Raw genomic sequence first — 72089 nt, forward strand, 5'->3', positions numbered from 1 at the left:
TTAGCTTCGCAACCCCAAATCTTCATGTAAGACATATGTGGTTTCTTACCACTCCATATCTCATATGGTGTCTTCTCAACCTTTTTGGATGGAACACGGTTAAGTGTGTAAGCTGTTGTCAATAGTGCATGTCCCCAAAAGGAGTTTGGAAGATCGGCGTGACTCATCATGGATCGGACCATGTCTAACAGTGTTCTATTTCTTCTCTCAGATACACCATTCCATTAAGGTGTTCCAGGAGGAGTAAGTTAGGATAGGATCCCACACTCTTTTAGATGGTCATCAAAGTCTATGCTTAAATACTAACCACCTCGATCTGATCGAAGAGTTTTAATATTCTTACCTAGTTGGTTTTGTACTTCATTCTTGAATTCCTTGAACTTTTCAAAGGACTCTGATTTGTGTTTCATTAAATACACATAACCATATCTACTGAAATCATCAATAAATGTGATGAAGTACTGAAAACCTCCTCTGGCTGGTATGTTCAGTGGTCCACATACATCAGTATGTATGAGGGCCAAAAGATCATCAGCTCTTTCACCTTTTCCTGTGAATGGAGACTTTGTCATCTTTCCAATTAAACAAGATCTGCATATCTCATATGATTCATAATCAAAAGAGTCCAAGAGTCCATCTTTATGGAGTTTGGAAATGCATTTCTCATTTATGTGGCCTAATCGACAATGCCAAAGGTAAGTTGGATTTAACTCATTAGGTTTCATCCTTTTAGTATTAATGTTATAAATAGGCATTTCAAGATCAAGGACATATAGTCCATTGTTCATTTGTGCAGTAACATAGAATATATGATTAAAATAAATTGAGCAACAATTGTTCTTTATTATAAATGAAAAACCAAACTTGTCTAAACAAGAAACGGAAATAATATTCCTGCTAATTGCAAGTAGATAATAACAGTTCTCTAACTGAATTATTAAACCACTAGGTAGAGTCAATACATAAGTTCCTACGGCTAAAGCAACAATCTTTGCTCCATTGCCAACTCGTAGGTCAACTTCACCTTTTGCCAAATCTCTACTCCTTTTTAGCCCTTGCACATTGGTACAAATGTGAGAACCGCATCCAGTATCTAATACCCATGATGCAGAAGTAGATAAATTAATTTTAATAACAAAAATACCCGAAGTTGAAGTCTCTACTCCATTCTTCTTATCTTCCAGTTACTTTGGGCAGTTTCTCTTCCAGTGTCCGGTCTTACCGCAATGGAAGCAGGTGCCTTCCTTTGCTATGCCTCCACTAGGCTTCAAAGCAACAACGGTGGGTTTGGGTTTGGCAACTTCCTTGCCTTTCCCTTTATCACCCTGATTGGTGAGTCTTTTGTTATGTCTCTTTCCATTTCCGATCATCAGAATGGACTTCCCTTTTGACTTCAGATTCTGCTCAGCAGTTCTTAACATGGCTAGTAGTTCAGGAAAAGATTTATCCATATCATTCATATTGAAATTTAGGACAAATTGACTGAATCTATCTGGCAACGATTGCAAGATCAAATCAGTCGCAAGTTCCTTTCCGAGGGGAAAACCCAACCTCTCAAGGTTTTCCACATACTCAATCATCTTGAGCACATGGGGACCTACAGGGGCTCCCTCAGCTAACTTGCCTTGAAAAATGGCTTTTGAGACTTCAAACCTTTCATGCCTTGCTTGCTCTTGATAGAGCATCTTCAGGTGTTCGATCATATCGAATGTTGCCATGTTCTCATGTTGTTTTTGCAACTCTGAGTTCATGGTAGCTAGCATGAGACAAGCAGTTTCATTGGCATCATCGACATGCTTCTTATAAGCATCTCTTTCTGCCTTAGGTGCATAACTAGGAGGTTCCTCTTCAGGAACAGGTTTCTCCAAGACATACAACTTTCTATCATGTTTGAGGACAATCATCCGATTTCGGTGCCAATCCAAAAAAATTGTCCCAGACAATTTTTTCTTGTCAAGGATTGATCGCAAAATGTTGTTAGAGGTGTTTGTTGTCATGGTAATCTACATGAAAATAATGAAAATATAAGTATCAATAACATATTTAATTAGGCCTTTAATTAAATATGCTCCCACTATTTTATTCAAAACAAATGACCCTCACCATTTGATTCGGAAAATCCCGTTGGAAGATTTTCTAGTGGGTTGAGATCCACATTTCACTTTGTTTTAAGTCCGCGTAGGCGGATTACACAAAACTAGGTTATTTAGGTAGGAACTCTTTCCAATTGTATCTAATACAACTTTCGGATATTTTAGTTGGGTGAATAACTCCTTATTTCAATCCATCACATGGATCATTTCTAACTCTTACTTCTAAACATATATAATCTTATTATAATTTGTTTAGTTAAGCTTAACCCATTGTTTTAGCAATTGGATATTACAATTATCCCATCGCACCTTAATAATATAGAACATGCACCTCGCGTAGGTGAATCCTACATTTATTCGATACTAGTCTTGATGAGTGCTAAAACTTGGAAAACATAAACTTAATATTTAATTTGAGGGAATTTGCAATTATTCTAATCTCACTGGCTTATTTATCATATAAATCGTCTCTCACATGCATCAACATACATAATGAAACAGTTATGGCCCCTAGCGCAATTGTTCTCCCAAGCCAATGAGAGAACCTAAGCTAACCTAATAACGATCTAAGCTTCTCCAAGCAAGATCTTTAAGGTTGTCCTCCTTTGATATTGAATTCGTCTCTTTCTTCATAACATTATATTACATAAAAGAAACTCGTCTTACATACGAGGGAGTGAGATGAGAAAAGAAGTTACATTAAGAGATTAAAAAAGAGGCACGACACGCAGGTTGTATTTTAAAAACTCAAAATAAAATAAAGCAAAACTATGGCCATAACCGATCACCACAAGACAATAATAATAAACACATTATTATTATTATTAATTTTAATTCTTTTAATTAATTAAAACCAAATTAAATTTCGGCGACTGATCACACTACGCAGAGTTAGCCGGGGGTCCGCTGTCCGGTCAGCGGGACAAGGGTTCCGCTGACCGATCAACGGACGAGGGTCAAGGGGGCAGCGCCCCTGGCCAAAATTTTTAATGAACAATTCATTTGAAATCGACGTCGTTTATCGCATCAACACTTGATACTTTAAAGCACAACTCTTGCGCAGTCACAACCCTAATCGCATAACTCTTTGACAACACAACCCTTGTGCCGTCATTAACCCTAATGCACCAATTTCAGACCGTCAAACACACCTCGATTGTTGATTCAGTATGATTGATCAACACGTCATTGCTTCACCATAGTAATGTCGGATCAAGAAGCAAACGACCATTGATCGCCCAAAGGAAAACAACCATTAAGTGTTTGAGTGAACAAAACAAAAACAGTATATCATATATACCGTATTTTGCATCAAGATTACTTATATCATATATATAACTTGATCGATCTCAATTGCATAACCTATGGACGATCGATGTATCGCTGTTTCACCATACTAATGTCGGATTCCGAAGCATAGTCAACATCAATCATCCAAATCGTACACACATGATGCCAAATTTAATTACTCGTTTATTCTTTGGTTCATTATGTCTTTTAATCGTATTAATACATAAAATCCAGAAAATAAACAGCTACCAGATGTATGGTTTCGTAAGTGGCTCTGATACCACTGAAGGAGAAGAGCGATCCAAAACGCAACGAAATTTAAAATTTCTCCTTTAGTGATCCTTACAAATGGGCATGATTAGTGATATAATCGTTACCTCTTGTGGAGATTATAACCTTTGATGCAGATCTACGGAGCGATCACGAACGTTGAACGATGACAACGCCTCTACTCAGTCCACACAAACAGATTTCTTCAATCTCAGTGCTAGCTGCTACGAATGAAGGCTTTGAGTGAGAGAGAGAGAGAGAAACGAAATTGCAACTGCACACGTGCTTCTACACAAGGGTTCTATTTATAAAACCACTTGTGTGGGCTGCATGCTAAAAAGCCCACTCAAGTGTATGTGGCCCATATCTTATAATATGCCAAAATCACTTAAGTGCGTGGTACCTTACCATATTTCGTATTCTACTTAAGTACATCGTACCTTACGATGTTCTATAATTCACTTAAGTACGCCTTACATTACGGTATTCCTTGGTTACTCTATCTCTCATCAATTCGTCCTTTTGTGTGTGACCCTGTAGGTTTTCGCGGCATTGACAATTATATTAAATCACATATTTAACATAATAAACAGTGAACGGTATCTAGCAACACTTCACTGCTATCCAAAACACGAAAATGTCATGTGATCTGACAAATCCTTTTGTGATAATACTTATATGTATAATTACCCTTTTGCCCTTATATCTATATTGATCACGAGGCATAAACCGTGTCATCCTTGTCTAGTTCAATATTGGGCCCATAGACATTTATCCTGTTACGCAGGATGGGCAAATTCCATCTAGGTCACTCATGTACCTTAGCATGCTTCGTGGAGTACCCATCAACTGTCTTTATGGTCATCCAGTTACGGACAATGTTTGATCAACAATAAGGCACTCGACTCTACATCTAGGGTCCATAGTGATTTCAGGTCGAAGGGTGGTATACACCATTATCACAATGAGAATAACTTATGACACTTTGCATAACATTCTATATAGTATTCTCATAGCGGGTCAATCTAATATAAATATTACTCTTAATATTCATACCTATGTTTAAGACTTGATAACTCCTTATCCATGATCCATGAGATGTGATCATCAGTCTATATACATAATAGTCTTAATGCTTTAATGTTATCCCACTTCACAATAAAGCTCGACTACGGATACTTTAATAATAGTGTCCTTATGTTTAATGTGATCTCATGATTAAGTCACACTTGATACATTAAACAGACTAGCTATTCTAGGGACTCTATTAAACAAACATAATAAAAAAAAACCTTTTATTATTAATAAATAATTCGATATAAGTACCAAAAGTATTGGCCTTTAGGGCTTACACCAACACTTATATGGTAGCCCGACATCTATGTGACATATCTCCATATTAACTTCTTCATTAAAGGGAGTAACCATGGATTATCATTCCTTAAAAGGCCTCATGTTATCCTAGTAGACCTTGAAATATCTAGTACTCTGCCTCAGAGAAATCAAGCAATGACCATGCACATGATGAGCTAAGCTACGTCGAGCCTTGAAAAGGTGGAATAAGAGCTTCAAGTTCGATGCACTTTTCTTGTACTCACACCAATGTTGGAAGACCTTGATGTGTCCCCAACTCACCGGGTGAAGTTGTGAAGGAAAAAATACCAAATGGTTCAACACCTACCTCAAAGTCTTTGAAAGGAAGGCAGAAACCCAATAAATAGAATAAGCACTCATGAAAGAGAATTGTTAATACATCATATTTATTGCACATCCTTTTGTCTTTACCCGAAGGAAACACCCATAATCCGATGAAGACCTCTCTTCAATAAAAACATGGTATATATAATCCTAATAGCAAAGGAAAAGACGATATCTAACGTCTCTTGATCTATCCAATATACTGATATATCCTATTTTTCCTTCCTTCTCATGGTTGGTGCTACCTCCATAATGACGAACTCTGTCAGAAAGAAGAACAAGGTCAAATGACTTAAAACATGTTTGAACCTAAATCTAACACTTCCTATTAAAGCGCACACGTGTTGAGGAAATTAATTAAAGATAAAAGAAGAATGCATGAAACCATAACAAAGAGAAGGGATGAAGAAGGAAAGAGGAAGCTCGAGTATTGCCTCAGAAAGAAACGAAGGTGAATATTCGCGTGCTGAAGAGGTGATGCAAGTAGATCTTAAACGAAGACTTGCTTAGAAAGCGCGACACCGGGGGAGAAAGCTACATGTAAGGAAAAATAAGAAGAAGATGAGTTTCTCGAATTCCACAAGTTGCGAAAGAAGGACAACGACAAGTTAGAAGGTTCTTATGTGTGTCTCCACTATGACGAGCCACACGATCTCCTATGCTAGGAAGCGAGAAATAAGCTACCTACAATCCAGATTCCCTCGAAAATCGATAAAGAACACTTGATTATCCTAAGACATAAGAGAAATAATTACTTACAAGTTAGGTAGATGTGTCAAGACCTCATTGAGAAACGTCATCTATTGCAAGGAAAACCTTTAATGCATATGTTCCCAACACCAGTCCTAATTCCCCATCACGACTCTTCACTTACCTCGATCGACATCAAATCTAAACGTACACGGCAAAAACCGTTAACCCACGAAACAGGGACAAGAGCTTGAGAGCAACTATTTTGGACTGTCCATAAAGCCCAAGGCGAAAGGCCTAGAGGCAAAAACGATGTAAACAGGCGCGAGAAACATGTGTTCCCTCGTTCTCACCCAAAGTAGATAACTCTATCCTCAAACATATCATTCACCGTCCAGATTGGTCACAAACACACATCTTCCATCACAAACAATTTTGACCCTCCAAATATATACAGAAGAAAACATACAATTTTCAAATATTCAAATTCATTCTCATTTTCACATCACATAAATTCTCTTAGTGACTTAAATATTAGATTATTAACCCACTCCTACACGGTTAAATCGAAAGTTGAGTACACCTTTTCACAACCCAACTCACCATTTCAACAAATTTTTATCTTTCATATCCCTTTGCAAGCTAAAACGTGTTTATAATACTTTTAGCTTGGAGATTTTAATAAAAAAATGTTAGGAAAAATTGCTGTAAAATAATGTCAATTTGTTTAACCGCACGTTATCTTTATCAACGGAAACTAAAATGCAATGAGATTAGAAAAAATTGAAATTTTCTTAATACTTCAATTTGTTTATGAATAGAAGCTTAAATGTCATTTAAATTGAATTTTTTCTTAATAATTCAACTTCTGTATGAATAGAAGCCTAAATGTCATTTAAATGAAAAGTAATTTATTTTTCTTAATCTTTCAAGTTTTAGTTTTAGGTTAGAAGACTTTTGTTGGTGGCCAAATTATAATTTAGACAATCTCTCTACTTTTAACACAAGTTAATTGTTTGTCAAACAAAAAAACAAAAACATTTTATCGAATATATGATAAATCAAATTTTATTATTTAAAAGTGAAATCATGACTCGTTCATAAATAAATCAAATCCCATTATTTGAAAGTGAAATCATGACTCCGTTCATAATTTGATTGAATGATTAAATTGTAATTTTAAAAAAAATTTCTTCTCTTTTATTTAAATAACCATTATTTCATAATTAGTGATCAAATTGACAATTTCAAATTAAATAAATAAATAAAATAACTAAAGTACCCCTATTGTTTATTAAAAATGATAAAATAATATTAATTAAAAAATAAAATTATAAAAGATGTATTAGAATAGGTAATTCATTTTGAGAAAATAAGTGAATCTTTTACGTCCATAACCTTTAGTTGTATATGAATAATCCATTTAAATGAACCAATAACATATGAGTTTAACGGTGATACTCTAAATATATCATTTTACCATATTTTATAAGTATTTTAAATTTTTAGTTGACAGTATAAAATAAATTTACGTATATTATCCCTTTTCTCGTAACATATTTCCAAATAAATATCAATATATATTGATATTTAATAGGTCACCTCAAATTAAAAATTAACATCAGTTATTTGGAAATTTACCTTCCCTCTAATATTTGTGATTGAATCATTTCCTTATGAGTGACTAGACCAAGTCTTGCTTACTTATTGATGACAATGTCACGTGGTCAGTGAAGGTGATACTCCTTTTTCCACATTCTAATTTTGTTATGTTTAGTATGAAGTTTTAATTTCATCTTGATGGTCATTATTAATAAAGATAAGAATATTCAACTTCAAAAATACACTTTGTATAAGCCATAACCTCTGGCTTAACATAACAAGCTATGTTAATTTTTTAATTTTTTTTACTTGAAGGGATGATGCCTCTTTTACTTTAAAAGTTAAATAAATCCTCAAAGAAATGCAGTAGCGTATGAATGCAAATAACCGAAGCACAAGTCTTGGATAATAATAATAATAGAACAAAAAAGAATCTACGAAAATATGGTTGTTGAACCAAACCAGCGTCTATTGATGTTTAATAGTCACACCAGTGAATAATCAATCATACTATACACAATATATATCCATTATAAATTATTTTTAAAACAAAAGTGAAACAAGAATATATTCTATGATTCTAAAAAAAAAACAAGAATATATTCTTAATTAATAAATAATGTACATTACGTGGAGGACTTCCACCATTTATCCACTAAAAAAGTTGCCCTTCAATCTCCATCCATTCAACAGCACATGAAATAAAGTAAAGATATAACAAAAACTACACTGCCTAATGCTTTGAATTATAGCACCATTATACAATACCGAAAATATTCAAACATACCAACACTCATCAGAGAATACCATGATTGTATAGCAAGAGTTCAGTCTAAGAGGAAACATTAGCATTTGCGAGATAAATATTTAACTTAACGTTTCATAAGATGTAGTTCATCTTAGATTATTTAACTTAACGTTTCATAAGATGTAGTTCATCTTAGATGATAAAAATTGATATGTAACCCGGATTAGAATATGCAATTCCTCAGTTCTCAACATTTAATGTTAGTGAGTTTCACAGCAAGACTCTTTAGAAGAAGAAAAAACAAGTTTAAGAGATACAAATCCCTCATGCTTCTTGATCAAGCGTGAGTCTCATTAGCAGGCTTTAAGCAGTTTGGCATTTGGCATCTATCTAGCTCAAAAATAGAAAATAATTTTGTTGAATTGAAAGCTACTTTAACATGGGACATGGATTTGGAAAATCTCTAGAGAACTTTTACAGTGTATATGTGAGTTAGTCTTTTTATCCCCCCATGTACACTTTTTAGAGTAATTATCTGCAATCTTCAGTTCAGGGACATGGATTTGGAAACCTTGAATGAATCTTGTTAATTTCTTCAATGACTTCAGATGTGAGCTTGATCTTGCATGCATTTAAAACCTCCTGGAGCTGCCATGATTTGGTAGCCCCAAAAACAACACTAGCAACAAGAGGGTGTCGCAAAACAAAAGCTGCTCAAAACACAAAGAACAGCAAAACAGAGAAAATAAGGATCAAATAAAACAGGAAATCTGATAGACAAGATGTCGAAAAACAATTGACCAGCAGCATCTAAAGGATGGGCTCAACTGCTCAAGAATCACAATGATTGCATGCACAATAGAACAGGGTGAACATAGGAACAAATTGCAAATGGTAAAGCTAAAATCACTCCAATTGAACTCATGTAACAGCATATGATCTACAATAACAACACATTTCTTCAGCAATGCTAAGATACTAGACAAATAGTTGAGGCATACAAGACTTAGAAAACAAACAATATCAGCTCAAGCTTAGGGGCTTATGTGTTATGGAATCATGCAAATAACTGAGAAAACAAACAAAAACATCACATACAACAAATATCCATCTCCATTCACGCAAAAGGGGGCCAGGTTTTCACATCTAAAGATACAGGATACGACAATCAAACCTATAGCAAGAGATACAGGATGAAGACCATATGTTTTTGCAACATCAAGGTATTCCTGCAAAAGCAAAAAGATAGGATAGGGGCATTCACATTAGTAAAAAAAATAAAGAATTTGGAATACAAGATTCTAATTAACCACGAGTTTCTTCTTTAAACATCTTCATCTATGAAAGATCAACCTATAATAACAGAAGATATTCTTAGGCTAACAAAAACCAAGATACATCTAAACATTTGGCAACAAGAGTGCACAAAATTTCTCATCTAATCAAGCCAAGTTTCAATAGGATAATCAAAACATGCAATAAAAAAAAAAAGCTTTAAAAGCTTAGCAACGCATGACATTATCATTGAAACAAGGCTATATAAATTCTTGAGTGGAAAAAAATGAACAATGCTAACTATAAATGGTTACAACTTACAATAAACAAACCCTATCTAACTTTTTGCTCTAATTTGGTAGCAGTTCTTTCCCCAATGAGTTCAACCCAACGAGAGTACACCCACAAAATACTAACACCAATAGCCGAAAACACAACCACAGCCCAAGAAACCCAAACCCAGGTAGGAACAAGGCCAGAAGCAAGGCCACTGGCATAAAACTGCACCATTCTAAAAACAAAGTAAGGGCCCACAAACCCCCTCACAACAGTATACACCACATAAAACGGCGGAGACAAAGCATCGTAAACCCTAGCGGCGAAGCGGTTCTCCAATCTACAAGCACCGGCGAGCGTCCACGTATTCTGACACGCGCTGGTCACTTCAGCGAGCACAAGCAAAACGACGACGGAGAAAGCGCCGTGAGAGACAACATAACGGCACGTGACGATGACGAAAAGCGTGGCTAAATGGTGAGCGATGAAGAGAACGTCGCCTGGGATGAAAACGACGTAGTGTAACAGATCGGTTACGAAGTAAGCGATGCTGTAATCGAGAACGGTTTTCTGGAACGGTGTGTTGGAGGCTGCGAAGCCGCGGTTGGCGTCGGAGAAGAGTGCGATTGCGCCGAGGATCGCGGCGGGAGTGCCGTGGAAGAGTGAGATTAAACAGCTGGAGAATTCGGTTCGGATTTTAGGGTTTCTGTTACGGAAGATGATGAAGTAACCGATTAGGTAAATGGAGAGGAAGAAGAAGAAAAATGGAAAAACTAACCAATCTTGTTGTAACAAAAGCATTCCCATTATTGTGCGTTGGGAATGCTGGTTTCGGAAGAAAAAGGGGTTTTTCTTTTGGGTTGGGAATTGGAAATTGAAATTGAAATTGAAATGGAGGAATATTCTGGTTTTTATTATGTACTAGTACGTATACTCATTTTTTGGTTGAGTGTGTTATTAGAGAAGTGAGGTTTTGGGTGAGTGGTTGTTATGAATTTTGAGCTGAGAAGAAATGTTTTTTTTTTTGTGGGGTCTTATTTATGAGAACTATTATGTGGGGTTATTTATTTATTTTTTATTCTTTTTTGAATTTGGAAAGAGGGCGATATATTTAGGTGAGGAATTTGAGATTGAATCAATGGTGCAACAGAGTGTGTTTTGGTATATGAATTCAGGTTTATAAATAGAATTAATAAAAAAATATTTTATTTGAATTGTGAATCAGATGCTTTAAATCAAGTAATCAAGCAAAAAATTGATTATGATAATCAAAACATAAAAAAAAAGTGATTTGAAAAGTTAATGAAAATATTACCCTAGTAGCTGCATGTATAGCTTTATTGGATAAGCTGTATCTGGATTCTCCTTCTGAATACTTTCCTGTGAATGCCAGTAATAATAACAGTATAGTATCATTTTCAAAAATTCAATGTGCTAGGTACATGAATACATGTCTTACATTAAAATCATAAATTAAAGCAAAATATATGTGACTACAATATATGAACAAACCTTTAAAGAGATTTAACCGAGCATCTGGTGGACCATTACCAGGGGACAAATATTTGCCTGAGAGAATACCCATTGCCAGAGGACTGTAGGCCAACAAGCCAATACTGTAAACAAAAACCCATCAATGAATTATCCAAAATGAAGCTTTAATGATGCATTACAGCATTAGAACCAAAGATGATGTTCACCTCTCGTGATGGCAGCACTCGGCCAGTGCAGAATCAAAAGTTCGACAAAGAAGGCTATATGAATTCTGTCACTAAACAGAAGAAAATTGGTGTCTGAAGCAAAATTTTATAAAATGAATTGAAGGAGTTCAATGCTAGTGACCGATAATACCTGCAAAGAAACTATCTTCAGGTAGGAATCAAATTTTTGTGCAACCTGAATAAACTTCATCAAGCCATATGGTGTTTCATTACTAAGACCAATGTATCTGATCTGCAAAATAATTTTTTATACTTTTTTTCAGGAATCATAACATTTATCCATCCACGGTGTATACTATTTCACAATACTACTTACCTTTCCAGCTTTCACCGCTCTGCTAAGAGCTTCAAGTTGTTCATCTATACTAATTGAAGAGTATTGTCGATCCGGATCGTATTCGGTTTCTCCAAACATTGGAACATAGCTACAAGGATTAGTAAGACACACGGAAAAAGATAAGAAATCTGTCCAACAAGCAACATAAAAAAAATTAAGGTTAAGAATAAAATAGTAACCGATCAGGCCAATGAATTTGATAAAGATCAATATAATCCAATTGCATCCTCAACAGACTGCATAAATTTAACAAACAAAGGTTATCAATATTGAATTCTAGTAGCTAGAAGATGTAAAGGTGAATTAGTAGAAAGTAGGTAACCTATTATCTATAGCTTGAATGATATTGGTGGCATCCAAAGATTTAGGACCATCTCTAATCCAAGTCATCTGCCCAGATGGCCCAGCAACCTGTCCATAGTAGTATTGTGATAAAAACATCAATGCTCCAAGAATAGCAATTTGTTAAGCAAAAGATTTTCCGAAAAATGCATCATTAATGGAAACAAAAGATAACAATAATTACAAGGGGAAAAGGAAGAAGTAATAGGGTAGATGGTGGTAGTGATATCCAAGTAGATGTCAAGTGGGATCTAACAATTAGTCATAAATAGAAATGTCACATCACATGGAATATCTTAACCGATCTAACCACTGATTTTGTAAGGGTCAACCAATATGTTGCCTGAAATTAACGAAATTTCAAAATGTTCTCTAAAATTAAAAATCATCAATCACATACTTCCCTTGTGACAATTTTAGGGATTAAATTTATCAATTGAAAAGAACTAATGTGGTGAGGGATTTTCAACTTCAGTACTGTCAAGAACTAAACTGATAATTTACTCCAAATATATATGTTATTCCAAAGAAGCTCATGTACCAATCATGAACTCTCACACACAAAATTGATATAGCTAAAGAACTCCATAAGGCAAGAGCAAGGAGGAGGTAACTTATAATATAGTGTATTGAAAAAATTGAGGGAGCGCCAGAGCAGCAGCAGCAACAGATTAAACATTTTGGACTCATAAGAGACTTTGACACCGTATATCCACTCAAAAAGCTTAAGATATTAGATATCGCATCTCTTATAGTACATTCCGGTCTCTCCCCTAAAGCACCTCGCCCCTACAGGTCCCATGCTTGGAGAGACAGTGTACATTCCGGTACTTCGCCTAAAAGCATCTGGGCCAGATCCAAACCCAGATGTAACATAGCCCGTCCCAACCTAAGCCACTCACACGAAAAGACTAGGCTAGATCACCCTTAATGGAGCACATATCATAATGACCATTGTATCAGTATAAGACTCAGGTCTATGGAGATTCAATAAAAACCAGACATCACCAAGTATAAAAGGATATGCACTTTTCATATGACTCACAATTCGTCAATTACCTGCATCCGTGCCGGTGGAGTTATCAATAATGTACTCTGCGTGTACACTTATATATCCAATATTTCATTCATTCTTAATCAATGTGAGACTAAACAGTCTACTCAAAAAATTTGGTTACTTGTCCAGGTCTTAGACTCTAGAGTAGCTAGTGTTTTTCTATTATTAAAACTTAAAGTTACCTATTACAATTCATGTTAAAATTACTAGGGTAGAGATTGAACAGCATGTACACTATCAAGTAAGTGTCATACATAACACAAACCCTTTATTAGACTAACCAGTTCAAAAATGTAAAATGATGAAAAGAATGAAGCTAAAAGAGACAATAGTTTGATAGAAGAAAGAACCTTAGTTGCAATAACGAGACGGTCCCTGGGGATATTTCGGTGCTTAATCCAACGGCCAAGATACTCCTCACTCAATCCACAAGTCTCAGCACGCTGAGGCACCGGATACCTACGCAACACAATACAACAAGATGAAGATGAATTGACAAAAGAGAAAAAGGGAAGTAACTGCTTACATTTCAGCTGAGTCGAAGAAGTTGATTCCGGCATGAAAAGCTTCGTCGAGAAGATGAAATGACTCAGTCAACGTGTTCTGTTCCCCAAATGTCATTGTTCCCAAACACAGCCTTGAAACGGTTAGATTAGGAGCAAGGTTGAACACAGGAACTCCTCCACTTGACAACATCACCTTTCAATTCAAACTCTATCAATGGTTTTGCTTCGAGCGAGTGCAGTAACGAGAGGCTGTGGTTGAATGAAGTAGCCACGTAACCAACATTTGAGGTTAAATTAATTATTAAACTCTGTTTTTATTTATTTATTTATAATAAATACTAAACAACACAAACACTACAAGTGTGAACAAGAGTCATTAGTTGTTTCAGTTTCAGAAAGAAGATGAATGTGTGGCTAGCACCCTCTCATCATCACCTTCATCTTCCAATTATTCCCACTAAGCTTACCATTCAAAACACCCTCCTTGCAACTACACTCTCCTTTGGCTTATTTTTTTCTCCCTTCCCTTCTTCTGCCTCAGCCTCTGCTATTCAATCCCCTTCTCTTCCAATCCCTCTTTCTCCTTCCTGGGAAAAATGCAGTGATGTTGAGTTAAGAGATGGGACGGTTCCAACTGCTCCTGAAGTTGTTACTAATGAAGGACTTGTTCAGGAAGCTTGGCAGATTGTTAATGATGACTTTCTTGACACTGGTCGCCACCGTTGGTCTCAAGATACCTGGCAGGTAACGTGTTTGTGAAAAATACCCTCCTAAAGGGATACAAAATTTGTTTCATCTTAGACCAGTTTATGAATTTGTATCGTGTGGGTTTTGGTTTGCAGCTTGTATTCATTACTTTACCAACTTAAAAGTTTGCTGCTTTATCATGTGTTGCTAGCTAAGTGCCTATGTAGCATGTGCAGTTTATACTGAATGAAGGGTGTCTCACAGGTGTACTTGTGATTGCCATTACCTACAATGGCTTCTATTTTCTCATATTAGAATGGATGTTTTGCTCAGTGATGTTCAATATTCCTGTTTATCTCCGTGCTTCATAGGTTGTTAGCTTTGCTTCTTTGATGTTGTTTTTGTATGGTAGTTGATCGGTGCTAATAGCTGTTTATTATTTGCAGCTGAAGAAGAATGATATTTTGAGCAATTCCATTCCGACAAGGTCAAAGGCACACCAAATCATCAAGCGAATGCTGGTCAGTTTAGGTGATCCATATACAAGGTTTCTTTCACCAGAGGAGGTAATTGATTCTTCAATTTTCATTCTTGTTGCTTATATATGATGATGCAATGCATAAATTTCTGTATTTTCTACCATTGTGCCTCTCATGTTTCTTACTTAATGGTATATGACTTTTTTTTTTTACTTTTAAAAGTTCTCCAAGATGGCAAGGTATGACATGACGGGTGTTGGAATAAACCTTAGGGAAGTTACTGAAGACAATGGAGACCACAGGCTGAAGGTATTGGGATTAATATTGGACGGTCCTGCATATTCTGCTGGTGTCAGACAGGTAGACATAGACGGCTCTACAAAGCTACTCGGTCAATGTCTTTCAAGAATTATACTTTGTCATGTTTTTCTTTTCCAATTCATTGTTGATGTTACTATGATTATATCATTTTTTTGGCGACTGGCTATATCATTATTATGTGCATAACTCTATAAGTTTTGAAGTTTTTGACTTTAGATGGTATTGTCACGCCTTAGAAATGTTGTTTCCTACTCATTTTAAAAATTCTTCACATACAACTCTCTTGCTTTTATTTTTAGTTAAGTCAATGAAATATGTGAAATGAATCATGATATGCATTTTCATTTCTACATAATCAATCTCTCGTATGCTCACTTTTAGGAACACAACATAATGCATTTCTTTTTGTTTGCAAGAGTATTTGAAGCCACTATACTACTCTAGAGAAATTGATCGACAATTCAAATGGTCCTTTTTTCTTCTGTTTCTTGGTTAGGGGGATGAAATATTGGCAGTCAATAACATGGAGGTAAAGGGAAAATCAGCGTTTGAAGTATCATCCCTGTTGCAAGGCCCTAACGGAACATCCGTGACTATTCAGGTTTTGGATTTTGATTCCAAGTTAGTTTGTCACCAGCTCTAGCCTTTGTATTTAGGTTTTTAATGTTCAAGTTTAATGTTGGTATCACTATTGTCAGGTCAAGCATGGAAACTGTGGACCCGTTGAATCAATAGAAGTCCAGCGGCAATTTGTGGCTCGCACACCTGTCTCTTACCGGATGGAACAGGCTGACAGTGGTGCTGTTCAAGTTGGGTACATCCGCCTCAAGGAGTTCAATGCATTGGCTCGAAAAGATTTAGTCATTGGTAAGATTTTCATAGCATAATCTTTTTTCTTTCGCTTCCTTGTAAGGACACTAGAATGAATTGAATTTTGCAGCAATGAAGCGACTGCAAGATATGGGTGCCTCATATTTTGTATTGGATCTTAGAGATAATCTTGGTGGGCTCGTACAGGTTGGATTTCAATAACCCTATCTACCTATACCATTCTTATTTTCTGCTATGAAATCAACTAGAATAATAAGTTTTGTATGTTGTTTGCATTCTAAAAATGAAGATAAACGCATAAGGCTTCTATAGGACGCGTCACGTGTGTTAGTGCAGATTATGGCTGAGAGGAAATGCCAAGATTGTTTTTGCTGTCCCATTTTTTCTTTTACCTTTTTCATAAATTGAAGTATATATCAAACCAATGTTCAAAGCTTATGCAGCTTATGGGTTGGCGTGTTATCATAAGTTAGTATTTCTTCAAAACTTTTTAAGTAAATTTGATTGCATTATGGGGTTATGCTCAAATATGCTTTGGTTGATAAGATTACAAGATAAATTATGCATGTGTTGTATTGAATGTAACTTTTCCTTGTTTTTTGAAATTTCCTAATTCAGTTTTTCCCTCTTAACTTATTCAGGCTGGAATTGAAATTGCAAAGCTTTTCCTAAACGAAGGAGACACGGTAATTATGTCAACTTTATGCCTGCGGTTGAATGTCATGGACTACTCAAGCACACATTGTCCGAAAAGACTTTCTCTTAAGTAAACCATTAAAAAACTTGACAAATGATTGGGCATTAAGAATGAGGTCTTAAATATGTTATCTATTCACTTGAATGTTACTTTGCCTTAAAATGTGATATTGGCAGTTAAAACTTTTTTTATCCCTTGAATTTTCTTGTTTTCAGTAATTGTTATTTCTCATTACAATTATGTTAAACATTTGCTAGCTGTTTACTTAACATATGGTCCCTCCCACTTTTTTCTACAAAGCAAAGAGTTCAGGATAATAGATTAGATTAATTTTGAGTGAGTTGGTAAATTAAGTGGTTTAGTTAATCAGTTACTTACGTAGTAGATAATCAGTTAGGATGGTGATATTATCATATAAATGTGTGTGTGTGTTTTTTTTATACTAAAGGATATATTGATGTTAAAATTGACTGCTATCTTGTTGATGCTTCTTCAACTGTTTTTTGGTTTCTTACCGCAGACTTGTCCTTTTCTACTGTCTTCATGACAGGTCATCTACACTGCTGGGAGAGACCCCCAGTTCCAGCAAGCTGTTGTTTCAGATACTTCACCGTTGATCCGTGCTCCTGTTGTTGTAAAAGCTTTTCCTACATCTGAATCTTTTTTACAATTACATTCACATCAAGGAATTGTTTTGCTCCCAATTTCCTTTTTATTTCAATCTGCTTTTTATATTTTTTATATTTCAATGAACTACCATGCTTGATTGTGATATTTATAGATGATAAGTACAGAGTAAATTATAAAATTGAATTGTAGAGAGAAACTTTTTAATCTAAGTATGATACTCCCATTTTGAATTACTGTTACTTTACTTGCCATTGTTTAGTGAAGTTCTCATTCTGGAGACTTCATGATAGGCTTTTAAGTCTCTTTTGGTTTGTATCTTGCAGGTTTTAGTGAATGACAAAACTGCTAGTGCAAGTGAAATAGTGAGGAGCTGTTTCTTTTACTTTTCAACTCATGCTTCTTATCACACCGATGGTCATGTTATACTTAATTGTTTCAGGTTGCTTCTGCACTCCATGATAATTGTAAAGCTGTTCTTGTTGGAAAACGCACATATGGCAAGGTTTATATTTTTTTCATCTTTGCTAAATGGTTTAAAAATGTTTCTAAATTGTTTCAATCTGCATTCTTATTCTGACACTCTTTTGAGCTTCACTGTGCTTGAATGTTTTCTTTCAGGGTTTAATCCAATCTGTATTTGAGCTTCAAGATGGCTCTGGTGTGGTTATTACTGTTGGGAAGTATGTCACACCAAAGCACAAGGACATAAATGGAAACGGAATAGAACCAGACTTCCAGAAACTTCCAGGTATATTTGTGTTTTTCATCTTCTTTTTCTTTCTCTCTTTCTTAGGGCAAGCATTGGAGTTCCTACCATATGACTAGCACTAGATTGTTGTGAAGCACTTACACATACACGAAACTGAAACTTGACACATAGAATTTGGTAATAATTCGAGTAATCGAAAATGATTGAATGTAATCAAGTGTCGATGTCGGACATCAGACACGTCTTCAATCTGAAATGTCAGGGCTACATAGCTAGATTGTCCTTTTATCTTTCTCTCGATGAAAGTAGTAAAATTGTAATATTGTTTTTATGACTTGAGCTCTCCCTATATTTGCAGCTTGGGATGATGTCAGTCAACATCTTTCAAAATGCAGTTTGCTTCAGCAAGGATAAAACTGTTTCTGTGGCGCATTGAATGCAATCGTTTTGCTTCTGGTTTTTCATTTAATTGGAAACTTAAGAACCTGCATGCTTCTATCAAGAAAAAAAAGAATCTGCATCCTGAAAGCTGCCATGTATATATCTCAAGAGTTCCAGGTTATTATTAATAAATATATAACCCAAGATTGGTAGGAAGAAATGATCTCAGCTAGCATGCATATGAGTTTGTATCAAAGAGGGCAGAGCATTGGATTTTAATACTTAACTAACATAGGAAACTTTGTTTAAGTTATTGTATATTTTGATACTATTCCCTTAATCTTTTTTTACTTTTTCAAATTTGAGTGTATCAAATATGAATGCTTAAAAAGTGTCACATTATTGGTGAACAAATTATTATAGTATTGAAAATAAAGAAAATGGAAATTGCAATTTTTTCTGCAAATATTTTGACCATTGCTTATTTGGAGAGCCATAAATTTGGGCTCATCACTGCTCTCGGTTTGGTCTAGTGCAGAGTGTATCTTGGATCTTTTAAGAACTCTTTTATTCCTTCTAAAGGCTCTTTTATTTCAAGATTAATAAGAAATTCTGGTGATGACCGTGATACAGTTAACATTGCTAGAATCACCAAAATATTAGGCAAAAATAAACAAGTTGTCAAACTAATCTTTTTATTGAATTAATATTATTTCTAGATTCATGCTATAAGTCCGGAATTACATCCTCTAACTTTCATTTCTTTCTTTCAGTAACTTTCTTTCTATCTATCACTCCAAAATCAACACCACATTCTCCATTATTTCATCCAAATTTTACCAAAAATTACTTTCACTTCCTCTCCCAAAAGTTAGAGAATCATTATCTTTTTCAATGGAATTGGATCCTCTAACTTAGAATCATTATCCTTTTCAATGGAATTGGATCTTCTAAATGCCATTTATGTGTCAATCTCTAATTTGCTATCTATCTATCTATCTCTTGATTTACTTTCTTTTAACATATCCTCTAAATTGATTTAACATAAATTTTAGAATCTTTATTTTTCAATAGAATTGGAGCCTCGAAATGTATATGTTAAATGTACTTGATAGCACAAAAAAAAAAATTGAATAACAATGTTCGATTTTAATTTTTTTTGAGTATTTTAAACATGCTTGGATTCTAAAATTTTACAAAAATATAAGACGCGAATAAAACAAAAACCTACAATGAAAAATGTTTTAAAGTCACGATATTCCCTTTACATTAAAACGAAAATATTATCTGGAATCCTTTGATAATCTAATTATGTTTTAAAAATTAGATTTAATTTAAATTATAGATTTTTCTAAAAGTATATAATGAAGCAAGATAATAAGATCAACATGGATATTTAAGTTTAGACTAAATTCTTTTTTAGTCACGTATCTTGATTTTGGGGTCCATTTTAATCCCTTAATTTAAAAAAAAAAGATAAGTTTGATCTCTTATTTTTTCAAACAGCACCATATAAGTTATTTCCGTCAAATTGTCTCAAACGACGTTTATTTGTGTACTCGTGACATCTGAGTTGACATTCATTCTTCATTTTCTTCGTTTTGGTCTTTATTATTTCTAGAAATCTTCATCCATGTAGAATATAACAATCTTTCATAAATGATGAAAAAAAATGGTCTAGTGTCTACTATTTTTTTTCTTCTGATTGTTTGGATACGAGTTGCCTAACTCGATATTCGAGCAATCGTCATCCATTAAAATTATTGAATCGATTCATCTCAAACCACTTTTGTAATCAAACTTGAGCGAACTTATTTTCATAATAAATCGAACAAAAAAAGAAATGGTTTTATGTCTACTATTCTTTTCCCCGAGTACTTCGATACGAGTTGACTCGACCATTCGAGTATTCGTCGTCTATTCAAAAAACATCTTTAACAATATTTAAGCCTTTTGCAATTTAACAGATGAAAAAGGAAACGGTCTAGTGCCTACTATTCTTTTCCCTAATTGTTCGGTTAAAAATTCCTGACTCGATCATTCGAGCAATCGTCATACACTCAAAAACATCTCAAAGACGAGATCAAGCATGATCCTTTCTACTACAATACAAGCAAAACGCTTAGGTCTCCCATGCGCGAGCATACAAGTAACATTTAACCACTAGAATGTGATCTAAGCATTTGTTCACTAAAATCAATTAACCAACACTCATTTGCTACCAAGAATTACGTAGGTTTGAATTCTCCATCGCACATGGAGATACGTAGAAGCGAGATTCAACGTCTCGTCAAACACTATAACAAAAAACACAAAATATATCTTTTGTCTTGTGCAGAACTACGTTGCTTTGAATTCTTCATCTCATCTGAGGATACGTAGGAGCAAAACTCGCAATATTGTCAAATATCTTAATAAAAAAAACTTTTTGCGATCCCTTTTATTTTTCTTATACATCTTTTATCAGTTGAAGAAAACAAATGACATAAGTTAACATTTAATCACAAGTTTAACTAAAAGGTTCTCGTTGAGTACAACAGACGTGAGGGATGTTAATACGCAATTAAAATCGCACCAGTCCTTCGTAATTTAGTCACACACCTCACTTGATCAAAATATGATCTGGAGATGCATCTCCGTAAACCTCCTGAATTCATTTTAGGCTATTGGAAACATGCTTATTGTACATAATAAAGGATATTTCAGAGATTCATCTCTAAAAACTCCATGAATGCTTTCTAAGAAGCAACATTGTCCTAACTTTGACATTTTTTGACCAACTTATATTTTAGGTCATTTTAGGTCATACATTAGAAAACGCATACAATAACTGATTCAAATATACTACACACACATTAAAAAAAGTCATACATTTATTAAACTAAATTCAAAATGTGTCGACCATACATAACTTGTTCCAAAAAATAATATAACTAAACATAAATTATTGTGTATGTTTAACCCCCCCCCCTCCCCCTCCCGACTTCTCCGTAAGTATTGCAAGGAATTCTGGGGCTCGACAATAATGCCTTCTACGAGGCCCAATTGGGAACTTCCTACCTCAAAAAATCATGTCTTTATGCCCGATCTCGACATATCCACAATACATCGACAAACACTATGTACGTCATGGGTGTGGTCATCCTTAGCCTCTAGCACCTCCTGGTTATATGACTTAGGTGGCTTCTAGGTGCGTCTGATATCATGATAGGATGAGATTCCATATAGAACCATGCAATGTAGTCGTATGTATAAGCCCATTATACAGAAGTTGACATCCTACAATAGTCATATTGTACCAAATGAATCTCAAGATCCTCAAGTATGACATCAAGATCTCTACGGCGGACGATGAGAGAAGCATTACTCTGAGGGGTGTCTCACAGTAACCTACAAATATCCAAATTGGTGTATCACTCGCTCAGGCAAATACACGTACATCACAGCTCGCCCATAAGCCAATCATCCAGAGTATAACGAAATGACATCCAACTGACGCGTCTGGCGGTGACCCTCATACGGCAGAAGGCAAAGTCATCTGCTAGATGACAGTTAAGATACACACATAAAAGCTCGATCTTCTGATTTTCTATTAGCGGGGAAAAGGCGGCAACACGTGGCCATTCTTCATTGTAGTTAGGCACAAGTTCCCACCCGAAAAATGCGAAGAAAGTGGAAGATAATTCATCCTTGAAAATAATCCAGATACAATATTAGTAACAAGTGTAACAGAAAAGTTATAAAAAATATTAGTAACAATAAATTACCTTAAACAACGTGCAACTTCCTGTCAACTGTTCTGTCTTCCAAAGAAGAAGGTGGAAATATGATGTCTTTGAATGCCATTTCTCTTCAAACGTCGCCCGCATGCCATGGTTTATGGTCTTGTACACGACAAAACATAAACTAACAAGCCCATAGTAATAGATAACATTTCTGAACTAGTCGTCTTTGGGTTGTTTCAAATCCAAAATCTTCATTTTGTGGTTTACGAATTTTAAACATGAACACTCTTGTAAAAAAATATCACCATCAGTCGCGATTAAATTACTATAAAATAGATGTAATGCAAAAGTAAATCATATTATCAGACATGCGTAGCAGCATGGTCTCCTTAGAGGTGAAGTAATGAGGTGTCAAATAAGGCTTATGGATAACTATCTACAAGGGCATCCGCATCACCATTGGGCTCTTCCTAATTGGTCTTATAAACTTCAAGGGCTGCATGAGCTCCATAAGCAGAGGACATGTGGCCCAGTGATGTAGATGTTTGAGATAGATAACTTCGGCAAGTAGAATCAGATGGTTGTGAACCATAAAACGAGGTAGCATCGACTTTTGGCCACGCGGCCCTTTCCCTGGCCTTCTTATGTCGTACAGACGCGTGTTAGGACACACGATCGTGCCTAATTATGTCATATTTGTTTTCATCCACATCATCTGTAATAAAACCAAAAAATCACATTGAAATTCAGTCAAAATGCATTCATGCCAAATCTGGAGATGCATCACCGAAAACCAGTTCAAACATAATCCAGAGACGCATCTCCAGATGAACTTACAAGTTACAGAAATGGAAGAATCTTCATTGATGCCCTGAATTCCAACTAAATAGTAATACAGGTCTATATCATCAATATATTTTGAATATACTAATGTCTAATGCATATTAAACAACCTATGTTACCTAAATCATCATTCAAATCTTAAAAAAAGAAAAGAAAAGAAATTATAAATTTATCAAATTAGAGTTGTTAATGAGAAACTTGAATGAAGTGAGTGAGTGACTTTACAACAAATGAAGTAGAATGGAGTGAATGAATATGAAGAAACTTGCTCAAATGAGATTTAAAAATAACTTTACAGCAAAAGAGTTCAAATGAGATTTTTTAGTGACTTTGTAGAAAATGAAGGAAAGATCTATAAACGCGTTCGGATATGGATCTCTGTAAAATTCTATGAATTTTGAATTAAGCATTTTTACGGAAATACATCTTCAGACTCACCCTTACGTTAATATTAAAATAAATTTCATAAATAAACTTTAACAAAATAAAGATGACCCATCAATTTGCACCGATGAATGTGGAAAAAAAGTACATGTCTCCTTTCAAACAAATATTGATATCCTCTTTGTATAGAATACCCATGACTAAGATCAGTGCTCTAATTCCAGCTGTTTGCTAAAAAAATTAGGAAAGAATTCCTCGCATTACAAAGCAAAATGCAACCTCCTTGTGTTTTAAGGCACCCTAATTCTTTCACAAATTAAGCTTACTCACCCTATAATCACCTCCTATTATTTATATACAGCATAGCATGTCTCTCTAACTATCTCACTCATTACTTATCCTAAACTACCTCTACCTTTCCCATCTAACAGACATGTCATTATACTAACACTTCCTATAACTATATTCACACAAAGTAATTCCAAAGAGTACAAATCTACAAACTTTTTACACTCCATTATTTAAATTAGCAAGTAGAAAGTAAAGGATTTGAGTGTCAAACATGTTACATGATATATATATCCGAACAATATCAACATTTCAACAGGTATTATTCTTATTTACAATGTAACTATGAGCATAAATCATTTCAAACCCAACTCAGATAAGAAGCAACACAGACGCAACAGTGATGCCGATGACCGCTAAGGTGGCAACAACTGAACCTTGGTCAAATGATTTGTCCAAGCTTGTTCTTGAGAAATGCTGGAAAGCCAAATAAGCTGCAATCAATAAAGAAATTGCAGCACCTTCTTTTGTGTGCCTGGTCAAGAGAATAATGAGGTATAAGTTTTTTATTTTAATAAATAGGATAAAATTGACAACAGCTCAATGGCCCCAAAAACATGGATTTGCTTACCTTAATCTTATAGCCTCATCAGGAGCTACAATCACCAATAGTAACGCTATAAATGGCAACTCAAGTTCACCTGTAATCGAAGAATATCCAGCAGAATTATTTCCTTTCTCCCATTTTTATTCAAAAAACATGAAGAACAATTCATTTGAATTTGGGATTTCTATTGATGAAATAGGAGTGCTTCAAGTGTTATAAGAGATACAAAAACACCATCAAATTTTATAAAAATATTTACTGCGCAGCTTCAAATTCTGGGATGTTGGATGAAACCAAATGTTTGGTAGGAAAGAACAAACAAGAAAATAAGCTAAATCTTGTAAAAATGAGAATATTACTATGGATTATTGGACTCACAAGACAAAATAGGATTCAGAACAAATAGAAGAATTTTGCCTTAGATAGTTTTGTTTAGGCATGTATATAAGGAGAAAAAATTGTACAAACATGCTTCTCTCTAAATCGTTAATCTCTAGATTTTTTTAATTCTTTTATTTCTAGACCTTGTTTGACTTCTCTCCACATGATTTATTCTCCTTACCAAAGAATCTTTGGGTCTTCTCTCTACATGCCTATATCAGATGGAGGCCATTGAGAAGATTTATATTTGAAATGGTTTGTATTAAAAAATGATTGAAAACATTTAATAAACCCCCACCTTATAGAAAAAGGCTTCTGTTGTTGTCCCTAAAACAAAATGCTGATTTTCAGCACTCTTAGTGAGGGCCATATGGTATTTTCTTGAGGTCTATTGTGTCCACTATGACTCATTCAAGATTCCTATATTTCATATGCATGTGACGGATAAGAGATCATACCAGGAATATGAAAGAAGAGACGGACCAGAAGTGCCAAGAATGCTGACCACACACCATATCTACCCCTGTTTATCGCAATTTGTGTCAAACATTTAAACAAATAAAAGGTAAATTAAATTAGAGCCCTTTTGATAAATTGAATAACATGTACTCTTAGTGTACATACAGAATAATACACCACAATGAGTTGAACAAACATATGAAAATCTACTTTGAAACAATTCACCATATAAAGTGAACAACAACAACATCCAAACCATAAGCACTAAGTGAAGTCAGTCACAATGTTCTATCTTGTACCATGATTTTACCCAAATCGTTAATTTGGAGATCCTTCTTAATAACTCCTCTAATAGTTTGATTCTATCCAAATCGTTAATTTCGGAATCTTTCTTAATAACTTCTGTAATAGTTTATCTAGGTCTTTCTCTTCCTCTACCTCTAGTTGTTTGACTCTCTCCATATCACAGAATCTCCATGCCTTCTCTCTTCATGCCCAAACCACATAAAGTGAAAAAGAAAACAAAAAAAGAAAGAATTGATGACTTACTTGATCCAGGCAAAGACAGCTGGAGGTGCTTGCAAAGCAAATAATGGAACAAGAAATGATTTGGGCACAGTGGTGCCCTTTGCCAGTACTAAAACCCTACAAGATTTTGAATAATCATAAGCCACATAATTAAACCAACAAAGAAACAAAATACAAAAGAATTTATTGGCATAATAAATCTACTACAGCAAAACATGTAGTAAAAATCATAAAATTGAATAGAACTAAAATCCATGATTATGCATTCTTATGAATGAAGAGGTAAAGGCGGAGCGAGAGAAAAGAGAACAAACAGAGCAGAAACAGTAGAGATCCACTGGACATTAGGAGTAGTAAGAGGATAAGGAGGAGCATATGAACGGACGCGAAACCCTGTGATTCTTCCATTGCTGGTTTTCGATTTGTCGACAACTCGAATTCCGTAATGGCGAGTGAAGGATCTGAAATGAAAGCATAGAAAAATGATGAGAGAGAAAATGAAAGGAAAGAGTAGATGAGAATGTACCTGAGGCATAGGGGATTGAAAGTGCGGTGAGAGAAAGAAAACGATGATGAAGAGAAGGATGGATCTCTTGGCGGGCAGTTGAGGGGAGAGAAGGCAGTTCGTGCAGATACAGTTGAAGTTGAAGACAGCACGCAACCTGATGACAACATTTTGTTTCTTTTTGTTATGCTAGGATGAGCTCTCTATTTCTTCTCTAGAGTCTCTTCCCTGAAATTTGAGACGAAAGAAGGAAAAGTGAGTGATTCAGTATTTGAGTCTACCAAGACACACCGAGGACCCACTTCCAGCTTCTTAACATTCTAACACTGAAATAAAAAAACACGCGTCACTCAAGTTTATGTTAAGAGTGTAGACGTGGAGAAAGTCTTGTTTGCTCAAAACACTTCACCAGACAATTTAAACATACAATTATTTCTTCCAATATTTTTACAAGAGAAAGTAAATATATTGGTTACTTAATGGATTAATCTTTTTAAAGTCCACATTATGAAAACCTATAAAACACAAACTGGTCAAATATTCTAATGTGAGAATATTCAAGATAGCAATATTCCATTGTAAGAATTAAAACATAAGTCATAAATCATCAAATTGATCCAATATTCCAATTTTTTTTAGAGGTGCATTATACACATGTGAGATAAGAGAGAATTAAAACACTCTCAAAAGTGTAGTTAGCTAATATACTACAACTACCAAGCATCTAGACAAACTTTGGATTTAGAAATGTAGTAGAAACAACTACATGAAAATAAGAGTATACATATGACTACATAAAAATAAGATTAACAAACTTTGAAACTAAGCCTATAAACACTTAACGAGTTGATGATGTTGGTTGTGTGTTAATTATAATCTTCATTAATTTTCAGTAATGGAGAATGTTACTCAAAACCAACCTTCTTCATTAACATCTGGTGTTGGTGCAACTGATTTTGCTGCCAATGAAATTCATGTTGTTGGACTTCCTCCACTTGGAAAGAAGAGAAAACAAAATGCTAATGGTTCTAGGAAATCCTCTCCTGCTTGGGACCATTTTATTAAATTGCCTAATGAAATTGAAGCAGTAGCTGCTTGCAAACACTGTCATAAGAAATATTTGTGTGATCCAAAAACCCATGGGACATCTAACATGCTTGCTCATGCAAAAGTATGTACCAAGATGCCACAAAATGATCCTACTCAAACTGCCCTCTCCTTTGCCGGTGGAGAGGGTGGTGGCTTGGTTGCCGCAAGCCAACGATTTAATTTGGCAGCTTGTAGGAAGGCTATTGCTCTCTTTGTGATCCTAGATGAACATGCTTTTAGGGTAGTTGAAGGGGAAGGCTTTAAGTTGTTATGCAAACAATTACAACCCCAATTAACTATTCCATCAAGGAGGACTGTGGCGAGGGATTGTTTTCAACTTTTTGTTGATGAAAAAGCAAGATTGAAAGGTTATTTCAAATCTGATTGCAATAGGGTAGCCTTAACCACTGATTGTTGGACATCCATTCAGAATCTTAGTTATATGACCCTAACTGCACACTTCATTAACAATGATTGGAAGTATGAAAATAGGATTCTAAGTTTTTGTTTAGTTCTTAATCATAAGGGTGAGACAATTGGTAGAAAAGTTGAAGAGTATGTATGAAATTTTATGACCTTTGATCCAATGTACGAGTCTGCTATTTATTTTATTTACAAGATAACTATCGGCGGTGGTTATGACCATAAGGGGGTTGTTGCGTTTGCTCCTCGTTCAGTTCTTCAGGTTCCCACTAGTGTGCTTACTGTCTTCCAATATGATATTTTCTTGTAACTAACGTTGAGTGGTAATTGCTTTTCCAATTCTTCCACATCTTCACGTCCTCTCAATGATAACTGCTCTAACATGTTATCGACGATGCCTGTCAAAGCTTCAAGACTTATGAACCTACCGAGTCTTTTATACCATGTTATTTGGTCGACCAATCCCTTTGGTGGAATGAGGTCTCTTGTCGACTATCCCTCTCGAGATTCTCGACATGTTTCTGTCGTCTATCCTTTTCAAGATTTTGGACGTATTTCCCAGGGATCTGGGCTTTTAGGGGGTTTTCACAGAGAGTCTTCCAAACCATTTCTCACTGTATCGATGGCTCGGTCAAGCCTCTTTTGTTGGCTTGTCGATGACTCATCATTAACACTTATATTAAAGACATTTCATTAATGTTTGTTCAATTGTCTTTTCATTGACATTCTTGGTTAACTTTCTAATAGCTGAAAATCGCAGTGTAAGGGAATGAATCTGCAACTTTTGAACAAATTTCATCAGTAATTTTGAAGATATTGCTTCAAAGGAATTTGCCTACATCAAGTTATCAACTCTGAAAGTATTCATCCAGACTAGTTCTTATCAAGACTGATGAAGGCAATCTCAAAACCTATAAACTCAAGACTCTGAAGTCTCATTCCAACCAGGTTCTGAAGATATACTTTAGCTTCTGATCATGCTTTAACTAATTCTATAAAAAGCCTCTGATTCAAGAAGGTTAAACAAACGTCTACAGAAGATCCCAGCCAGAAGTTATTAAAAGAAGATCATGTGGCAATAGTACACTACTTTATGTCTAATTAGCATAAAGAAATGTTTCTAGGATCTTATCTCTCTAACTGCTCTGAACTCTGCTCTGCTCCTCTCAACGTCTTTATGCTAGCTGATTTTTAGCTCACTCTATTGTACACCGGCTAAAGTCCTTCAACAACTACATGTACCATTGGTAGTTTCAATCTTCAACGGATCTATTATGAGCATCTATTTAAGAAGAAGATTGAAAACATTCAAACTGTCAGTTCTGACCAAGAATGAATGTGAGTTGAAAAATACGTGACTGTGTTCACAAAGACGTGATACTAGTTCACAATATGGGTTGAGAGAGAGAGAGAGATTGCGTTTATTTAGAAAACACATATGAGAGAATCACACACTAAATAAAAAATATAACCGCAAGTGTGTGAGAGTAGAGTGAAAATGATCAAGAAGATCATCAGAACAGAAAGACACAATAAGAAGAAAATATGTGCAAGGAGAGAAGAAGAATAAACGCTTCATTCTTCTACACTCAAGAGCAAACAATTCATATTCTGATCAAGAGTGTATAACCTTTGTGTATATTCTTAACCAAGAAGCACACACATAAACACAAGGTTATTACCATACTATTTTGTTAAGAGAATCTGAAGACTCTAGTCGTTATGCTCAAAGTAAGTCTCTTTCTTATTGGATTGAGCAAATAAGTCTCTTGTTGGGTGCTTGAGCAAATAATTCTCATGCTGGGTTCTTATGCATTAAAGTCTCATGCTTACGGGTAGAGCATAAGTCTCTTTTTGGATAAATTGAGCATTGAAGTATGATGCTTGCAGGCAGAGCAAGAAGTCTTAAACGGGTTATTTAGGCATTGAAGTCTCATGATTAAGGCTAGAGCAAGAAAGTCTTGATCAGTGTGATTGAGCATTGAAGTCGCATGCTTGCAGGCATAGTAGGAATTCCTGGATGGTTTGTTTAAGCATTGAAATCTCATGCTTGAGGGCAGAGCAAGGGAGTCTCGATCTGGTGTGATTGAGTCGGAAGTCTTGAGCTACTAGCTTAAGCAATTGTAATGAGTTTGGTTATAGTCAAAAGCTCTTGTGTTGCAAGGGGTCTGGACTACTCTCAGTTGAGAGAAACCATGATATATTGCATGTCTATTTATTTACTTATGCATTTACATTACAATGTGAAAACAAACTCTAAAGTCAGACTCTCATCTGATTCAACCTCTTACTTATATCAGAATCTGAGTTTGACACCTCAGGTTCTGAAATAGAGTTAAGAAAAGGAAGTAAAATTCCCAGTGCTGTTACTCACTCTGGTATCAGACTCTGAATATGGTTCATAATTTGATGTTCCAGAATCAGAAGTGAAAAGAGATTTTTTGCATACACAATTCAACCCATTTTCTTGTGTATTTTCTCACCTTCAAAGCAACCTTCTTATTTTATTTTGGTATTGTAGTTTGTACTATGAGTAGATAATTCTCTTTAGGTTATGTTGTGTTTGATGAACCTATTTTGATATTGTTGGGACATATGTTTGATTCGATATTGCATGAATAATTTGATCTATAAATATATTCAATTTCACATTGTTCTTAATGACTTTTTTATGTGAGATACTCTTTTAATCTAAATTTGGGCACATAGAGAATACTGACCATTAGTCTATGTTTTGTACCTATTGAAATTGTTGTGCTTACGCTGGTGTACTAGGGATAGAAAACTCCGAGTAGTGGCTTAGGAATTAACGTTCTATTGTATGCCTAATCTGGCTTATGCAGGTGGGCTAGGGATAAAAAACTCCTAGTATAGATTAATGAGCTATACATCAAGGGATTGAGTATAACAGTTTTGTTAATTCGTCGTGGGATTATAGGGATGATATCATTCATTTAATACATCAAACATCGACAATAGAGAAATAAAGGATTCTATACACAACCTGAACGCTTTCGTATTATTATCATAACACTTTATTTTATTTTTGCAATTAAAATTCGACCCCCTCCCCCCATTTAGTATTTTCTACACATTGCACAATATTGTCTTGTTAAATAGTAATCCATGTGGGTTCGATCTTTTTTTATTATTGCGACATTATCGGTACACTTGCCGAGAAGTCATCAGCTACCCCTACCAGCATAAGGGTGTCATACATTATATACCTTTTGACAAGTACATGAATGTTTTACCATTTATCTAACTAGATCAAATATGTTCTATTTGTTGTTTATTATCTCTTTATGACTTTCCAGTTATTTGATAATGACAAAGGGAGAGAACTATATTCTCAGAGGAAGTACAATATACTCTCTTTATCTGTAAGGGGGAGTTTAACAACTTCAGTTTTTCCATATATGTTTTTCTTCTTTACCACCTTCTTGAGAGATAATTGTCATCATCAAAAATTGGGAGAATGTGGTTCTATGTGTTGGAGGTTAATGTCTTCTAATGATTTTGATTATGATGACTGGACAAGAAAGAATAAATCACAAGCATCATCAGTTAAGAAGTAAGCACAATACAAAGTGTTCAATGTTTCAATTTAAAAATCTAAATAAAGTAAAATCAAGTAATCAAAATATCGAAAGTTGTGAAGTTATGAAATCTCGTGCTTAATATTTTATCTTGTATTTTGATTAGTTAAATGTAAATGAAGCAAGAGTAAGTCTCGCAGTACAAAGGCGTTACACGCACGCGCACACACATACACACATGCGCGCACGCGCACACACATACACATTCAATTTCTTCATTTTTTATATATTAAAACTTCTTAAAAACTAATTCAAACAAGTACATAAACGACCCAAAAGCTTTCTAATCAAGTAGGAAATCAAAATTGAATTGTTTAACTGATTATGCCTTTCATATAATCGATTAAAATAAGATTAGCGCCTCCTAATCGATTAAGTAACCTTATTAACTCATTAAGTGATCCTTTTCTGGCTTAACCTAATCGATTAGGTTGATGTTCTAACTGATTACAAAGCAATCATATCCATAGATTGTTGCTTTTTTAAAGCCATTTCCCCCAATATATAGAAGTGTTTTCCTCACTTCTAAACACACATTTTTTAGAATTATGAACTCTTTCATCTCACTCATTCTCTTTTTTTTCCTTCATTTTTATTCACTAGAAATTACCTTAGTGCTAAGAAAGTGAAAATTTTCATCTGAAAGATGTGTTTTTCTATTTTCTGTTGAATTTGTTTATTTAAGAGTTTAGCTCTCTTGTGATCTTGTAATAGATTTGAAGGTTAAAAGTTAAACGTATAAAAATCTCGATGTATAGTTGTTGGTTGAATCAATGTAAAAACTCAAGTTGTCGGTGTTAAGTTGTTGAGGTGAACCTATATTGTTGTTAGAGGAAACTCTTGGAGACTAGAGTATGACACATGGTTTAAGACCGAACCAAGATATTATATAGTGTAATCTTTTTTACATTATGGGTTATTTATTTTTTCTACGACTTATTTTTAACTTTTATTATCTTCCTAAAATTAACCCTTTTGTAAATCAAATGATTTTTTATAACCATATTGGTGTTTGCATCGCCTTTTTCAATCATCTAACTCTTAATTTTTGGCATTATCTACTCAATTTAGATTAGACATCACTCTTATTATCTAAATTTCCGCTTATGAAAGTCTCATTTGTTTCCCCTTTGATTGTTCTATTCTCTTTTATTCAACTCCATTTCATTATATTCAACTACTCTTCAAAATATCAAAACAAAACCTTGAATCGATGCAAGCATATATCATCTTTGGCAACCATGGATTCATGAAGTGGCCCAGTTATATCCGTTTGTGTCCCGTTCAAGCATCCAAAAAGGATGTTGAATTTGGATTACATTGCATCCAATAACAATAACCATTCGGCTTGAAATTGAAGATTATCTTCTTGAGGTACCAATCACATCAAATTTTTGTTTTGCAAATTGATCAGTTACGTCTTGTTTTCAATAATAGACCTACACATTTTGTTGTTTCATATATTATTATTGAGCCAATGGTCCACCATGCACAAAGTACAATAGTTTGTTTTTGTGTTGGAATTGACTGATAGTGAAGATTTGAGTAAATGACAAGCCAAAAGGGTCGTCTTAAGCACTAAGTAAGGGGAAAAGAGACTGGTACCGACATAACTACTTATACAATTATATTACAACTATGTGTAATTTAATAACCTTAGATCGCTTGATTTTTGGTTTTAAATTTTTTTAAAACTAAAACAAGTTTTTGTTTTGAATTTTGAAAATTTTAAAATTAAATTCTGTTTCAATTTTTAAGTTATGGGTTTTTTTTTAAAAATTAAACAAGTTTTAAATATAAACATGAAATTTTTCTTTTATTAGTTTCAATATTAATAGTCAATATAGTGGTTTTCGGCGGATATGTGGTGGTGAGTAATGATGGTCAAAATGATAGTTGATGGTGGTTTTGATCGATATTAGTTTGTGGTGACTAGAGTAATGGTTGGTGTTAGTGATAGGTGACTAAATTGGTGATCAAAGGTGGTTGGTGGGGTTAGCGAGAGTGGTGGTCGGTGATTGTTGGAGTTAGGCATTACAATGAGGCAGAGTGAAGACAAATTTTATCATTTTCTTATCTAAATCGGAACTCCTAATAAATCATCTTCGCCCCGATCCCTATCGGGGATGAAGAATTGAACCTCAAACCAGTCTCAAATGGGCATGGATTGGATTTAAGTATCCCCACTTCACTCTCATCTCTGCCATAGAATCAATTTTATAAAAAAATAGTCCATTTTCCACAACATCAAATTACACTACAAATAAAAAAGTAAAACAATCCCAAAAAATTCCATAACATGCATTTGGAATATTTCAAATAATAAAGTACAAATCAAAATATTAAAGCATCGATCATACAACTAACATTTTAAATTATCAAAATTAAACAATAAAATACAAATTAATATAAATGGGACGATTCAGAATAGATACTAGCGTTCCAATTACTCGACTTGTTCCCATATTTTGTAATTAGGGAAAACCCAAACTCTTATTCAAACTCAATCAAAGGGGGTATTCCTCTTCAAACTCGACGCATGCTCAGGTGGGTGTTTGTGGGTACGAGTGTGGATTTATGTGATGTGTACGTATAATTATCATTTGGTTTTTATGATGATAGTTGTCAAACAGTTTAAAAGATGACAGCTTTATAAGTCAAACAATGTTTGGTGTTAATTAGTAAAGAAGTTCTTGGTAACAATGTCAGGGGGGTGATTGCAACTATTCAGTGGTTCTTGATGAAGGAATCAAAATAAGATACCACAAGCCTCATTAATCAAAGATGTCAAGTTCCAATAGATAATGCTAGACATTATTGAATTAAGTAAGGGACTTGAAGCTATGATCTTTAAGCTTGAAGACTTGAAGCTGTGGAAGTGTGAAACTCGCTTAGCCCGACGTTTAAGGTTTTTGTTGGGAAAAACAAACAAAGCATAGAAAAAAAAAGAGGAACACAATCACAACACAAGAACATAACGTGGAAACTCCAAAACAGGAGAAAAAACCACGGTCGTTGTCAATAGACAACTAGAGAATAACACTATGTGAAAATTATTACAACACATAATATACCTCAACTAACCCAGACCAGTATACCCACACCCTCTAAAATAAATATTTAACTACATCTCACGACACTCTAATACAAGATTATAAGAGAACAAAGAAAGTTAAATACAAACTTAAAGTATTTTTGACTGGTGCATCTTGGAATGAAGAAATTGAATCCTATATATAACATTGGAATCTCTCTTTCTTCACAAAACTAAGCGATGCGGAAATTTGTGACTGCAACCCAATAACTCTTTCACAACACTATCCTTCTCTTTCTGATGTGGAATATCAGACAAAAATGCAACCACAAAGCTAATAAGAATACATATCCCCATATCGAACCAAAAAACTCTAATAGAGAAAAAAGAGGAACACAATCACAACACAAGAACATAACGTGAAAGCTTCAAAACCGGAGAAAAAAACACGGTAATTATCAATAGACAACCAGAGAATAATACTATGTAAAAATTGTTACAGCACATAATATATCGTCAACAACTAGGCCCCTAGTACAACCACACTCTCTAAAAAGAACAAAGAAAGTCAAATGCAAGCTTAAAGTGCTTTTGATTGGTGCATCTTGGAATGAAGAACTTGAATCCTATATATAGTCTTAGACTCCCTCTTCCTTTACTAAATTAAGCAATATGAGACTTTACAGAACTTGTATCCTATATATTGCATTGAACTATCTCTTCATTCATAAAATTAAGTGATATGAGACTTCTTCAACATATATATTTTCAACCAACCCCAACAAAACACGGGTAAGTTTTGAGGTACTAAGACAATGCGCGCGCGCACACACACACACACACAATATTTTTTAAACTTTTTTCTTCTCTTTTGATAAAATCTCTCAAAACCACTATGAGCACACACTTAATTGTTTAGAAGCTTTATTAATTAATTAGAAAGGTATTTTACAGTGGTTAATTGATTAAGGGCTTCCTGTAATTGTTTAAACATATTTGTAACTCCTTTTAATCAATTAAATAAGTTATTAATCAATTAGGTGACGCAAAAACTCAAAATTTCCTAATTTGGGCTGGTCAATCCGTTATCACCTAGGGTTATTCAATTAAATAATTAAAAAAGTCCATTGATGGTTTCCTTTTCAAGCTAGATTATCTTCTCTATAAAAGAGAGCTCTCCTTATTTCATTACACACCAATTTTTTTAAATAAAATATTTTCTATTATTCTTTCTACTCTCTTTCATTTTAAAAACTATTTTTTTCACTATAATTGTCTTAGTGCCAAAGTAGTGAAAAATTCCTCCTGAGAATTATGTTGTACTAGTGTTGTCCTAAAATTTGTTTTATTTAAGAGTGTAATTCGCTTCTATAATATATTTGTAAAAAATTTGAAGATTTCAAGCTAAACATGAAAAAATCATGGGTGAAGGTTCTTGAGTTAAGCTTGTGTAAAAACTCTGGATATTGTTAGAAGCATTGAGGGTTGATCTTATACAAAAGCTTAAGTTGTAGTTGAAGATTGTTTGGGTTGATTCTATAAAAACTCAAAGTTGATTTTAGTAGAATTCTCAAGTGGAAACTCTTGTGTGTTAGAGTAAGTCAAGTGGTTTAGGATGAATCAGAAAAAACCTATAATTCAATATTTATATCCCTCGTTTCATTTACTTTTAGTCTTTTACTTTCTTTCCACAATGTTTATCTCTTCTTTCATTTTTTTCGTTTTTATTCCTTTATTTGTTTGTTTCTTTATACTAACATAAATGTTTTCAACATCAAAACTTATATAAATCACTTTTGAGTTTAGAATATCAAAATTCACTCTTATTCCCTTTTTTGTGTTTGGAGTCATTTGATTAACACTAAAGCATGATTGCCTTCTGAAAGTTTGATCACAAAATAAGTGTTCATTGCTGGAGTCAACTAAGAAGGAGAATGATCAAGGCCAAATTTCACTTTGACTAGGAAGAATTCAAATAGTCAAATAAAACTCAGAATTTCATTGGGGACTTAGAGAATGAATCAAAAAATGTGGAAGCTATTGATATCGAGATTCCTTAAAATCCTTCTACATAAGCACTATTGACTTCTATTTTTTCAAGCACTCAAGAAAACACCAAAACTCTTCTCATCTATCCAACAAAGTTGTGTTACTCGCAAAACATGTTATTGATTTGGGAGCTAAAGTGCAACTCGAAATGCCTTATGATGTTGATGAGATAGAAAAAATGAGTAGTTATATTGCTTAATGTTTGATTTCCTATTTTAGTGTGATTCATCTTTTCGCCTTTATCGATTTATTGTAATCAAACTTTTTTTCATTTTAATTATAAGTTATTTACTTTTAAGTTTATGATTTATGTGGTCTATGTGTTGTCTCTCTATCCACTTTTTTTGATAATTCCAGAAATGAGAGAAGTATACTCTTATGGGGAGTAGAGTATACTTTTTTTATATGTGAGAAAGAGTTAACCACTTTGATCTTCATATCTACTCCCTCCGTTCTTTTTTAAGTGTTATTTTTTAGAAAAAAAATTGTTCATTTTTAAGTGTTATTTCAAAGTTCAAAGTAGTACTGATTGTTCTTTTGTCAAAAGTATCCCTAGCTAATGATCACAGAGAAAGAGAAAGTCAAATAAATTAATAAAAAGTTAAGGGTAAAATAGGAAAAAAGATAATAATTATTTAAAAAGTAACAACAATGATTAGTTTTATTGATATGTGTAAAAAGTCAAAAAATGACACTTAAAAAGGAACAGAGGGAGTGTCTTTTTGTGTTTTATCATCTCACTGAGAGATGCATTGTCATCGTAAAAAGAGAAGAATATGAATATGTCTTGTGTAGATATAACCATCATTTGGTTACATGCCTCACATTTGCGAATTAAAAGTATGGATGTGTCAAGTTGGATCAACATTTCAACATCATAAACGTGACTTAAAGCTCAATCATATCAAGCCGAATTGATGCATTATTAGCGTAAACACATTTCAATTATGGTTGCATCTAGCCGATCCAACATCATACCAATAAAATGCGTATATTTGAACACGACATACTCGCAAATAAAGCAATCAAACATAGCCTCACAAAGAACTTAGGATTATTTACACTTTAAACAAATATCATTCATCGCTCTTTGCAACAAACAAATATTATAAATTATAGGGGTCAAAATTGAACCATAATACTCCTCAACTCTCAGCTAAAAATCACGACTAAAAGGAGCATAAACTAAAAGTACAAGCATGCAATGTTACACCCTTAACCACAAAGATATTTATTTAAATACTTTAAAAATTCGTTGATTTTCGTTAGAAATTAAACATACAAGTTTAAAATTTTTCCTTTTGAATGGTTAAGAACATCAGTCATAAAACCAACATTATAAAACAAACGTAACGACATAAAAAAATTGTATTGGACTTAGTAAGTCATACAAATATCTTTTTAAAAATATTACATGGTTATAAATCTTTAAAAAGAAAAATATTTGAAAATACATAGTAATTAGGGGTGGACAAGAAACAACCACCCGAGAATAACCAACCGAACCGGTTGCAGGATTCTGTTTCGGGTCAGGTTAATTCAGTTTGACGGGTGTTGCAAAACGGGTTCAGAGGGGTGTGTGTGTTCGGGTTCGGTTTTGTTTTTTTGGCCCAACAAAATATGAGCCCGACCGATTCTATATTAATTATCTAACTTATACCCAACCCAATTTTATGACACCCAGTAGAAACCCAACACCCAAGGACCCAAATTACACTAACCTAACCTGAAAGTAGCACTAACAATCTAACACAATTAGTTCAGAGTTCTCCTCCAAACCCTAAAGCTTTAGCGCCGTCACCTTGCTTCATCTCCAAAAGTAAAACAAAACCACTATCTATGTCTCTCCTCCGCCGTCATCACCGTCCTTTCCTCCTTCATCATCACTAAGCAGAGAATCATTTGTATCCTTATCCCTCTTAATCACGTTCTTTTGTGTTCGTATTTGCTTTCTAAACACTAAGTCTTTCTTTGTTCTTGATTTCAGATTTTGTATTTTCAGGTTTTGTAATTTCAAGAGTTCTTTGAGTTAATGGAAGGTTAGATCGTTGTTTATGTTTTAAGAGCTTTAATCTTTTATATACTGTTTTAATAACTCCATTTGTTTTATTTTTATCGAGATATGGAAGAGGCTGTAGAAATGCAAGGAGCTGGATAAATACAAGGAGCTGGAAATTTGCATAATAACAGTAAGTTTAGTTTATTTTATGTATGCTTTGTATGCCTATGTCGATGTATCATGTTGAATATTTTGTTTGCTACCTTATTAAAAGTTTAAGGTAATAGGTCCTTTAAGTCATTATTTTTATCATAAGTGAAAATGCATACAACAATAAACAAAATATAACTAAGTTTACTTAATTAAACAATAAATTTCAGCACATAAAAGTATCATTAGAGAAAGGAAATGGTCTAGAAACCATTCTGATGTTGCTTAGCCACTTGAATTTGTTCCATGTTAAATGGAAATGGCCTGGAAAATTGATTGTAAGTTGTGCTACTAAACTATGATATTAAACTAGTTGTTGTTGTTGATGTATCATGTTGAATATTCTATTTAGTATCTTGTTGAATATTCTGTTTGCTACCTTGTTGAAACTTACTAGAAACAGTTACACAAAAATAAAGGTTTGCTACCTTCTTGAAACTTATGTTGAAATTTAATTAAACTTATATTGAAACTTAATTAAACAATAATTTTCATCATATAAAAGTATCATTAGAGAATGGTACCTTGTTAAATATTATGTTTGCTAATGTGTGATAAGAGAAAAAAATTAAAACTTAAGTCATAAATCATCTAATTAATTACAAAATTCCAATATTGCTAACTTGAATTACAAACTACAAATCTGAACATATTATGAAAAATTCATCAATTACAATGGAATTACAGTTACAAAGTTAGACAAAAATAAGTGAATGGAAAATTCATCAATTACAAGAGTTAGACTATTCAAGAATACAGTGATAAAGTCCACATTATGAAAACCTATAAAACACAAACTGGTCAAATATTCTAATGTGAGAATATTCAAGATAGCAATATTCCAATGTAAGAATTAAAACATAAGTCATAAATCATCAAATTGATCCAATATTCCAATTTTTTTAGAGGTGCATTATACACATGTGAGATAAGAGAGAATTAAAACACTCTCAAAAGTGTAGCTAGCTAATATACTACAACTACCAAGCATCTAGACAAACTTTGGATTTAGAAATGTAGTAGAAACAACTACATGAAAATAAGAGTATACATATGACTACATAAAAATAAGATTAACAAACTTTGAAACTAAGCCTATAAACACTTAACGAGTTGATGATGTTGGTTGTGTGTTGATTATAATCTTCATTAATTTTCAGTAATGGAGAATATTACTCAAAACCAACCTTCTTCATTAACATCTGGTGTTGGTGCAACTAATGTTGCTGCCAATGAAATTCATGTTGTTGGACTTCCTCCACTTGGAAAGAAGAGAAAACAAAATGCTAATGGTCCTAGGAAATCCTCTCCTGCTTGGGACCATTTTATTAAATTGCCTAATGAAATTGAAGCAGTAGCTGCTTGCAAACACTGTCATAAGAAATATTTGTGTGATCCAAAAACCCATGGGACATCTAACATGCTTGCTCATACAAAAGTATGTACCAAGATGCCACAAAATGATCCTACTCAAACTGCCCTCTCCTTTGCCGGTGGAGAGGGTGGTGGCTTGGTTGCCGCAAGCCAACGATTTAATTTGGCAGCTTGTAGGAAGGCTATTGCTCTCTTTGTGATCCTAGATGAACATGCTTTTAGGGTAGTTGAAGGGGAAGGCTTTAAGTTGTTATGCAAACAATTACAACCCCAATTAACTATTCCATCAAGGAGGACTGTGGCGGGGGATTGTTTTCAACTTTTTGTTGATGAAAAAGCAAGATTGAAAGGTTATTTCAAATCTGATTGCAATAGGGTAGCCTTAACCACTGATTGTTGGATATCCATTCAGAATCTTAGTTATATGACCTTAACTGCACACTTCATTAACAATGATTGGAAGTATGAAAATAGGATTCTAAGTTTTTGTTTAGTTCTTAATCATAAGGGTGAGACAATTGGTAGAAAAGTTGAAGAGATTTTAAGGGAATGGGGAATAAGGAATGTGTCCACAATCACTGTGGACAACGCAACATCTAATGATGTAGTTGTTGCTTATTTGAAGAAGATGATTGATAATATGAGTGGTTTAATGAGTGATGGATCTTTCTTTCATCTTCGCTGTTGTGCACACATTTTAAATCTGGTGGTTCGTGATGGTTTAAAACAGAATGATTTATCCATTTCTGCCATTAGAAATGCTGTTAGATTTGTTAGGTCATCACCCCAAAGATCTGCAAAGTTCAAAGAATGTATTGAGTTTGCTAGAATTAATTGTAAGAAACTTCTCTGTCTAGATGTTCAGACAAGGTGGAACTCATGTTATTTGATGCTAGATGCTGCTGAAAAGTATCAAGCAGCATTTGAGAAAATGGAAGGTGAAGATTTTAGCTATTTGGAATTTTTTGGATTAGTTGGCCCCCCTACTCTTAATGATTGGGAGAATGTTAGGTGTCTAGTAAGTTTTTTCAAAATTTTCTATGATGCTACTATGGAATTTTCTTCGTCAAAACAAGTATCCCTTCATAAGTCATTCCACCAACTAGCTTCAATACATTGTGAGCTTAAAAGATCATCCATGAACTTGAACACAATTTTAGCCTCAATGGGATATGAAATGAAGAAGAAGTATGACAAATATTGGGGGGAAATTGAAAACATCAACAAGTTTATTTATTTTGGTGTGATTCTTGACCCTAGATACAAGTTAGGATATGTAGAGTGGTGTTTTAATGATATGTATAATGGCGAGTCGGTGCCTTTTACTAATATGATTAATGTGATAAAAAAGGAGTTGTTTAAACTATTCAATTGGTACAAGGGTATACATGAAAAGCAACATGGACCCTCTACTAGTCCTAATGAGGGTGGTTCATTTGGTGATGGTGTTCCTAATGTTGAAGTTCCATCTCATTTTGCAAGGGTTGAAGCTTTTAAAGAGCACCTTAAACAAAAAGATTCAATAGATAAAAAAATGATCTTGAGAGGTATCTAGATGATAATTGTCCCGATGATTTTAACTTTGACATCCTTATGTGGTGGAAATAGAACTCTTGTAGATACCCTATTTTATCAAAAATGGTGAAGGATGTTTTAGCTAGTCCAGTATCCACTGTCGCTTCTGAAAGCACGTTTAGTACCGGGGGCAGAGTTCTAGACACATATAGAAGTTCACTAACCCCTGAAATGGCAGAGGCTTTGATTTGTGCACAGGACTGGTTGAAACCTACACTTAGTCAATTCAAGGACTTGAATATAAATGAAGAATTTGAGTTGTCTGCCACTATTGTTTCAGGTATGTAAATATTTGAGTATGAGTATTTAGTGTATTAATGTATTGGCTTTGGTTTTGATTTAATTATTTGGTTTCTGTTTAATTTTATGCAGAATTTGGTGGTCCCTCTACTAGTGGATCAACATCTGGTGATGGATCTGATGCTGTTGGAAACGGAAATGAACCAGTTGCTGGTTCATCTCAATCACATACTTGATGATGGTTGTGGTTTTTGTATTTTTCATTTGATTTACTTATATCTATGTTTTTTACATGTATTAATATATTTTTGTGTTTCGTTTCAGTTTGTTTTTTGGAGTCATCTGTGAAAATGACCTTATTTTGGGCTACTGATTATTATGGATAATCAACTTATCTATCAGCTAATATCCTCAACAGTTATTTTTTTTGTGATAATATATCAACCAATATCCTCACATGATAGGTATTAGCTGTTTCCCAAAAGGAATCTATGTGTTGGATAACTATCTTTATATGTTTTGTTTGAATGAACTTGTTTACTGGAAGTATATGTTGTTAATTATACATACTTGATGTTTTCCTTTGTTATAATTAGCTAATTGTGATAATGTAAAATACAGAGCATGCTCCGCCTACAACAAAATGATGGAGTTCACAATGACTCTGAGATTGATGATATTGTGATGGTGATGTAGTTAACTTTTCTTAAATATGTTGAGAATATTTTGGCTTATAATGAACTTGTAATATAATATATCAGGTTATTACTTGAATGATAATGTAATTGTAATATAATGCTAATACTTTATCACTTAGATGATGATGAAAATGTAATATAATGAAAATAGTTTATGGTTTCTTAATTTTTTTAATTATATAGAATGAAGTTTAATGAGTATTCATGTGATTAGTGTTATAGGAATGATAGAATTCATGTTAGAATTTATTGGTCAAAACCGATTCAACCCAACCGAATGAACTGTATAAACTGATAATCCATCAACCGATAAAACCAAACTTAATTTTGGGTGAAACTGGATTTAACCTTTTCAACCGTGGATTAACTCGGATTAGCTATTTCGGATCCGAACCCACCCATAACCGACCGCCGTCCACCCCTAATAGTAATTATCCAACCTAGATTTCATCATATTAGAGATGTACTCTATGTCAGAGTATAATAAGTCCAACGGACAAATAATAAAGAATTAGACGAAGGTTAGGAGTAGTAGGTACTCCTTCCAAAATCAATTTTCACTTTCATAATCATATTGATATTGATCAATACATTAAGAAAAATATAAAAAAAGACAAAAAAAAAAGTGAGTTTCGTCTTACATCATGTAAATGATATAATAACAACAATGGATAGAAATAAATGCAATCCAAATTACCAACAAAAATCACACAATGTTCAAATTCAAACAAATGAATGTTAATGCAATGTATCTTCACTACTATATATATATATATATATATATATATATATATATATATATATATATATATATATATATATATATATATATATATATATAATATATATATATTATGGGGTATCGTCTAACTACTCTAGATAATACCTCTATTGAAGTAACACCTCACTGATTGACTTCAATACCACACTCTCACTAACATAATATTATCATGTGATTAGTGAGGATTACCCAACTTTATATTTTCGTCCCGATATCATGGAATCAACACGAGTCACTTAAGAGTTTCACACCAAATTTCATAGATTCAAAATTCATCCCAAAATTGGATCAACAAAACCCACGGAGTCTCCACCGTCCCAATTCATATATACTATTCGTCAGTCTACTCAATCCTCTAATATGATGCATGTTTAAATGACTCTCAAGATATACCAAACACCGTTACTCTTGTTATAAAAAAAAATCACTTTTGTCACCTCTCACATGCTAAATGACTCACCTTAACATCATTCATTCACAAATCCACGCATTGAAATTAAAAAATGTAATCCAATACACAAAATACAATCAACCAGATACAATATTTCTCGAGCAAATTAAAAGTGACAGTGATAGCGAACCATATATTTTCATGTTGTGTTCCTATCAAATTTAATGGACCACTTAACATAAAACTAAAATGTATTCTCCTAATGCTGTCTAATAATAAGCATATAAGACCAACACACCAAATCCATAGATTGGAAATACACTCTAGTTATATTCAATTTATTCATAAATTTAGAGTAAAGTCATCTCTCAATATATAGATAGCTATTAGGAACAAGTGATTATGAGGAACATAGTATGATATGTGGATATTAGCAACAACTGTTCGGAACAGAGCAAATTCCATGAATGACTAACCTTACATTCAACTAACCTCACACATGCAAATGCTCAGTTCTTTTTCAACTAACATTGACACATGCCGATGTTTATAATAATTGATATACATAATCTATATATAATCTAAATATATTATTTATTGATTAAAATTTAAAATTTACTTATAAAAAAAAGGTAATGCTAACTTGTGCTCCAAGGGCATATGTTAAGAAACCCATAAATAAAAAATTTATTTTGAAAAAATAAATAAAATTATTAATTATAAGTTTCTAATAAATTCAATACACAATTTCCAAGAATTTATTTCTTTATTTATCTCTTAACTTGTGCTTTTAGGGCACAAGTTAGCATTACCCTACAAAGAATAAGAGCTAAATTTTTAGTGTTGTTCAATTTGGTGCATGAATTTCATAAATAATGTATTTATAGTTTTGTCGGATAAATGGTCAACGGGTGGTAAGCTAGCTATTAGCGAGTGAAGTTTATACTTCCTCCATTTTTTTTTATGGATAATGCTAACTTGTGCCACAAGGGCACAAGTTAAGAGATAAATAAATAAACAAATTTTTGGAAATTGTGTATTGAATTTATTAGAAATTTATAATTAATAATTTTATTTATTTTTTCAAAATAAATTTTCTATTTATAGGTTTCTTAACATGTGCCATTGGGGCACAAATTAGCATTACCCTTCTTTGTATACCACAAAATGCAAAAAGTATCTATCTATTTATATATATTAAATTCAACCTTTCAAATTATTTTGCGACACCTAACATTAACTTCTTCAAAAATAATTCACATGATCTTATTAGCTTATGTGTACACCTCTACTAAACCACCAATCAAAATACTACTATTTACCAACACCCAATTTTTGACTCTTTCTCTTCCAAAACCCCTTTTCACCTTTCATAATCCTCTAATACCAATTACAAATGATAAATTCTTTTTCCTACTCATGCAAATATCTCAGGAAATGTGGTTGTTCTCCTATTAGATTTCCTTCTTTCTATTGTTCAATTTTCTTTTTCCTATCGTTATCGACACATAGATTTTGGAATTCTTCAATTACAGTTCAATTTTCTACTTCCTATCATTACTGGTTCATTTTTTTCCTTCCTACCATTACTGACGAATAGATTTTGGAATATTGTTCTTGCAGAATTTAATTTTGGATTTTCTTAATGACTGTTCGGGTTTCCCCTTCCTACGGTTTCCGACAAATCGATTTGGGATTAAGATTACAGCATTTGGTATGCGTGAAGTTGTTCTTGCAAGACTCAATTTTGGATATTTCTGATTACAGTTTAATTTATATAATTACAATTCTTCAAATATGTTAAAAACACAAAGATGAAATAGAATGATCAGTAATTTTCCTTTTCATTTTATTTTTTTAGTGTATTCGAAGTGTTTCTCAAGGATAACGATCAATCAAGTGAAAATATTGTCTTAAATATTGTGTACAAGAAAGTTCTTTAAGACCTTACCCACACAACCAACTCAAATTTAAAATGGCAAGTATATAAATCCAATTATTTTGTATCTAAGTTTAAGCATTCATTTTATCAATTTATTTTACAATATCAACTTAAATTTGTTATATTTGTATATTTGCAGATTGTATTTCTATGGTGTAATTTACTATCTGCTACCTAATTTATGAACCATATTTAAATATGGTTCTTGATGGACCAGAAGGTTGTGTTATTGGCGTGACCACTACGACAAGTATGTCTCTCATGCCCCTGATCAAACCAATGGTAGAGATTAAAGATCACCATGATCTATGATTACAACGATGTACTTTTTCTATCAAAGTAAAACTAGGGAGAAATTTGTAATTGGTTCACATTGATTTAATCTTTCGAGCTTTGTTGAGATTAACATGTTTTTTTCTTGATTATGTTTATTTTATGTCCAGCATGTTATTTTGTTTATCAAGCTATTTTGTGCCCCAAATGAATTATCCGTCAAGACACTTTCTATATAGTTTCGAGCTTTAGTCTCATTTAGGTTACAATCACTTTTTTTTTCAACTTAGGATGTCTATAATTTTAAACACATTGGGTTTGGAGTATTGAAAAAAAATTACTAGAATTATATGTTTTAACATATAATTGTTTTAACATATAATTGTTTTAACATATTTTTATGAATAATTTATGGTTAATTGTTTTAACATATTTTTGTATATTATTTAATTTTAGTATTTATCTAGAGTAGTTTATATCTTATGTATTGTGTCATTTAGAAGGTCATACAAAATTAATGAAAAATGTCCTTTATTTTCTTAATTAGTTTTCGCTTTTATGATTTTAGTGTTTTTAGAGTCTCTCATAATTAATATTATAAATTATAATAATGAATATTGAATCACAATATATTAAATAAAAATAAGAAATCATTTTTAAGTATTTTTAAAGTTATTGACTCGTGATTTTTAGTTGTTATGATGAATCATAATTTATTTAATTTGTATTATCAATATTATAGGAATATATAATCTTATACATTTTTTGGTCAATATTATTTTTTTTTATGAATAATAAATATACTATTTTATTTTAATCGATTTTTAAAAAATATAAAACATATAATATTTGTATCCCAAATATTGATAGCATCACAAGGACCATAAAAAAAAATACCAAATTAAAACGTTTACTTATACATTAATATTATTATAAATATTCATATTTTTTTAATATAATATAGAAAACAATCAATATAAAAATAAATAGAAGATATCATTTTTGTACATTATTTTATTCTTGATAATAATTATTTATATCTATTAATTTTTATAATAAATTAATTTTATTTGAATTATAAATAATAAATCTAGATAATAAAGGCCTATTAGATTATATTCAATAAAAAAATAAATATTTTATATTATTATTATTATTATGAGAATTAAATTTTACACCTTTAAAAATTAGAGGTGTAGGAAATATGTATTACATACTAATCATTATCTCTAATATTAATAAAATTACACGAAAGAAAAAAAGTTACTAAGATAAATATTCAATAAAAACAAATATTACTCTAGAAATTATTCATAACTAATATTTATTAAAATTGATCTATCAATATTTAATTTGAATCAACAAAATATAACTTTTATTCTTCAATAAAAAAAACTTAATTTTATTCTCTATAAAAATAAAATTTATTTGTCACTAATAATAGAAGAAGGACAATTATTCTTAAGACAAAACGTCATAAATCAATGTATAAAGTTATTCAAAAACATTAATGTCATAAAACTTAATGCCATTATTAAAAAAAAAACTGAGTGTTGATAAAATATTTAGAATAAATTATATTTAAAGTTATTCCCAATTAAATGCAATAATAAATATAATAAATAATATTAAATTTTTTTATTATTAACATTATTACTGAAAATTGAAAAACTAATTAAATTCTATTATAATATACTTTTGACTATCCATCTGTAATTAATTTTAATTTTTATTACTAAAATAATAAAATCACATCAAACTTACTACTATTTATTTCATAATTATAATAAAAATTTATCAATTTCATTTGAGAACTAAATTGAAGATAAATGGATGAAACTGAGTTACACATTTTGGTGAATATGATAATAAAATTTTATAATAGTATAAAGTTCTTTATAACTCACAATTCAATCTAAAATTGATTGATATGACTATTTACTTACCAATTAAATAATTGACTAATTCAATTTTATCATTACTAAGAATTAATTGGATTCTAATTGTATTAGTATAATTTAAAAATGATGTTCATTTATTATTATGACAATCTTATTTTATATATTTAATAATTAATTTTATGACAATTAACCGTTCATTAGATTCTTAGTGCATTATAATTTATAATTAATAATCAATATACATGATTTACTACTATATTATTATTATTATAAATATTTATATCAATTTTTAAAAAATATAATATAGAAAACTATCCATATAAAAGATATCATTTTGTCCATCATTTTATTCATATTTATAATTAGTTATATTTTTTATAATCAAAATAATATTCTTCATATATTTATTAAATTATAAATAATAAATATAAGTATTCAATGACTAATTATATTATATTTAATCAAGTGTATATATTTTTTATTATTAGGAAAAAAACGAGAGGAGCATGAGAAATATGTATAATATATTATATATATTAATAATTATCTCAAATATTAATAAGATTAAATGTTTTTTTGGGACAACCATAACTATATTTAAAGTTGTTCACAATTAAATTCAATAATGGAAAAAATAAATATTTTAAATTTTAAATATTACTGAAAATTGAAAAATACATATGAATAACAAATATGCTATTTTATTTCACTTGAACATTAAAAAAAATTATAGTATAATATTGCATCCAAAATATTAATAGCACATAATGAAATATTACAAAAATTAATTTTATTCTATATAAAAAATAAATTTAATTTGTCACTAATAATATAAGAGAGTCAACTATTTTTAAGATAAAACCTTATGAATTATTGTAAAAAGTTATTGAAAATTTTAATGTCATAAAAATTAAGCCATCATTAAAAAAAACCAATGTTGATAGAATATTTATAATAAATTATATTTAAATCTATTCCCAATTAAATACAATAATGATTATAATAAATATTTAAATTTTGTATTATTAATATTTTTACTGAAAATTAAAAAATTAATTGAATTCTATTATATTATACTTTTTACTATCCATTTGTAATTTAATTTATTTTTAATTTTCATTACTAAAAAATAAAATCACATAAAATTTACAACTATTTATTTTGTAATTACTATAAAAAATTATTAATTTCATTTGTAAACTAATTTAAAATATTTATTACCAATAAAAATGTAATACAAACTTTAATTAAAATTATAATGAAACAATTACACTACATTTCCTTTTAATCATTAATATTATCATTTAAATATACTATATTATTTATTTAAAAAAATGATAAATAAAATATTATTTATCAGCACGAAAAAGTCATAAATGATTGTAAAAAAATTATTGAAAAAAATTAATATCATAAAAATTAATTCCATCATTAACATTTATATCATTTTACTAAAGAAGTGTATTAGTATTATTATAAAATATTTAATAAAGACGTGTATTAGTATTATTATAAACATTATATCATTTAAAAAAAATAAAACTCATGAAATACTAATAAATATAATATATATTTTTTTAGATCAGGAAAGAAAACCGATCTGTGAATAAATTTGAGTCACACATTTTAGTGAATATAATAATGAATTTGTATATTGATTTAAGACTCACTATAACTCACAACTGATACCATTTAAAATTGATTGATATGGTTGTTTACTTACATTAATTGGATAATCAAAATAATATTCTTCATATTTTTATTAAATTATAAATGATAAATATAAATAATAAATGACTAATTAAATTATATTCATCAAATTTACATATTTTTTATTATTAGAAGAATTAGTTTTACACCTTTAAAAATCAGAGGCATGGAAAATATGTAATTTATTACTATTATTATTATTATTATTATTATTATTATTATTATTACTATTATTATTATTATTATTATTATTTTTATTATTATTATTATTATTATTATTATTATTATTATTATTATTATTTGCATTGATTTATGGAAATAAATGATCAATTAATTCTCTTGGCGCCACTTACCTATCATGAATTCAAAAATAATTTTACACAAAAATTCAAATATATATATATATATATATATATATATATATATAATATATATATATATATATATATATAATATATATATATATTATCTCAAATATTAATAAGATTAAATCTTTTTCATTTATATAGAGATAAATAAAAATAAATATTATTATAAAACATATTCATAATCAATTTTATTAAAATTTATCCATCACCATTTAGCATATATTATAATATATGAACATTGCTATACATTAATGAAAATATTAAATAAAATTCATTTGAATCATAAAAAAATAATTTAGTCTAGAAAAAATAATGTTTATTTGTAATACTAATAAAAAAATCGAATCTTGATAAGATACTTACAATAAACTATATTTAAAGTTGTTCACAATTAAATTAAATAATAAAAATAATAAATCTTTAAATTTTATAATCTTGCTAAAAATTGAAAATTAATAGAACATTATAAAATGTTACAAAAAAAATATTTTCCTTTTATAAATACTTTAATAAAAACATATATTATTATTATAAATATTTATACCATTTTTTTACAAATATAAGACATGAAATAATGACAATAAATAAATTAAACTATTTTTTAAATCAAGAAAGATAATTGTTACATATAATATTCATTTATTGTTGTCACAATTGCATTTATTTAACCGTATAAAAACTATAAACATAGAAAAATACATATGTTGCGGTCATAAGAAAAGTCATAACAACATATTGTCCTATATAGCTAACAATCAGTTTTAAATTTTTAAATACATCACCATAACAATAATCATATTCACTGTATATCTATATTATCAGACAATCAGTAATGAAAAATTTAATCTTAGATCTTAATACCGATCGTGATGATTGATTACTTGAGTAAGAGTTGTTCGATTGTGAGGCGAAACAATGAAGAACAAACATTCATATAAATGATTTTGTTAGATGAGAAGATATTAATCTTTACCCAAAATATTTTATTTGTTTTTAACAAAATATACTTTTATATTCTAAATATTTAACATTATTTTTTTTCTTTATAAAATTATTGATTTCAATATTTTATTGCTATATTTTTTTCTTCTTCCGGGAACTCCTTTATATGCAACAATAAACAAATATCTTATACCACAATTTATTCATACAAGAGGGAAATTTATATACCATAAAAAATATAAAAATAGTTCCGACAAATGAAACATACAAATCAGTCAAAGGCTAAAAAAAAGCATGTTTTTTGCAAACAACTGCTGTAACAAAAATTCAAGACTCATAATCTACAATTCCACACCATTATTTTGAATTTGTTCCTATATAAACAATTTCATAAAGAGTTGGAGACAATAATGTTCTCTCTGGTAGTGTAAAACCTACAAAAATTATCAGACTTGAATTGAGGCTATAAGTGTTAATTGAAAATTAAAAATTCTGTTTTTTTCCCTTCCAAAATCAACATATTTTATTTTCTTTAGAGTCACTTTAGTTGTAGCTTTTATTCCCAATGTATAAATACATTTGTATCATTCCAATTCAAGGTTAATGCAAAAATCTATACTCATCCAAATATTACTCTATTCTCTCTATTTTTCTCTCTCAACTTCATCTTCCCCAATCTTCTTTTCTTCCACCATTGTTGAACCTTCAGTTTTATGTTTTATGTTCCAACATTTGGCATCAAGAGCCTTGGTTATCGATCCTAATCCTCTGCAACAATGACAACCGTTTCCAATGATCGAATTCCCACCAATCTCCCGATTCTTGATTCAAAGAACTATGATAAATGGGCAAAACAAATGAGGGTTTTGTTTGGTTATCAAGAGGTGCTTGAGATCGTCGTCAATGGAGTTACACAATTAGGGGCAGAGGCTACCGACATTCAAAGAGCTACACACAAAGAAGAGAAGAAGAAGGATTACAAAGCCCTATTCTTGATTCATTCTTGTGTTGATAACGACAATTTCAAGAAGGTTGGCGATTGTGAATCGGCGAAGCAAGCATGGGAAATCTTGGAGAAAGCATATGTCGGTGCCGTCAAAGCGAAGGTTGTAAGGTTACAAACTTACAAGCGACAATTCGAGTTAACACAAATGGAAGATAAAGAAACGATCAACAACTACATTACGCGCATTACCCGATTAGTTAATCAAATCAAATCTTGTGGGGAAACGATTCTTGAGCAGAATGTTGTATCGAAAGTATTGTGTTCATTAACTCCGCGTTTCGACAACATAGTTGTGGCTATTGAAGAATCAAAGGATCTAACAACTTTGAGCAAGGATGAATTGCAAAGTTCGTTAGAGGCACATGAACAAAGGATGGATGAGAGAGGCGCCGACAAAGCCAAAGCGGAGATTGCTTTGCAAGCGCATTTCAATGAGAAGAATAAGAGGTCGAAAGGAAAATTTGCAGCGAGAGGTAAATCAAATTTTCAGAATTTTGGTTCAAATGATTCGCAAAATTCAAAGCATTCGACGAGTGAAAAGGGTGAAATTAGCTCCAAGGATAGTGGTCATAGCAATGGTTTCAAGAAGCGTGATGTGAGTAAGGTGCAATGCTACAAGTGCAGAAAGTTTGGACACTTTGCAAATTCGTGTCGTGGTAAATCGAACGAGAATCACAATAATGAAGCCAAGGTTGCTAGGGAAGAGGTAGATGATGAGGGCACACTTCTAGTAATGATCACGGAGGGGAGTTATGGCATTACGAATATTCCGGGCAGCAGCTACTGTAGTGACAGTTTGCGGAACAACAGTTGTACCGTTCCGGAAAATAGTGAGAAAATGCATTCGGATTGAAATGCATTGGTTACCGTTCGTGATGGAGTCCAAGGGAGAGATGAGTGGTACTTGGATTCTGGTTGTTCAACACATATGACGGGTCGAATAGATTGGTTTGTGCAAATCAATCAAGCGGCAAAAAGTAAAGTCAAATTTGCCGACGACACCACTTTAAGCGCCGAAGGGGTAGGAGATGTTTTGATCAGAAAAAGGAATGATGGACATTCGAGGATCAAAGATGTATTGTATATACCGGGAATTAAGTGTAATCTTTTAATCATTGGCCAATTTCTTGAAAGAGGATACAAAATTCGATTGGAGGACAAGATTTTACGCATTTTGGATTCAAATGGTGTGTTGATTCTAAAAGCGCCGATGGCTGCCAACAGAACCTTTAAGGTTGAGTTAAAGGTTATGGAGCATCGTTGTCTAGCTACCGCGGCAAGTAGAGATGAGTGGTTATGGAATTACCGTCTTGGTCACCTTAATTTTAGGGATCTAAGAAAGTTGCAACAAAGTGAAATGGTAATGGGGCTGCCACACATTAGTATTCCAACTGAATTGTGTGAGGAATGCGTGAAGGCTAAATAGCACAAGAATGTGTTTAGTGTAACACCCTTCTAAAAAAACCCCAAATATTTAATTAAAATAACAACATATAAATCAGAGTAATTATGCAGTAAGGGTGTCACACAAACATTTCACACCATTCATCATAATATTTAGTCATGCTCATTATTTAATTCAAAACATACAGCACATTGCACAATACGCAGCGGATAGAGATCAAATCGATCATTCAAAACATGTAGCACATTACATGTAAACTTATTCAACAAAGGAAAAACATCCCGTCCCGATGTTACATCTATCAGAGCATGACCCTCTAAGGAGACTACACTAGACTCCAAGCACTAGCTTCTACTCAATCACTGCTCGTTACCTGAAAACATAGTTGTAAGGGTGAGTTCCTCAATCGATATAATAAGCATTATAAAATATCATGTCATGTTAAGTAAATAACACATTAATCACCCAAATCAGATTACACATTCAGCAACGGCAATATCAACTCAATTATCAAACTCAACACCAATACAACTCATACTCATGCTCAATATCAACACAAACACACGTATAATATTGGAATACATCCATTCATATTATACGCCATACACATATTATGCAATGAGACTCCATGCATGCGGTACCGACTATTCTTGAACATATAGTTCAAGCTCACCGTCCAAATCCAGGCACGGCTACCAAGCCCACTAGTCCCATTCATTGGAGACCTAGTGACTCACTCACTAATTCCTCACCATGGGAATTAGCTACCACCCCAAATGGGCCATGCTATGCACGCTAATCACCTAGCATGCAAACATCAACAACAATCAAAATGATTTACTCACTAATTCCTCACCATGGGAATTAGCTACCACCAAAAAGGCCACAATATGCATGCTAATCACCTAGCAATGCAACATCAACAACAAACCAAGAATAGACTTATGCTCACACTCTAAGCCATAAAACAGTCTATTCACAAATGCATACATAATAGATACAACCACAACATTATGCATACAATCATACATCATCAACACATGTATCAAAACATCATATCATGTCAATTAATTAATCACAGTATTAGCACACTCTACTAATACCTATACTGCTCAAAACAGCGGGAAATAATCCCTACTATATCACACACCGATATAGGCAACCATCAATTAGGTACACAACATTTTAAATAACAATTTTTCCACTTTTCAACAGTGTTAACCGGTTAACGCCCTGGGTTAACCGGTTAACGCAGCATAAAACACGCTTCCTGCCCAAAACTTAACAGTGTTAACCGGTTAACGCCCTGGGTTAACCGGTTAACGCAGCACAAACAGCAATATCTCAGCAATCACAACAGTGTTAACCGGTTAACGCCCTGGGTTAACCGGTTAACGCAGACAAACCAGCAATTATTCAAAATACATAACAGTGTTAACCGGTTAACACCCTGGGTTAACCGGTTAACGCAAGACAGAAAGCTGTTCCTGCGCTAACACAAGGCAGAATGCAGAATTCTCCGCATTTTCCGCCGTTGGAGGACTTCCGGACCTCCGATTCCAATTCCGTAAAAAGCTATACGTTCGGGAAAACACGACTCACACAATTACGGATTCAATTACAGCTTTTAACACAGTTTATCCAACGTAATTTTTCAGCATTCAACAATCCCAATTAGGGTCAAATCAACGGTTTATCACTACCCATTACATGCTAACCCATAATACCCATTAAACGACGATAAACCCCCCTTACCTGAGTTAATCCGGCAAATCTTTAAGCTTCAAGCTTTTCCTTCTTCAACCTTCTTCCCGTGCTCTTCCTCTTTGCCCTTTTCTCCACTTTCTGTCGCTTCTCTGTTTCACGTGAAAACTCTTTTTACCAAAATGGAACTCTTTTTCCTTATTTCCAACTTATATACTTTCCAATAATTATTATTCCAATAATAATAATAATAATAATTCAATAATTCCAATTATTTAATTAAATTAATAAATATAATATTAACTTAAATTAAATAATCATCTTATTATTATCGGGGTGTTACAACTCTCCCCCACTAAAAGAGTTTTCGTCCTCGAAAACATACCTCAAGCGAACAACTCGGGATAAGACTCCTTCATCTGACTCTCAAGTTCCCAAGTCACATTGCCACCTGCTGGTCCTCCCCAAGCTACCTTCACCAATGCAATCTCTTTACCCCGCAACTGCTTCAACTCTCGATCCTCGATCCTCATAGGTGATGTTTCAACAGTCAGGTTATCTCTCACCTGTACATCATCTACTTGGACTACATGCGACGGATCAGGAATGTACCTCCTCAACTGAGACACATGAAAAACCTCATGCAAATTCGCAAGCGACGGCGGTAAAGCGATACGATAGGCTACTTCTCCTATCCTCTCCAAAATCTGATAAGGACCAATAAATCGAGGTGTCAACTTCTTCGACTTCAAAGCTCGACCAACACCAGTTATCGGAGTAACACGAAGAAACACATGATCTCCCTCTTGAAACTCAAGTGACTTCCTCCTCTTGTCGTGATAACTCTTCTGACGACTCTGAGAAATTCTCATCTTCTCCTGAATTATCTTAATCTTTTCCGTAGTCTGTTGAACAATCTCCGGTCCAACCACAGCACTCTCACCGGACTCATACCAACATAAAGGCGTCTGACATCTCCTACCATACAAAGCTTCAAACGGTGCCATACCAATGCTCGAATGAAAACTATTGTTGTAGGTAAACTCAATCAAAGGTAAATAACAATCCCAAGCACCTCCCTTTTCCAAAACACAAGCCCTCAAAAGGTCCTCTAATGACTGAATCGTCCTCTCAGTCTGACCATCAGTCTGCGGATGATATGCAGAACTCAATCTCAGCTTAGTTCCCAAAGCCTTCTGCAAACCTTCCCAGAACTTCGATGTAAATCTAGGATCTCTGTCCGAAACAATACTCGACGGAATACCATGCAAACTTACAATCTTCTCAATATACAACTCAGCTAATCTCTCTAACGGATAATCCATTCTGATCGGAATGAAATGAGCCGATTTTGTCAATCTATCAACAATCACCCAAATAGCTTCAAAATTCTTACTCGTCCTCGGTAACCCAGAAACAAAATCCATACTGATACTATCCCACTTCCACTCTGGAATAGCCAACGGTTGCATTAGCCCAGACGGCTTCTGATGCTCAATCTTTGACTTCTGACAAGTCAAACAAGAATAAACAAAACTCGCAATTTCTCTTTTCATTCCCGGCCACCAAAATAACTTTTTCAAATCATGATACATCTTCGTAGCTCCAGGATGAATACTCAAACCACTACGATGTCCTTCCTCAAGAATACTCTTCTTAAGTTCGGTAACCTCCGGAATACACACCCGATTACCAAATTTCAAAACACCATTCTCATCAACTCTGAATTCACCACCTTGACCTTGATTCACTAGAGTCAACTTATCCACCAAAAGCATATCGGATTTCTGACCCTCTCTAATCTCATCCAGAATACTACTTGTTAACTTCAACATTCCCAATTTAACACTATTGTGAGTACTCTCACACACCAAACTCAAGTCTCTAAACTGCTCAATCAAATCCAATTCTTTAACCATTAACATAGACATATGCAATGATTTCCGACTCAATGCATCAGCCACTACGTTTGCTTTACCCGGATGGTAATTCAAACCAAAGTCATAATCCTTCAGAAACTCTAGCCATCTCCTCTGTCTCATATTCAGCTCTTTTTGATCAAACAAATACTTTAAACTTTTATGGTCACTGAAAACCTCAAATCTTGACCCATACAAGTAATGTCTCCATAACTTTAGAACAAATACCACAGCTGCCAACTCTAAATCGTGCGTCGGATAGTTCCTCTCATGAACCCTCAGCTGTCTCGAAGCATAAGCTATAACCTGCTTATTCTGCATCAACACACCACCCAAACCCAACAATGACGCATCACAGTAAACCTCAAATGGTTCCGACGGACTCGGTAATATTAGAATAGGAGCAGTAGTTAACCTTCTCTTTAACTCTTGGAAACCTTCTTCACATTTAGAGTCCCAAACAAACGCTTGCCCCTTTCTAGTCAACATCGTCAACGGTAACGCCAACTTAGAAAATCCCTCAATGAACTTCCTATAATAACCAGCCAAACCAAGGAAACTTCGAATCTTAGCAACAGACTTAGGAGCTTCCCACTTAGATACCGCTTCTATCTTAGAAGGATCAACAACAACACCACCTCTTGAAATCACATGACCAAGAAAACTAACTTCTTCTAACCAAAATTCACACTTAGAGAGTTTAGCAAATAACTTCTTTTCTCGTAGAACTTCTAAAACCATTCTCAAATGTCCAGCATGCTCTTCTTCAGATTTCGAATACACCAAAATATCGTCAATAAACACCACAACAAACTTGTCGAGATACGGATGGAAAATCCTATTCATATACTCCATAAATACCCCAGGCGCATTAGTCACACCAAAAGGCATTACAGAATACTCATAATGTCCATACCTTGTTCTAAAAGCAGTCTTCTGAATATCCTCAGTTTTCACACGTATCTGATGATACCCAGATCTCAAATCTATCTTACTGAACACGCTCGCACCCACCAACTGATCCATCAAATCATCAATCCTTGGCAAAGGATACCGATTCTTGATCGTCACTTTATTCAGTTGCCTGTAGTCCACACACAACCTCATAGTACCTTCTTTCTTCTTAACCAATAACACTGGTGCACCCCACGGTGACACACTCGGACGAATAAATTTCTTATCCAACAAATCTTCCAACTGACTCTTCAATTCAGTTAACTCAACAGCCGACATACGGTACGGAGCCATCGACACCGGCCTAGTACCAGGTACCAAATCAATCGAGAACTCGACTTCACGCTCTGGCGGTAATTCATTCACTTCTTCCGGAAACACATCAGGAAAATCACACACCACAGCTAGATCGCAAATCACCAGTTTATCTTTAGCCTCCAAAGTCGCTAACAGCATAAACAACTCTGCCCCATCTGCTACTTCCTCATCCACCTGCCTTGCTGATAGAAGCAAACTCTTTCCTTCCTCAATCTCAGGAAAGATCACAGTCTTATCAAAACAGTTGATATAAACTCGGTTACACACCAACCAATTCATACCCAGAATAACATCAATCTGTACTAGTGGAAGACACACAAGGTCTATTCCAAAGTCTCTACCAAAAATACTCAAAGGACAATTTAAACAAACTGAAGTAGTAGTCACTGAACCCTTCGCAGGAGTATCAATCACCATACTTCCACGCATCTCAGATATCTCTAACTTAAGTTTCACAGCACAATCCAAAGATATAAAGGAATGAGTCGCACCTGTGTCAATAATAGCTACAAGAGGAAAGCCATTAATATAACACGTACCTCGGATCAAACGATCATCTGCAGAAGTCTCAGAACCCGATAAAGCAAAGACCTTGCCTCCCGACTGGTTCTCTTTCTTCGGCTTAGGACACTGTGGACTGATATGACCCACTTCTCCACAATTGAAACAAGGCACAGTCTTCACCCGGCACTCTGCAGCCAAATGACCACCCTTGCCACACTTAAAACACTTTTTCTCATTACTGGTACACTCATGAATACGATGTCCAGCCTGACCACATCTGAAACACTTAGCAGGGGCACTAGAGTCTCCCCCACTAGGCCTCTTCATCCCACTCTGTCTCTGGAAACCTTTGCCAGCTGCATACGGCTTCCCACGATCATTCTGATTCTTGCCTTTCCTATCAACCCTCTGCTGATAGCTCTCTGCTCTGGCCTTGGTGTCCTGTTCAAAAATCCTGCAACAGTCAACCAAATCAGAAAACACTCTAATCCGTTGATACCCAATAGCCTGCTTGATCTCGGGACGTAACCCGTTCTCAAACTTCACACATTTTGAAAATTCCCCAGTAGCCTCGTTATAGGGAGTGTAATACTTCGACAGCTCTGTGAACTTAGCAGCATACTCAGTAACAGACCGATTGCCCTGCTTTAATTCTAAGAACTCTATCTCTTTCTTTCCTCTGACATCCTCTGGAAAGTACTTCCTCAGAAATCTCTCTCTGAACACAGCCCAAGTGATCTCAGCATTCCCAGCAGATTCCAACTCAGTGCGGGTAGCAACCCACCAATCATCAGCTTCCTCTGACAGCATATGCGTACCGAACCTGACCTTCTGGTTATCGGCACACTCAGTCACTCGGAAGATCCTCTCGATCTCCTTCAACCACTTCTGAGCACCATCTGGATCGTATGCTCCTTTGAACATTGGAGGATTGTTCTTCTGGAACTCACTCAGTTGACGAGCAGTTCCCATTCCCACAACATTCGGATTCCCTCCAAGTACTCCAGCTAGCATACCCAGAGCCTCAGCAATCGCAGCATCGTCTCTACCTCTTCCAGCCATCACTATTCTGAGAATCCAATCAAGCTAAAACAATAAGTACTGATAGGGTCACACAACACCTATCCCGTACAAGGAAACAGAATAATTACGACTCGACTCGACCGACTATGCTCTGATACCACTAATGTAACACCCTTCTAAAAAAACCCCAAATATTTAATTAAAATAACAACATATAAATCAGAGTAATTATGCAGTAAGGGTGTCACACAAACATTTCACACCATTCATCATAATATTTAGTCATGCTCATTATTTAATTCAAAACATACAGCACATTGCACAATACGCAGCGGATAGAGATCAAATCGATCATTCAAAACATGTAGCACATTACATGTAAACTTATTCAACAAAGGAAAAACATCCCGTCCCGATGTTACATCTATCAGAGCATGACCCTCTAAGGAGACTACACTAGACTCCAAGCACTAGCTTCTACTCAATCACTGCTCGTTACCTGAAAACATAGTTGTAAGGGTGAGTTCCTCAATCGATATAATAAGCATTATAAAATATCATGTCATGTTAAGTAAATAACACATTAATCACCCAAATCAGATTACACATTCAGCAACGGCAATATCAACTCAATTATCAAACTCAACACCAATACAACTCATACTCATGCTCAATATCAACACAAACACACGTATAATATTGGAATACATCCATTCATATTATACGCCATACACATATTATGCAATGAGACTCCATGCATGCGGTACCGACTATTCTTGAACATATAGTTCAAGCTCACCGTCCAAATCCAGGCACGGCTACCAAGCCCACTAGTCCCATTCATTGGAGACCTAGTGACTCACTCACTAATTCCTCACCATGGGAATTAGCTACCACCCCAAATGGGCCATGCTATGCACGCTAATCACCTAGCATGCAAACATCAACAACAATCAAAATGATTTACTCACTAATTCCTCACCATGGGAATTAGCTACCACCAAAAAGGCCACAATATGCATGCTAATCACCTAGCAATGCAACATCAACAACAAACCAAGAATAGACTTATGCTCACACTCTAAGCCATAAAACAGTCTATTCACAAATGCATACATAATAGATACAACCACAACATTATGTGTAACACCCCGATTATCGTTAGAATAATTTAAATATTATTTTAATATGATTATTTGAAGATAAAGTGAATTATTAAATAATATTGGGAATTATTATCATTATTAGAGATGTTATTTATTTTAATAATAATTAAATAAATAAAATAAATGGAATATGAAGAGTGGAAGGGTAAAAGTGGAATTGGATAAAAGAGGCCAAAGGGAGAACTCAGAGTTTTTTCACGTGTTGTTGCCTCAGAGTCAGAGAAAGGGGAGAAACGCTGAAGAGAAAGAGAAGGAAGAGGAAAAGGCAAAAGTCTGCTCAGAACTTCCTTCAATCCAAAGAGGTAAGGGGTCTGAACCTTATTAAACGATAATATGCTGAAAATGGTGACATATTGGATGAACAAAATTGGGATTTTAATCGAAGGAATTCATAGAAAGTATATGTAATGATGTTAGGATTTGTGAAATCGAATAGGGGATGATTCGTGTTAGATGATATGAGTGATTTGTGTGAAATTGGGACTGTGGAAGGAGGAATTTGGATAGATCTCGTAGCAGAGGAAGCCATTGCAGATCTGGGAATCTGGTTCCTGGTCATACGCGTATGGCACTAGGCAATACGCGTATGAAATGGTTGGTACGCGTATGGCGCTAGGCAATACGCGTATGGATGAGGAAGATGATGTTTTGAACGTGTTTTGGTCTCTGTTGGTACGCGTATGGGAATGTGATACGCGTAGCATACGCGTATGGGTATGGGCAATACGCGTATGGATTTGGGCAGGCGCGGGCAATACGCGTATGGGCATAGGCAATACGCGTATGGGCAGACTTGTGGTTTTCCTGGACTGTTGTTGTGCAGTTGTTAATTGTTTAGGCTGAGCGAGGTAACCTAGCTGATGCAAGATATACGAGGGTTCATTCCCGTTGTTTTGAATAGTATAGATATTAGTAGAGTGTGATAATACTGTGTTTGATTATGTGGCATGATGTGATATGCTCTTGCGATAAAATGTATTAATGATGATGATAACATGACTATATGGTGCTGTTGTTGTTATGTTGATTATGATGCATGTTTGGTGTGCATGCATTCCTGAAAGGCCGATGCCTAGTGATGAACAGACTGAGTTCCAATGATGTTGTTGACTCCGGGCTTGTTAAGAGGCTTGGTTCCTTGTGGGGAACTCGGATTCTATGGTGATGAATCTGGGAGTGGTGATCCTGTAGTTGGTCACAAAATGGGTATACCGAGTCGTGTTGAGTCATGCATGGGTGTGTGCATTGCATTTGATATGTTGTTTTGTTGATGTTCATGAGTATGTTGATTATGATGATTATGATGAGCTGTGTTGGTATATGTGAAATATATTTATGTTTATATTTCTGTCGTTATATTATTATTTAATAATGTAATTCTCACCCCTTCTGCATGTGTTTATGTTCATCTATGATGAGCAATGTGCAGATAAAGAGGAGTAGCTATTGTTGAGGTTTGAAGAATAAGTGTAGAGTTATTCTACAGAGTCGAGTCAAATGCTCTGGTCATGTGACACCGGGATTATGGGATTCGATAGATAATTGGTTATTATTTACGTTGTTTATGATGACTAATAGGTTGAGATGCTTTGTTGAAATAATGTTGAAATATTATTATGAATTGTTATATGATGAATGATAATAATTATGTTGTTGTCCGCTGCGAAGTTTTAATTTTAATAAATAATATGTTTTATGTTGTGATGCGATAAGTGTTATGTTGTAAGAAATGTAAACTCTTCTACATGTTGTACTCTGATAATCTATTTAAATATGTCGTTTGGGTAGAAGGGTGTTACATTAGTGGTATCAGAGCATTGTCAGTCCAGTCGAGTCATAATGTGATGTTTTCCCTGTTGGTCGATTAGTGTAAATGACACTGGTGCTACTCATTCGTTTATTTCGTATGAGTGTGCGACCAGGATTGGTGTGATTATGTCGTCCCTAGGCGGAAGTATGGTGATAGATACTCCTGCTAATGGTTCTGTGAAGACTTCTGTTGTCTGTCGAGGTTGTCATTTGACGATCTTTGAGAGAGAGTTCGTGTTTGATTTGGTGTGCTTACCCTTGCACCAAATTGATATTATTCTGGGAATGAATTGGCTAGAATTCTATGGCGTGTTTATCAACTGCTATAGGAAGACGGTGCGGTTTTCTGAAGTTGGTGAGAATGACGAGGCAAGATTTCTATCTGCTAGGCAGGTGGGGGATTTTGTGAAAGATGAAGCTCAGATATTCGCTTTATTTGCGTCTCTGCAAGCGGATAAGAAAGTGGTGAGTGTAGATTTGCCTGTTGTCTGTGAATTTCAGGATGTGTTTCCGGAGGATGTAAGTGATTTACCTCCAGAACGTGAAGTCGAATTTGCCATTGACTTAGTACCAGGTACGAGTCCAGTGTCGATGTCTCCTTATAGAATGTCGGCAGCGGAATTAGTTGAATTGAAGAAGCAACTGGAGGAATTGCTTGAGAAGAAGTTTGTGCGTCCAAGTGTTTCTCCTTGGGGTGCACCAGTATTGTTAGTGAAGAAGAAAGAAGGTACGATGAGGTTGTGTGTCGATTATCGGCAGTTGAATAAGGTGACTATCAAGAATCGGTATCCATTGCCGAGGATTGATGATTTGATGGACCAGTTGGTTGGAGCTCATGTTTTCGGTAAGATTGATTTGCGGTCGGGTTATCATCAGATCCGAGTGAAGTCAGATGATATTGCGAAGACTGCTTTCCGTACGAGGTATGGTCATTATGAATACACTGTGATGCCGTTCGGTGTGTCTAATGCTCCAGGTGTGTTTATGGAATATATGAATCGTATATTTCATCCGTACCTTGATAATTTTGTTGTGGTGTTCATAGATGATATATTGATATATTCTAAGACGGAGGAAGAGCATGCAGGACATCTGAGAATTGTTTTGCAGGTGTTAAGAGAAAAGAAATTATATGCAAAGTTATCTAAATGTGAGTTCTGGTTGAAGGAAGTGAGTTTCCTTGGCCATGTGATTTCGAGTGGTGGGATTTCTGTTGATCCTGCTAAAGTTGATGTTGTATTACAGTGGGAGACTCCGAAGTCTGCTACTGAGATACGCAGTTTTCTGGGGTTAGCTGGTTATTATCGCAGATTTATTGAGGGCTTCTCTAAGTTGGCATTGCCGTTGACGCAGTTGACTAAGAAGGGTCAAGTGTATGTGTGGGATGCAGCTTGTGAAGCGAGTTTTGTTGAGTTGAAGAGGCGGTTGACCAGTGCTCCAGTGTTGATCTTGCCTAATCCTGGTGAGTCCTTCGTTGTTTATTGTGATGCCTCTTTGATGGGTCTTGGTGGTGTTTTGATGCAGAATGGTAAAGTTGTAGCTTATGCTTCTAGACAGTTGAAAGTTCATGAGAGGAATTATCCTACGCATGATCTAGAACTTGCAGCTGTTGTATTTGTGTTGAAAATGTGGAGGCATTATCTGTATGGTTCCAGATTCGAAGTGTTCAGTGATCACAAGAGTCTGAAGTATCTGTTTGATCAGAAAGAGTTAAATATGAGGCAGAGAAGGTGGTTAGAATTACTGAAGGATTTTGACTTTGAATTGAGTTATCATCCCGGTAAGGCTAATGTAGTTGCAGATGCGTTGAGTAGGAAGTCTCTACATATGTCTATGATGATGGTTCGGGAACTTGAGTTAATTGAACAGTTCCGTGATATGAGTTTGGGTTGTGAAGTTTCCGCTGATAGTGTAAAGTTGGGTATGCTGAAGTTGACTAGTGGGATTCTGGAAGATATTCGGAATGGTCAGCAAGTTGATGTCGCTCTAGTTGATCATATTACTATGGTTAACCAGGGTAATGGTGGTAATTTTGAGATTGATGAGAATGGCATCCTGCGATTTAAAGGTAGAGTTTGTGTTCCTGAGGTGTCTGAATTGAAAAAGAGTATTCTTGAAGAGGGCCATAGGAGTGGATTGAGTCTCCATCCAGGTGCAACTAAAATGTATCAAGATTTGAAGAAGTTGTTTTGGTGGGCTGGTATGAAAAGAGATGTTGCTAAGTTTGTGTATGCCTGTTTGACTTGTCAGAAGTCAAAGATTGAACATCAGAAACCGGCAGGTATGATGCAACCTTTGAAGATTCCTGAATGGAAGTGGGATAGCATTTCCATGGATTTTGTGACGGGATTGCCGAGGACGATGAAAGGTAGTGATTCTATTTGGGTGATTGTGGATCGATTGACTAAGTCGGCGCATTTCTTGCCGATGAAGATTAATCACTCTTTAGAGAAGTTGGCAGAGCTGTTTATTGAGGAGATAGTGAGGCTGCATGGTATTCCATCCAGTATTGTGTCTGATAGAGATCCCAGATTTACTTCTAGATTTTGGGAAAGTTTGCAGAAAGCGTTGGGGACTAAGTTGAGGTTGAGTTCAGCTTATCATCCTCAGACTGATGGTCAGACTGAAAGAACTATCCAATCCTTGGAGGATTTGTTGAGGGCTTGTGTGTTGGAGCAGAGTGGTTCTTGGGATAGTTATTTGCCGTTGGTGGAGTTTACTTATAATAATAGTTTTCATGCTAGTATCGGTATGGCTCCATATGAAGCATTGTATGGTAGGAGGTGTAGAACTCCATTGTGTTGGTATGAATCAGGTGAGAGTGTTGTACTCGGACCTGAGATTGTGCAGCAGACGACTGAAAGGGTTAAGATGATTAAGGAGAAAATGAAGATTTCTCAGAGTCGTCAGAAGAGTTATCATGATAAGAGGAGAAAGGCACTTGAGTTCCAAGAGGGAGATCATGTGTTCTTGAGAGTTACTCCGACGACAGGTGTGGGTAGAGCTTTAAAGTCTAAAAAGCTTACTCCGAGGTTTGTGGGTCTGTATCAGATTTTGAAGAGAGTTGGGGAAGTGGCGTATCGGATAGCTTTACCGCCGTCGCTTTCTAATCTGCATGATGTGTTTCATGTATCTCAGTTGAGAAAATATATTGCGGATCCTTCACATGTTGTTCAGTTGGATGATATCCAGGTGAGGGATAATTTGACCGTTGAGGTGTTGCCAATTCGGATAGATGACCGAGAAGAGAAGACCCTGAGAGGTAAGAAGATTGCTCTAGTGAAAGTTGTTTGGGGAGGTCCAGCTGGGGAGAGCTTGACTTGGGAGCGTGAAGATCAGATGAAGGAGTCGTATCCGGCTCTATTTGCTTGAGGTATGTTTTCGAGGACGAAAACTTCTAAAGTGGGGGAGAGTTGTAACACCCCGATTATCGTTAGAATAATTTAAATATTATTTTAATATGATTATTTGAAGATAAAGTGAATTATTAAATAATATTGGGAATTATTATCATTATTAGAGATGTTATTTATTTTAATAATAATTAAATAAATAAAATAAATGGAATATGAAGAGTGGAAGGGTAAAAGTGGAATTGGATAAAAGAGGCCAAAGGGAGAACTCAGAGTTTTTTCACGTGTTGTTGCCTCAGAGTCAGAGAAAGGGGAGAAACGCTGAAGAGAAAGAGAAGGAAGAGGAAAAGGCAAAAGTCTGCTCAGAACTTCCTTCAATCCAAAGAGGTAAGGGGTCTGAACCTTATTAAACGATAATATGCTGAAAATGGTGACATATTGGATGAACAAAATTGGGATTTTAATCGAAGGAATTCATAGAAAGTATATGTAATGATGTTAGGATTTGTGAAATCGAATAGGGGATGATTCGTGTTAGATGATATGAGTGATTTGTGTGAAATTGGGACTGTGGAAGGAGGAATTTGGATAGATCTCGTAGCAGAGGAAGCCATTGCAGATCTGGGAATCTGGTTCCTGGTCATACGCGTATGGCACTAGGCAATACGCGTATGAAATGGCTGGTACGCGTATGGCGCTAGGCAATACGCGTATGGATGAGGAAGATGATGTTTTGAACGTGTTTTGGTCTCTGTTGGTACGCGTATGGGAATGTGATACGCGTAGCATACGCGTATGGGTATGGGCAATACGCGTATGGATTTGGGCAGGCGCGGGCAATACGCGTATGGGCATAGGCAATACGCGTATGGGCAGACTTGTGGTTTTCCTGGACTGTTGTTGTGCAGTTGTTAATTGTTTAGGCTGAGCGAGGTAACCTAGCTGATGCAAGATATACGAGGGTTCATTCCCGTTGTTTTGAATAGTATAGATATTAGTAGAGTGTGATAATACTGTGTTTGATTATGTGGCATGATGTGATATGCTCTTGCGATAAAATGTATTAATGATGATGATAACATGACTATATGGTGCTGTTGTTGTTATGTTGATTATGATGCATGTTTGGTGTGCATGCATTCCTGAAAGGCCGATGCCTAGTGATGAACAGACTGAGTTCCAATGATGTTGTTGACTCCGGGCTTGTTAAGAGGCTTGGTTCCTTGTGGGGAACTCGGATTCTATGGTGATGAATCTGGGAGTGGTGATCCTGTAGTTGGTCACAAAATGGGTATACCGAGTCGTGTTGAGTCATGCATGGGTGTGTGCATTGCATTTGATATGTTGTTTTGTTGATGTTCATGAGTATGTTGATTATGATGATTATGATGAGCTGTGTTGGTATATGTGAAATATATTTATGTTTATATTTCTGTCGTTATATTATTATTTAATAATGTAATTCTCACCCCTTCTGCATGTGTTTATGTTCATCTATGATGAGCAATGTGCAGATAAAGAGGAGTAGCTATTGTTGAGGTTTGAAGAATAAGTGTAGAGTTATTCTACAGAGTCGAGTCAAATGCTCTGGTCATGTGACACCGGGATTATGGGATTCGATAGATAATTGGTTATTATTTACGTTGTTTATGATGACTAATAGGTTGAGATGCTTTGTTGAAATAATGTTGAAATATTATTATGAATTGTTATATGATGAATGATAATAATTATGTTGTTGTCCGCTGCGAAGTTTTAATTTTAATAAATAATATGTTTTATGTTGTGATGCGATAAGTGTTATGTTGTAAGAAATGTAAACTCTTCTACATGTTGTACTCTGATAATCTATTTAAATATGTCGTTTGGGTAGAAGGGTGTTACATTATGCATACAATCATACATCATCAACACATGTATCAAAACATCATATCATGTCAATTAATTAATCACAGTATTAGCACACTCTACTAATACCTATACTGCTCAAAACAGCGGGAAATAATCCCTACTATATCACACACCGATATAGGCAACCATCAATTAGGTACACAACATTTTAAATAACAATTTTTCCACTTTTCAACAGTGTTAACCGGTTAACGCCCTGGGTTAACCGGTTAACGCAGCATAAAACACGCTTCCTGCCCAAAACTTAACAGTGTTAACCGGTTAACGCCCTGGGTTAACCGGTTAACGCAGCACAAACAGCAATATCTCAGCAATCACAACAGTGTTAACCGGTTAACGCCCTGGGTTAACCGGTTAACGCAGACAAACCAGCAATTATTCAAAATACATAACAGTGTTAACCGGTTAACACCCTGGGTTAACCGGTTAACGCAAGACAGAAAGCTGTTCCTGCGCTAACACAAGGCAGAATGCAGAATTCTCCGCATTTTCCGCCGTTGGAGGACTTCCGGACCTCCGATTCCAATTCCGTAAAAAGCTATACGTTCGGGAAAACACGACTCACACAATTACGGATTCAATTACAGCTTTTAACACAGTTTATCCAACGTAATTTTTCAGCATTCAACAATCCCAATTAGGGTCAAATCAACGGTTTATCACTACCCATTACATGCTAACCCATAATACCCATTAAACGACGATAAACCCCCCTTACCTGAGTTAATCCGGCAAATCTTTAAGCTTCAAGCTTTTCCTTCTTCAACCTTCTTCCCGTGCTCTTCCTCTTTGCCCTTTTCTCCACTTTCTGTCGCTTCTCTGTTTCACGTGAAAACTCTTTTTACCAAAATGGAACTCTTTTTCCTTATTTCCAACTTATATACTTTCCAATAATTATTATTCCAATAATAATAATAATAATAATTCAATAATTCCAATTATTTAATTAAATTAATAAATATAATATTAACTTAAATTAAATAATTATCTTATTATTATCGGGGTGTTACATTTAGCAAAGATGCGAGTCGAAGAACCAAAGGCTTACTTGAGGTGGTATGTTCCGACGTTTGCGGACCGATACAAGTAGAGACTTATGGTGGCAATCGATATTTTGTTACGTTCATTGACGATTTTAGTAGGAAGCTTTGGACATATCTTATCAAGAGAAAAGATGAGGTATTTGGAGTTTTCAAGAATTTCAAATCCATGGTGGAGCGCCAAAGCGGTCGGAAGCTCAAAATTCTCAAAACGGATGGTGGAGGTGAGTATGCCTCTAGTGAGTTTGGGAAGTTTTGTGATCTTGAGGGAATTGTACGTGAGGTGGTGCCTCCGTATACGCCTCAACAAAACGGGGCTGCCGAGAGGAAAAATCGTACAACAATGAACATGGTGCGTAGTATGATTTGTGGGAAAAATTTGCCTAAGGAATTGTGGGGTGAGGCCGTGTCTACAGCCACCTACTTGTTGAATAGGTGTCCCACTAAGAAGTTGGAGAAACTCACACCGGAAGAGGCTTGGAGTGGCTTCAAACCAAATTTGAATCATTTGCGCGTTTTTGGATCGATTGCATATCGTCATATACCAGACCAACTTCGGAAGAAAATGGATGATAAGGGTGAGAAGCTGATATTTGTAGGATATCATTCTACTGGAGGGTACAAGTTGTTCGATGGAAGAAATCGGAAGGTCGTCATAACCCGGGATGTGACTTTTGATGAAGTAAAAAATGCAGAAAATGCTGCAGTAACCGGTTACCCAAATAGCAGTAACCGATTACTCACAGAATGCAGTAGTAACCGATTACCCTACTGGGAGTAACCGGTTACACAGAGAAGATTTGCAGCAGCAGCAGTTTTTTGAATTCTCTGATCCTGAGGCTTATGACACAGCTGTACCAGCATCTACAGTAGCGCAAAATGATGTTGTTAATAATGGTAGACCAGTGAGGCAAAGAGCCTTGCCTCATAGACTCCGAGATTACGAAAGATTCCAAGATAATGAAGTGAATAACGATGGTGACTTTGTTCATTCCGCGCTTATGGCCGAATCCAAACCGGTAAATGAGGAAGAAGTCTTAAGTGATCCTAAGTGGATATGTGCAATGAAAGAGGAGCTGGAATCTATTGAGAAAAGCGGTACTTGGGAGTTGGTCGATTTACCACTTGGAAAGAAACCGATAGGTGTGCGATGGGTCTATAAGGTTAAAGCAAATCCCAAAGGTGAAGTAATCAAGCACAAAGCTCGATTAGTGGCGAAGGGGTTCTTGCAACGAGAAGGTATAGATTATGAGGAGGTATTCGCACCGGTGGCTAGATTAGAGACTATTCGTTTGGTTGTTGGTATTGCGCATAGCAACAATTGGATGGTTTACCAAATGGATGTCAAATCTGCGTTTTTGAATGGTCCTCTTGTTGAGGAAGTCTATGTGGGGCAGCCACCCGGTTTCGTGATAAAAGATCAAGAGATGAAGTATTACAAGCTACACAAGGCGTTGTATGGTTTGAAACAAGCTCCAAGAGCTTGGAACAAACATATTGACGGCTTTCTTATTGACATTGGTTTCAAACGATGTGTATCCGAACATGGAGTTTATGTGAGATCGGATACGAATGATGGTGTGATTATACTTTGCTTGTATGTTGATGATCTCTTGATTACGGGCAGCCATGACAAGAGTGTTTCAAGGTTCAAAAGTGAGCTCATGAGAGAGTTTGAGATGACGGACCTTGGTGTCACGAATTACTTCCTTGGCATAGAGTTTCACAAGTCAAAAGTGGGGCTGCTTATGCACCAAAGGAGGTATGCTCTAGATATTTTGAAAAAGTGTAATATGGAGCATTGTAATGCTTGTATTACACCTTGTGAGGCTAGAGTGCAGCTGTCCAAAAGTGATGAGGAGGATGATGTCGATCCAACGCTTTACCGGAGCTTGATTGGATCGTTACGGTATTTGTGCAATACGCGATCGGATTTGGCTTTTAGTGTCAGTATTGCGAGTAGATTCATGGAGAGACCGAAGGTGTCTCACTTGGTGGCGGTCAAGAGGATCCTTAGATATGTGAAAGGTACTCTTGGTTGCGGAATTCTCTTTCCCGCATCGGACACGGGGCGTAAATGCAATTTACTTGGCTACACCGATTCCAATTGGTGCGGAGATAAAGATGACCGAAAATCAACGGCGGGGTACATCTTTATGTTTGGTAGTACACCAATCTCTTCATGTTCGAAAAAGGAACCGGTTGTAGCACTCTCTTCTTGTGAGGCCGAGTACATTGCAGCGTCGTTAGGTGCGTGCCAAGCTATGTGGCTTATGAATCTATTGAAGGAATTGGGATGTGGTGATGATGCTGCCACCACACTATTTGTAGACAATGTTTCCGCAATAAATCTTGCGAAGAACCCGATTGCACACGGAAGGAGCAAGCATATTGAGATGCAGTTTTATTATTTGAGAGAATTGGTTGGTGATGGAAAGCTTAGATTGAGCTATTGCCGAAGCGAAGACCAAGTCACAGATTTGTTGACAAAGAGTGTGACAAATGATATGTTCAAGAGGCTAAAGAAGTGCTTGAGCATGGTGGACTTGGAGCAACTAAAGTGATGTGGTGTGTTAATTGAAAATTAAAAATTCTGTTTTTTTCCCTCCCAAAATTAACAGGTTTTATTTTCTTTAGAGTCACTTTAGTTGTAGCTTTTATTCCCAATGTATAAATACATTTGTATCATTCCAATTCAAGGTTAATGCAAAAATCTATACTCATCCAAATATTACTCTATTCTCTCTATTTTTCTCTCTCAACTTCATCTTCTCCAATCTTCTTTTCTTCCACCATTGTTGAACCTTCAATTTTCAGTTTTATGTTTTATGTTCCAACAATAAGAGTAAGATTTCAACTACGCGTATTTGCTTATTCATATATTCATATATATAAATTAAGTATATTAAATTAAAATTAATCTTAACATTCTAATCATAATTTATTCATAGGAATAAAATTGTTAAGGTCACGTTATGGAAAAAAATAGTTATTGAATTTAAAAATTTGATAACAACTC

The 72089-nt window shown here is 34.3% G+C and overlaps 4 protein-coding genes across 9 annotated transcripts; 2 read left to right on the top strand and 2 right to left on the bottom strand.

Moving 5' to 3' along the window:
- Positions 1-8597: 8597 nt before the first annotated feature.
- On the bottom strand, positions 8598-14125 carry LOC127106631 (TLC domain-containing protein At5g14285). 5 transcript variants are annotated; one of them, XM_051043929.1, is made up of 11 exons: positions 13926-14125; positions 13750-13858; positions 12323-12411; positions 12180-12236; positions 11980-12088; positions 11794-11895; positions 11643-11707; positions 11455-11558; positions 11258-11322; positions 9566-9620; positions 8598-9101 (listed from the first exon to the last, which is right to left on the bottom strand). In XM_051043929.1, the coding sequence occupies exons 1-11, from the start codon at positions 14093-14095 to the stop codon at positions 8941-8943; spliced, it is 1086 nt and encodes a 361-aa protein (XP_050899886.1). In that variant the 5' UTR covers positions 14096-14125; the 3' UTR covers positions 8598-8940. The 5 variants fall into 5 exon arrangements, 3 of the variants coding, with proteins under 3 accessions (XP_050899886.1, XP_050899888.1, XP_050899887.1); XR_007795432.1 differs by lacking the exons at positions 8598-9101; positions 9566-9620; positions 11258-11322 and having other exon boundaries at positions 11643-11713; XM_051043931.1 differs by lacking the exons at positions 11258-11322; positions 11455-11558; positions 11643-11707; ... (4 more) ...; positions 13750-13858; positions 13926-14125 and adding an exon at positions 10009-11203.
- Positions 14126-14300: 175 nt separating this feature from the next.
- LOC127106630 (carboxyl-terminal-processing peptidase 1, chloroplastic) lies at positions 14301-19106 on the top strand. The gene is made up of 12 exons (XM_051043928.1): positions 14301-14649; positions 15039-15158; positions 15294-15431; positions 15889-15993; positions 16091-16259; positions 16333-16409; positions 16865-16909; positions 17471-17554; positions 17874-17912; positions 17990-18052; positions 18169-18298; positions 18618-19106. The coding sequence occupies exons 1-12, from the start codon at positions 14308-14310 to the stop codon at positions 18671-18673; spliced, it is 1368 nt and encodes a 455-aa protein (XP_050899885.1). The 5' UTR covers positions 14301-14307; the 3' UTR covers positions 18674-19106.
- A 5020-nt stretch (positions 19107-24126) lies between these two features.
- LOC127106633 (cold-regulated 413 inner membrane protein 2, chloroplastic) lies at positions 24127-26789 on the bottom strand. Its single transcript, XM_051043934.1, has 6 exons — positions 26382-26789; positions 26170-26316; positions 25877-25972; positions 25327-25391; positions 24512-24581; positions 24127-24415 (listed from the first exon to the last, which is right to left on the bottom strand). The coding sequence occupies exons 1-6, from the start codon at positions 26528-26530 to the stop codon at positions 24253-24255; spliced, it is 690 nt and encodes a 229-aa protein (XP_050899891.1). The 5' UTR covers positions 26531-26789; the 3' UTR covers positions 24127-24252.
- Positions 26790-26915: 126 nt separating this feature from the next.
- LOC127106632 (zinc finger BED domain-containing protein RICESLEEPER 2-like) lies at positions 26916-42489 on the top strand. 2 transcript variants are annotated; one of them, XM_051043933.1, is made up of 4 exons: positions 26916-27001; positions 39672-41992; positions 42085-42193; positions 42277-42489. In XM_051043933.1, exon 2 carries the CDS (start codon positions 39926-39928, stop codon positions 41690-41692), a length of 1767 nt encoding a protein of 588 aa, XP_050899890.1. In that variant the 5' UTR covers positions 26916-27001; positions 39672-39925; the 3' UTR covers positions 41693-41992; positions 42085-42193; positions 42277-42489. The 2 variants fall into 2 exon arrangements, with proteins under 2 accessions (XP_050899890.1, XP_050899889.1); XM_051043932.1 differs by lacking the exon at positions 26916-27001 and having other exon boundaries at positions 38383-41992.
- Positions 42490-72089: the final 29600 nt, after the last annotated feature.

Source organism: Lathyrus oleraceus, chromosome 7 (genome assembly GCF_024323335.1).
Source record: "Lathyrus oleraceus cultivar Zhongwan6 chromosome 7, CAAS_Psat_ZW6_1.0, whole genome shotgun sequence".
In the NCBI taxonomy this organism is placed as follows: domain Eukaryota; kingdom Viridiplantae; phylum Streptophyta; class Magnoliopsida; order Fabales; family Fabaceae; genus Lathyrus; species Lathyrus oleraceus.

Bases quoted from the DNA above. Each gene is read 5' to 3' on its own strand.
- LOC127106633 (XM_051043934.1), bottom strand. From the start codon at position 26,530: ATGTTGTCATCAGGTTGCGTGCTGTCTTCAACTTCAACTGTATCTGCA. The intron at 26,317-26,381 runs GTACATTCTCAT...CTTTCATTTCAG, and splicing joins TTCAATCCCCTATGCCTCAG to ATCCTTCACTCGCCATTACG. The intron at 25,973-26,169 runs GTTTGTTCTCTT...AAAATCTTGTAG, and splicing joins ATCTCTACTGTTTCTGCTCT to GGTTTTAGTACTGGCAAAGG.
- LOC127106632 (XM_051043933.1), top strand. From the start codon at position 39,926: ATGGAGAATATTACTCAAAACCAACCTTCTTCATTAACATCTGGTGTT.
- LOC127106631 (XM_051043929.1), bottom strand. From the start codon at position 14,095: ATGTTGTCAAGTGGAGGAGTTCCTGTGTTCAACCTTGCTCCTAATCTA. The intron at 12,237-12,322 runs GTTACCTACTTT...AAATTTATGCAG, and splicing joins ATTCAAGCTATAGATAATAG to TCTGTTGAGGATGCAATTGG. The intron at 12,089-12,179 runs GTTACTATTTTA...TAATCCTTGTAG, and splicing joins CAAATTCATTGGCCTGATCG to CTATGTTCCAATGTTTGGAG.
- LOC127106630 (XM_051043928.1), top strand. From the start codon at position 14,308: ATGAATGTGTGGCTAGCACCCTCTCATCATCACCTTCATCTTCCAATT. The intron at 18,053-18,168 runs GTTTATATTTTT...GTTTTCTTTCAG, and splicing joins GAAAACGCACATATGGCAAG to GGTTTAATCCAATCTGTATT. The intron at 18,299-18,617 runs GTATATTTGTGT...CTATATTTGCAG, and splicing joins AGACTTCCAGAAACTTCCAG to CTTGGGATGATGTCAGTCAA.